This window comes from Peromyscus eremicus, chromosome 5 (genome assembly GCF_949786415.1).
Source record: "Peromyscus eremicus chromosome 5, PerEre_H2_v1, whole genome shotgun sequence".
NCBI lineage: Eukaryota > Metazoa > Chordata > Mammalia > Rodentia > Cricetidae > Peromyscus > Peromyscus eremicus.
Window position 1 is genome coordinate 60980356 of NC_081420.1, and position 71925 is coordinate 61052280.

At 45.5% G+C, this 71925-nt stretch overlaps 1 protein-coding gene across 2 annotated transcripts; it reads left to right on the forward strand.

The window, feature by feature from the left end:
* Positions 1 to 5272: 5272 nt before the first annotated feature.
* Positions 5273 to 26256, forward strand: Echdc3 (enoyl-CoA hydratase domain containing 3). 2 transcript variants are annotated; one of them, XM_059263543.1, is made up of 5 exons: positions 5273 to 5527; positions 9680 to 9801; positions 11831 to 11928; positions 19354 to 19554; positions 25706 to 26256. In XM_059263543.1, exons 1-5 carry the CDS (start codon positions 5358 to 5360, stop codon positions 26015 to 26017), a joined length of 903 nt encoding a protein of 300 aa, XP_059119526.1. In that variant the 5' UTR covers positions 5273 to 5357; the 3' UTR covers positions 26018 to 26256. The 2 variants fall into 2 exon arrangements, with proteins under 2 accessions (XP_059119526.1, XP_059119528.1); XM_059263545.1 differs by lacking the exon at positions 25706 to 26256 and adding an exon at positions 20699 to 22469.
* The last annotated feature ends 45669 nt before the right edge of the window (positions 26257 to 71925 follow it).

The following is a 71925-nucleotide window of genomic DNA, read 5'->3' on the forward strand; positions in this document are numbered from 1 at the left end:
AGCACAGACAAGGGTCTCAGAAAGCGGTGAATAAATCAAAGCCAGAGAGAAGCCTGCTAGCAACCCGGAAATCAAATTGTATCTGTGAGAAGGACAGGGTGGAAAATAGATTAGAAGGGCTCTGAACAAGAGAGGATAAAGACAGACAGCCCCCGAAAAAATTAATGGGAGGAAGACAGAGCCTGGAGAAGCAGCCTGAATTCACAAAGAGCCTTGCTCTGCCTCAGGATAGCCCAGCGATTCAGCCGCTCATGCCAATTCCTGCCTGCATAATGCAACGGTCACCCAGTTATGTGTCGGTTCCTGCCTCGATATTGTAATAGCTGTCCCTCTCCACATCCTTCTTTGTGGGAAAGTTCGTGCTGAAACTTTCCATTCCATCCACGATGTCCATACTCTGAGAGTTCTAATTTATTCCTTTTCTCAGGCTTATATATTCCACCCTCCATATCCATACTTTTGCTGCATTTTTTTTTTGAGACTGACACTTTGTCATATTTATATCACTCTTCTTCATCCCTCATCGGAAGCTCCTGAGTTTTCTCTGTCTAAGGCAAATGGTAAACTCAAGAATCTGTGCCCAGGCTGGACTTGAACTCATTATGTGGGAGAGGACTGCCTTGAACTTCTGGTACTCCTGTCTCTATCTCCCAAGTGCTGGCATTATAAGTATGAGCCACACACCCCCAGCCCCAGCCCCTGCTCACATCCACACATTCTGCACTACAGATTCAAAATTAGAAAAATGTAAGATGTACAAAAAGGTGTTGGGTGTGGTGGCATACTTGGGAGGGAGAAGCCAGGCAGATCTCTAAGTTTGACACCAGCCTGGCCATAGTGAGTTCCAGGCCAGTGAGGACTATCCAGTGAAACCCATCTAAAAAAAAAGTTTCCACAAAAGAATTTGCCACACTAACTGTTTATGATGAGTCCCTGGAACTAAGTGGTGTATAATATTAAGTTATAAGAACCCCAGGGATTATTAAAAGTATTTTAGAGGCTCTACATGAGTATCACACCATTTTATGCAAGAGAAAGGAGTACCCATAGATTTGGATGTCTATCAGGAGTCTTAGAATCAAGCCACCCAGACATCAAGGGATCTTTGCGTATTAATTCCTTTTCTCCAACTCAATTGAGGTGAAGTCTCTTTATCTCTATATTGTCCCCAAACAAACCATCCAGTCCTCTCAGGGAAACTGCCTTGTGTAAGCTAAGAGACATCTTTCAACTGGCCTATGATGCGATTAGCTGAGCAGGCCTGTGCTCCGTGTGCTCTGCATCTCTTGGGGTGACAGTCTGAACAGACGTGGCAGTCCCTGCAAGCCACCATGAGTTTCTGTTGTGACCCACCTTTCTGAGTCAAAAAGCTGCAACTTTGACTTTTTTCTGTCTCTCTTGGATGTTGGCCAGTTGTAAGTTTGATTTTTCTGGTACTTTGCACTCCCCTGTGTTTTGTCTAAAGCCCCTTCCCTGCCATGTGACTGCCTGCCACCATGCGCTGACCTCCACGCCAATGTCCCTCAAACAGCTTAGCTTTTTCTGTCTTTTCTCTATTCTTCTCCTCCTCCAGGTTGCTAAGATTTACAGCTTGCTTGCCCTGGGACTTTCCACTTAAACTCTAATAAAACTGTCCTCAAGCTGAGAGAGAGAGAGAGAGAGAGAGAGAGAGAGAGAGAGAGAGAGAGAGAGAGAGAGAGAACACAATGCTGTATCTATCACTATAAAATATAACTTTATGAGCTTGATTTTTTAAAAAATTTTATTACATTTAATGTGTGCGTCTGTGTACACTTCCACACCTGCATACGCCCTGGCACACTTGTGGAGTCAGGGAACAACTTTCAGGAGTCAGTAGTGTCCTTCCACCGTATGGGTCCTGGGGATCAAACTCAGGTCATTAGCCTCGGCAGCAAGCCACCTTACCTGCTGAGCCATTCCACCAGCTCTATGAGATTAATGTTATTTCCAAACCCCATTTGGCCCAGCAGCAAAAACTTAACCTAAGCCCATTTCAACTTGTATTACCAAACCTTAAATAGTAAGCATAAATTAGCTTATCGTAACAAGGCACTGTACTGAGATGGTTCTGTGAGTCACTGGGATTATTTGCAAAGATCCTGGGCCCTTCTTCCAGATTTTCCCATACATCTGCACTTCAGTATAGCCACATGGCTTGCTTCAGAAATAAAACATGAGAACATGTGGCATGTCCAGAAGGACATTTTAAATGCCTGTTCACGATTTTCCTACATAGAAAAGTTCGCTTTCTCTCGGCTCTCCCTCTGCCATGGGGGTCTAACAACTTCCCGGCAAGATCCTACTTGAGGGCAATGCTGATGTGACCCAAAGCCTTTGGCTGATCTGCAGCAGACACTGCACTTGTGGAGAATGAGTCTCTGTAGCTGGAAGTTTCTCCAGTCCTGGCTGGCCTGGCGGCCGGGATCTGCTTTCCGCAGCTGCTTGGTCCCAAGTAAACACACAGAGGCTTATATTATTTACAAATGGCATGGCCTATAGCTTCAGCTTCTTGCTAGCTAGCTCTTTCATCTTAAATCAAGCCATTTCTATTGATCTGTGTATTGCCACGTGGCTCTGGCATTACCGATCTGCTGGCACGTTGCTCCTTAGGCGGCAGGCTGTCATCTCCTCCACCTCTGCCTTTCTTCTTCCTGTCTCTCTCTTGGATTTCCTGCCTGGCTGTAACCTGACTCACCATAGGCCAGACCAGCTTCTTTACTAACCAATCATAGCAGCATATATTCACAGTGTACAGGAAGACATGTTGTTTGAACCATTGAATGTGCTCTTGTTTTTGTTGTTGTTGTTTGTTTGTTTGAGGAAGGGTCTCACTACACAGCCCAGGTTGGCTTTGAACTTATGGCCCTCCTTGTTATTGCTTTTATTACCTCAGCATAGCTTGGCATTTACTGAAGGATATGGGTTGTTAACACTGCATGGCTGTAACAAAACCTCAGCTAACCCCCTTAACCGGAGAAAAGGGTTCCAGTTGCTGACTGTTTCAGAGCTTTTGACCCGTGGTTGTTTGGTCCTCTTGCTTTATACCTTTTAGCATCTTGGAGGGAATAGCAAAGGGAGACTGATCACCTGGTGACAGCAGGATCCCTCTCAAAAGCATGTTGTCAACAACTTAACTCTCTCTACCTAGGCCCCATCTCTTAGAGGTTCTACCATCTCCCAGTAGACCAGGGGTTGGCGACCAAGCCTTTGATGCATAGGTCTGGGGAAGGGAGACGTTTCTAATCTAAACTTCAGCACAAGTGATATCATGGATGAAGCTGCCAAGATGTGCTTGTTCATACCTTGTTTTCAACATGTCATTCTACACACTATTTCCAAGCCCTTCTCAGAAGACAGGGACCATTCTGTAGGCCACAAGAAACTCTATGTGGTATTGAGGCCTGTCTGCCCAGACATTCTGTACCACTGGGTCCTTGTGACTTCTCTGAGATTCTACCTCCCTCTCCAAAAAAAAGGAGCCAGGCTGCCTCTCTCTTAGCTGAGGTATCTCACTACCTCCACCCTCCTCTAGAGGACCTTGGTTGGCTCTCCTTCCCAACTTCCCATAATAGTCACCTTCTTCTTCCTTTTCCCATAGGCTCTACTTGCCCTACTCCTGCTCCAAATCTTAATTTGGTCTCAGACCAGAAGCTTTATTCTGAATCACCCGGCCCTACCACAGACAACCCCCTCTGGCATACAACCCTTGGCACTCTGCCTTGCACTCTAGGTGCACACATCCGGGTCCTGTTGCTACCTACTGCTGGACTGCTCACACCACACCCCTATGGTAAAGGAAGATCATTCCAAAACTCACAGATCAGTGCTACAGTTGTCTGGTCCAATGAGGCAAGGCTATTATGTTTGCTTATATTCTTTCATCCCTAAGAGCCAAGCTTTAAAAATTCAGAAGCCAAGAATTGCAACCCTCTAAACTCCTGGATTCTGCTGCATCTTGGGATCTTGGGTTTCTTCAAGGAAACAAAGAATTATCCAGCTTTCTGGATAGAGAAAAATTCAAAAAAAAAAAAAATTGGAGGGATGAAGGATGATAGAGGAGTCTTAAAAGATATTTCAAAATATTGCCATGGACATTAAGTGTTCTGTCCAGTTACGAAGCTGAGAATGAGGTCTTCACTCATGTTAAGCTATTGTGTTTCATTAACAGCCTTCGTGTGTGACTTTTCCTAGGGAGACATGAATAAGACATCCACAGACCAAAGAAACAGTTCTACCCTAGGCTAGTTTAGGGAACCAGTAAGTCTGTTGGGGTTCCCTACAGAAGTAGAGGTGAGGGGCTACTTGCAGGAGCACGGATAACTCAAAGGCAGCTGCATCAATTAAAATGTCTCACCAGCACAAGTGAAGACTCACAGAAGGCGGTGTCCCTGGAGCTCCTTGAATGCCTTGCAGGTAGATCAGCCTACAGAGCAGTCTGTTTTGTCCAACAACTGTTACTACTTATGAAAACGTGGAGAGGGGCCTTGTGGATCATACAAGTTTCAGGAACTTCCTGATACTTGTCAATTTTGTTTACTTTCTGAGACCTAATGGACGCATTTTGTATACTGTTATCCTTGCCGAACCCTGTGGGAAAGGGTGCAGGCTCCTCGGGATGGCACCTCCCTCTAAAAACAACATAAATCCTAAAAGCTAAGATTGTTTATTCTGTGTCTCCCACAAATACCCACATTTGCAAGAACTACTAAAAAGCAAGAAGAGTTGTCTCCCTCTGCTTAAAGATGTGTCTCTCACCCAGCCACTGGGATCCTGGAAAGGAGTCCCGGCTTGCCCTGGATGAATGTGGACAGCCCAAGTTATAAACATGGGTCTCCCGCGTCTGCACGGGAAGAAAATGCAAAACATTCGAAGTTCTAGTAGGGCTAAATACTCTTTGTGATCCAGGATCACCCACAAGGCATGAGAGTGTTTCCTGTGGCAGGCAAGGGTGTAGCAATGTGTAACACACACAGCTCCTGCCACTCATCACCTGCTGACACTCGTTTCATAACATCCGGCACATTCCTGGTGTCATTACAGAAAGAAACGAGCCAACCCGGTCCTCCCCTCCCTTAAACTCTCTCACAGCCTGACTAAACCAAACAAACCTCTGGAACTGGCCTGAGTTTCAAGTCAGTGACCTACTCGGGTGGGCAGGACCTGCGCCCCAGGGTTGGAGAGGGCGGGGCTCCAGGGGGCTGGCTCCAGGAGAGGGACACAGTGGGCAGGACTTTGGGGGCGGGGCCCTGGGGCGAGCCAATGAGCTGTCTGGTCGAAAAGCGAAAACCTGAGGCCTAGGCCGTTTGCACCATCGACCTTGCTGTTTCTTGGCTGCAATGGCCATGGTCGCCGGCCTAAGAGCCTTTGGGGTGAAGGGGACCAGCTGGCTCTGGCGCAGCCGGTGGGCCCCTCTCTCCGCCGGCTTCTGCAGCCCGGGGTCAGCAGCAACCGCGCGGCCGGAGTCGGAACCACGGCCCACTAGCATGCGACAGCTGGACGGAATCAGGTCAGCCTGCGGCCAGTGCCAGGGCTCTCCCCCTGGAGTTGGGCGCCAGGACTCGGGATAAACAGGCCTCGCCGCCACTAATCCTGAGTTATCAGTCATTGCTCGTCTTTTAGATTTCATTTCGAAAAAAAGAAATATTTGGTGGAGGAATCCTTGCACACAGCGTTTACAGGTGTCCCTTCCCTGTGCATGCTTGTACAATGCACGTGTAAGTGCAACTGCCTGGTGGCCCCCTGAACCCTCAGGGCTACCGGGCCCAGTCACCAGTCATTGCTGAACGTTTCTGCTGGTGTGGGCAGCACAAGCACCCCACCCACTGTTGCTATGGTCTCCAAGAAAACCCACCACGAAAGAGATCCATGGTCTTTACAAACTTCGGCAGGCTGCAGGGTAAGGGCATGCTGAAGTGCAGGGTGGGAGCGGGTCACTAAGTAGGATAAAGTGCACAGTACCCAGCTCTCTGCCCTTTTGTGCAACAAGCCTAAAAGCCTTAAGGATAAATCAGTGCACAACCTGGACCATGAGTAACGAAGACCCTTTCAGGCCTGACGGTTTGCCTGGGCAGGACAAGGCTATGAAAGGAAACCGGTTTCCATGTTCAAGGGTTACAGTGCTGTATTCTGCATCTCCAGTAAACAGGCTTTCTTAATCCTAGAAGACCATGTCTAACTTTTAAATCCGCGCCTAAAGTCTTAGGTGTTCCCCAAAAAGGATGGAGAGCCAGTCTCTGGCCTCCAGCTTTTCCCGAATTTTCCATTCATCTACCCTCTCTACCCCTACTGCCTTAGACTGGCTTAGCACACAGGTCTGCAGATGCTGGAGCAGGGTGCCTGCATCTGTCTGTCCCCTAACTCCCCACGGACAACACTGAGTGGCCACCACAGGGAGGCATTTGGTTATTAAGATAACTAAAGTGTATCTTAAAAGGGGTAATCCATTCCCTATGGACTCTTTGCTCACCAACAGAGATGGAGACACTCCCCAAGAAAGCCAGAGGAGAGCTCTGAAGTGTAGGGCCCACATAGGGGCCTTTCTTTCCAAGTTTAAGGAACAGCTCTGCTTCTGAAAATATGATCATAATCTGGGTGTGGTATCACAGGCTTGTAATCCCACTATTTCAAAGGCCGAAGCAGGATGATCCTGAATTCAAAGTCCACCAGGACTACATAGCAAGTTCAAGGCCAGCCTGAGCTACATAGTAAGACTAATCACCTCAGCCACCCCAAAAAACAAGTCTGATCTTATCTGATCAAAAATTCTGACAAAAGATAGGAGACTGAGTCCTTCAGAATTAGACATGAATCGGGAATCGGAAAGGGGGGATGATGAGACCAATTGATTGTAAATCATAGGAATCCTATATTAAGATTCTCCCTGAGTCAAGCATTAGAGCATTTCTATTTTAAGCACTAAGCAGGTGGGCTTGTGCAACTCAGTCACTTCAGTGGTCCCCTTTTAAAGCTGTGCCACAGAACAGTAACGCTATCATGCCATGAGAGCCCAGCTACGAAATAAGTGCTGAGTCAGGCACTCTACGATGTTTCTAAATCATACAGTGACCTGCAAGGTGGCTATCACCCCTCTTCACAGAGGCAGTCAAGTGCAGAGACGCCTGTCAGGAGGTAGGTGAGTCAGCAGCCTGAAAGAGATTCCCCTCTGCCTCCCAGGTTGTTTCCACTCATGGGCCATCATGGTAGAGAGGGCCTGTGAGACGACTCCAGTCCACCACGTTCAGTAGCATTAGCCATGAAAAAATAAATGGCATTTTACAATGATGATCTTCAGACAGCTCATTGGAGCATTTATAGGGACCCGATTTTACCTGTACACGGTTGTTGCCTTGGGAGAAACCTCATCAGGAAGAAATTTCTCCTTGCTGAGGTGTGTATTGCTGATGCTCTCGGCTTAAGGCGGTCCACACTTGGAATTAAGATAGCCAATGGGAGGGCAGAAGCTGGAGAGAGGAGCTTTGATGTCCTGTGAAATGGCGGAGAGTTGCATAGCAATGCGAAATGACTTTCAGGCTCCCGCGTGGGTGACTGAGCAGCAGCTCAGAGAGGGGTGGGTTGGGAGAGGAAAGTGCCCAATGCACACCTTGGTGGAGCAGCGGCCAACATCAGAGTGAACGCACAGATGCAGAGTTCTGGAGAGAGGCGTGAGGGACCAGGGCGAGGGACTGGGAGGCGCCAGCACGGAGGGAGCAGTCGATGGCACCGCCACCACTGACGTTGCCTGGGCAGTGTGCACGGAACCCAGAGAGGGCAAAGGACGGAACCGAGGGTCTCCTGCCAGAACCCGGGAGCCCCCGTAAAAGAAGGCAAGAGGTGGCTAGAGAAGAATGAGCCCCTCCCCAGAGAAGACTGTTTCCAAAGGGGGGGAGGGTGCAGGTGGCCCGTGCATCCGGGCCTGGCAATCAGATGATGACCACTGAGAAGGGTGTCGGTGGACTGGTGGGAAAAGAAGCGGGCACGTGGGGAGAACTGTCCAACTGTGTCCGGAAGGATGAACGGGATCCACAGGAAGCAGATACCACCAAACAGCAAGGTTCCGCTGGGGCAGGAACATTTCTGTGCCATTTTGCTTAAGGTCTTAGAATTTAATTTAAGCTGATGTCATTGCTGGGGTGGCAGCTTGTGTGTGTGTGTGTGTGCACTACTCTCCCATGCACGTGTCCGTGTGTGTGTGTGTGTGTGTGTGTGTGTGTGTGTGCGGTTGCATGTGTATGTATGTGGAAGCCAGAAGGCCAGCTTGAGTGGCACCCCTCCCAGGCTGCCCACCTTTTCTTCTGAAACGGGTTCCAAAGTCTGTCCATCTCCACCAGCGTTAGGATTCAAAGTACATGTCACAATGCCCCACCAGGAGAGAAAGAAAAAAAAAAAAAAAAAGATAATTCTAGAAGTGGAACTCAGGTTCTCATGCTTGCAAAGCAAGAACTTGACTGGGCCGTCTCCCCAGCCTTGGGGTGACAGGGTTTTCTGTTTGCCACCGTGAGCACAGTCACGATTCTACTGAAAGGTTACAAGCAGTCTCCACGACTTCCACAGATAAAGGTATCCGAGGATCAGCAGGTCAGCTGCACGTAATTTCTGTACTCAGGAGAGAGGCTGTTTATGAGAGACGAAACAAGCCTACAGCTACCTGGAAGCTGAAGCGAGACTGGGATGATATCCCAAAAGGATAAAGTCAGTCGTCAGTCGTCAAAGTTTTTTTTTTTTTTTTAAATTCTTCTAAATGTTATTTATGGAGCATCCAATTGTCCATGTACCAATAAAATACCATATTCAGAAAAGAATGAAGGCTTAGAGCACGTGTGGGCGGAGACTGATAGGAAATACAAATCGTGGAGTGAGAAGCTGGTCTGGTTCACCGCCCATTTCTTAGGATAGCAAACGTAAGACATTTCTATGTAAGGCAGCAAGATGACGGTACAGGTGCTTTCACTGGGAAGGTGGGAGGTTTCAAAATAGCCAAGAGGCCCTTTGGGTGCCGGCCCTTGGCGAGAGGCCGCGTCTGTTGTACGGGTTTGTCTGTCTGCTCTTTGTGTATCATCTGTTCTCAGGCTGCACAGATTATCCTGCAGACGTACCCCACTGGAAACCCTTACAAATGCCGCAGTGGGTGCCAGTGGGTGCACCCTGGCAGCCAGCCTCCACTGCCGTTTCTTTGGGATGGGTGGGAGGAGATGGGGACAGGAACGTCCATCCTTGGCTTCTCTCCTAACCTCATTCTAAAGAACACCGCCTGGAAATAAGTTGCCGGTAGAGCCTGTTTGTCAGATTCCCCTGGCCCTGCCACCTGAAACTCACATCCTCTGTAGGCAGAGATGATGTGGGGACTGTTGTGACTCACCCTGGCTGTGGCGATGGCAGTCAGGTGTCTGACAGTACATGTGGGGAGAGGGTGGGAAAAAAGAGCAAAAACAAATCAAAGGACCAGAGAGAAAAGGCTAGCCTACCTTTCAGGTCATCTTTTTTTCTTGTTTTTCCTCAGCTGTCACTCCAGAGTGCTGACAGACCCTCTAAATTGGCACTAAGCCCTGGCAGTTCTCTATTCTTGGGTTTCAGAATTGCTCCTAAATTAGAAAGGAATTGCAGGGGTCCTCGCTTGTTTTGACTGGTTCATGACCCAGGGACTATCAAATGCTTTTCACAGGAACATTGTCTTAAGCAATCCCAAGAAGAGGAATGCGCTGTCACTGGCCATGCTGAAATCTCTCCGAAGTGACATCCTTCATGAAGCTGAAAGCAAAGCCCTGAAAGTCATTATAATTGCAGGTATTTCTCTGAAGTTGTTAGTGGTCCGTGGTGCTCACATAAGGTTTCTCAAAACGTGTTGGTGAGCTGGAGCACCTTCACTGGAGAATTGCTCTGACCCCCTTTGAAGAACTGAAAACATCTGTATCTGTGATGCTGTGGGCTCCATCCTTGCTAGCTGTGGGGACTGTAGCAAAGGCCTTCGCTCAGTGAAAGCATGGCTTCTCCTTGTTATCAAAACCAGACAGTCTGGGAGCTGAGGAGATGGCTCAGCTGGCGAAGCCCTTAGCCTCGCAAGTGCCAAGCCCATATAAGAAGCTGGGCTTGGCATTGCAAGCCTGTAATCCCAGACGTGGCGGGTGAGGGGATTCGAGGCAAAGACAGGTGACTCCCTAGAGCTCGCTAACCGTAGCCTAGCCTACTTGGCGAAGTTCCAGGCCAATGAGAGACCCTGTCTCAAGGAAAAATGGGAGACACCTGAGCCATGACACCCGAGGCTGTGCTCTGACTGCACATGAACATGTACATATATGTGCCCATCCACACATGAACGCATATGCACACAGGATTAAAGAATCAGGGTTGGGATGCAGCTCAGTGAGAGAACAATTGCTACCACAGACAATCCTCAGACCACACACACAAAAATTAAGTTTAAAACAGAATTGTAAATTTAAAAATCTCAGTTTCTTTATGGACCTTATAAGATGGCTTTAGTCATTAATCCCCTTCATAAGTCACTGGCAGCTAGCAGGCTGGCTATTGGGACAGCCGATTGGTTTGTCTCTTCTGTTTGCTGAATCTTGCTCATGTCCCAATCTTTAATGGTGCCAAAAAGTGTGCCATATTTTGTCCATTTCTTCCCTTCCTTTTTCCAATAAGATTTTTTTACTGTGTATGGATGTTTTGTGTATGTTTGTCTGTACACCACTTTTGATGCCTGGTGTCTGCAGAGGCCAGAAGAGGGTCTCAGATCTCCTGGAACTGGCATGACAAATAGTTGTGAGCTGCCACGTGGGTGCTGAGATTCAAACTCAAGTCCTGTGGTAGAGCAGCCAGTGATCCTAACTGCTCAGCCATTTCTCTAGCCCCTCCAGTAGAAATTTTTATAGAATGATCATTTTGAAGCTGGAGAGGTGGCCCGGAAGGTTAAAAGCAATTACTACTCTTACAGCGGACCTGAGTTTGGTTCCCAGCACTCATGTTGGGTGGCTCACACCCACCCCATAATGCCAGCTCCAGGAGATCCAGGGCCTCTGGCCTCCAAAGGCACCTGCACTCACATGCACACACACACACACACACACACACACACACACACACACACACACTTAAAATAAATTCTTAAAAAGATAAAATCACTTCATGCGTATTATGATGGCATAATAAAAACCACACCAGCACCTTCATGCACCCTGAGAAAAATACAACAGACACTGTTTGCTGATGCTTTGTTTGTGTGAGCATCAGTGTTTCCTGAGACACTACCTTCTTAGCAACAGCCAAATAGGAATGTTCATCTGTTTTGTATGGTGACGGGAAAAGAAGCTGGAATTAGTAGCTCGCAGCAGACCTATGAAGCGTGACCTGAGCCCAGCAAAAAGGCAGCTCACATCTTAACGACACCACTTTCTCACTTGTGAAAGCAGGCTAACGTTGCCTGTCACAAGGGGAATGGGAGGGAATGTTCTCACTTACCGGTGGAGTGTCACTTCGTTGTTAAGGATAATGGTGGCGGCAGCCACATTCTCAGCTCCTTTCTGTAAAATCAAGAGCCGAAGCCAGGTAGTTCCCATGTTTCTGTTCACACTCTGACCCATGCTGGATGAGAGGGGCATTGCTTAAGGCATGGCAGATTTCAAAGAACCTGCACAAGTCGATATACGTAGGCCAGACCGAGTGCAACGCTGAAATCATCAGACCAGACAGAAGTTCCTAAAAGGCGCTGATCCCGGAGTCTTCTAGTGTCACTGAGCTTTGCCACTTGGCTACCTCTGATTGTTGACTGTTTTTTTTTCTTTTTTCTTTTCTCAACTGGCAACACTCACAGCTGAGGGCCCTGTGTTTTCTTCTGGGCATGATTTGAAGGAGCTGACAGATGTGCAAGGCCGCGATTATCACACCGAAGTGTTTCAGACCTGCTCTGAGGTAAGCTAAGGTGACAGCCGGCATTGCAAGCATGAAAACCATTGTATTAAATACCGAGGCAGCCTTCTAGTTTCAGAGAAGAGTCTGTCCAGGGGGCCCACTCTGGAGAATGGCTACCAGACGCTCTGTAGGTATTGCTGAGTTCCTCGTCCAAGCAATAATTTGGTTTACACCAGCAGTTCTCAACTTGTGGGTCATAAACCCGTTGAGGGTCAAATGACTCCTTCCCAGGGGTCACAGATCAGATATCCTGCATATCAGACATTTACATTACAATTCATAACAGTAGCAAAGTTGCAGTTATGAAGTAGCAACGAAATAATTTTATGGTTGGGGTAAACTCAGGGATTAGGCTAGATGTGCTGGCCAGTGAGCCTCGGGATCCTCCAGGCTCCACCTCCCCAGCGCTGGGATTGCAGGTGCATTCGGGATGAACTCACGGGTCCTCCCTCTCGGGTCCTCCCTCACGGGTCCTCCCTCTCGGGTCCTCCCTCACGGGTCCTCCCTCTCGGGTCCTCCCTCACGGGTCTTCCTCACGGGTCCTCCCTCTCGGGTCCTCCCTCACGGGTCTTCCTCACGGGTCCTCCCTCACCGGTCCTCCCTCACGGGTCCTCCCTCACGGGTCCTCCCTCATGGGTCCTCATGCTTGCACTTGCGCTTGCGCAGTAAGCACTTTATGGACTGACCCGTCTACCCCGCCGATCAGGTACGTTTTTGAGCATAGACTGTTTCCTTTGCTATTCAGAAAACCCATAAGCACATCAGCTTACCATTTTCTCATTTCACAGGAGGACAAAAAGAAAAAGTGATTCGTTTTCAGTTTTATGGAGGAGTAGAAACAAATCAGAGCGAGGACGTAGAGTGTTGATTGTTTTAGAAACAGGGTCTCAGGGTTTGGGGATTTAGCTCAGTGGCCCTGGGTTCGGTTTGCTCAGCTCCGAAGCAGGCTGGGGGGTGGGGGGAGAGAAAATAGAAACAGGGTCTCAAGTAGCTCAGGCTGGCCTTGAAGTTGTTACGTAGCCAAGGCTACTGTTGAACTCCTGATCTTCCTGCCTCCACCACCCAGGCACTGGGATTATAAGAGTGCATCACTTACTCGGCAGAACAAAAAGATGTGGATCTCTTGTTTCTTACGTTAGCAACGTTTGCACAGTATCCTATTTGGTTTGCCAGTGTTTGATGCTTTCAAAATCATTTTCCCACTAGGGCTGGAAGTCAGTCATAGAGCATCTGAGTTCAGTCCACTACACTGAAAAAAAATCATTTTCTACCAATTCCCAGTATACCTGGCTAAAATAGAAAACTATCTAAAAGAACCAGTACATGCCTTGTAACCTCCCAAAAGCAGCTGCTTTTTATCTGTCTGCTGCAATATCTGGATGAACAGAGACCTGAACAGGTTAGCAGAGGGCTACACGGCAGTCTGGGCTTCTTCAGGAGGTAAAGGCCTGGTTTCTTGGAAGCTTCTAGTCAATTCATGCCTCTGGCTCATCAGAAAAGATTCAGCGCATAAATAGGACTTAGTCCTAAGCGTCAAACAAGAATTCAAGGATACTGGTTCTTTTGAATATTTCTTTTTGGTTTTTTGTTTGTTTGTTTGGTTGGTTGGTTGGTTTTTTTGAGACAGAGTTTTTCTGTGTTGTTTTGTTACCTGTCCTGGATCTCGCTCTGTAGACCAGGCTGGCCTCGAACTCACAGAGATCCTCCTGCCTCTGCCTCCCGAGTGCTGGGATTTAAGGCATGTGCCACCACTGCCTGGCTCTTTTTGTTATTTTTAATATGTCTGTGTGGAGGGGGCAGGTGCACATGATTGCAGGTGCCCACAGAAACCAGAGACATTGGATCCCCTGGAAGCAGAGTCCCATGCAGTGTGGGCCACCCAACAGGGTGCTGGGAACTGAACTCTGGAAGAGCAACTCAAGCTTTTAGCTGCTGAGCCATCATCTGGCCCTGAGTGCTGTTCTCTAACACTAATTCTGTGAAACTCAAACCATCTTGGACAAATGTGGACAGCAGGAACTTTGTAAAATTTCAGCTTCCTCGTGTGATCTGAGAGCAGCGTGGGCCAAGGCTTCACAGTTCACGCACAGGACAGTCGGATTCTAAAAGGCAGATCCAGACCTGCCTTGGCTCGGCCTCTCTAAGCTAGAATACGATTCTTACGACCACAAATTCTGCCTGACAGCTAATGATTTACCGATCTGGAGGACAAACAAAAAGAATGTGAGGAACTAGTTATGGAAGAGCTTAAGGGACTTTCTGGGCACTGACAGGGTGGCCTAAAGACTCATTTCTTGTCTCTCTTCGTCCAATGCATTGGCAGCTGAAGTGTCTTTCCCTGAAGACCCCTTCTTTCTCCCTGTCCTCACCAATGAGATGAGAGTGGACTGCTTTAGAAAATAGTGTGGGGAGAAAAACAAACTAATGCGGACCCTCAGTGATGCCATTATATGAGGCCAGGGCAGAGCTCAGCGGATGCCACCTTTTGGGTTGGGCAGAGCTCAAAGCAGTCCTTAATTCAGGAACATTAGAAAGACGGTATCAGTTCTTGACTCCCGTGGCTTTGATTAGCCTGGCTTGTTTTTTGTTTGTTTGTTTTTGTTTTTGTTTTTAATCTAACTTCCCTTTGTCTTCCTGAACTGCCCTCTGGCTTCATTTAAAATATTTTAATTGATGAAAATAAGTATGCATTATAGAAGATTTTTAAAATTTAAAAAACAAAAGATACTCTTACCATATTATGACCACACCAACCCAGAAAGAGTTTAATATTTTGCTATATTCACTTTTAGTGATTTTTCCCTAAGCACATACTTGTTTGAATGATCTTAGGTGGGTATGCTTACAGTATACAGTTATGTATATTACATAATTATAACTGCATGCTTAGTAAGCCAGGTAGCATTTTATAATATACTCCAGGTTTGCTAACGTATGTAACCACCGTGTTGTGTTAGGTTAGGGCTGATATTATACCCATCTTTGTGCTGTGAAAACTGAAGGGTCACGAGGCTTGTTCAGAGTTATTAGGTAGTGAGTAGTTGCAGATTGAGCATCAAATCCCAGCAGGCTCGCTGCATATCACCGTATAAGCTCTAAATCACCCAAATGTTTTCTTTTCCTCCTTAGAAATGTTCCTTTACCGAGAAGGCTGCAGTATTGAGTAGCTGTAGTTCGGTGTGCATAGCCATTGTATTGTCACCTTCACAGTGCTCTAAAGAAATATCTGAGGCAATGAATCTATGTTTCAAAAAATGGGTTTTGACATTCAAATTTAAGATTTGGTAACTTGGGGCAGGGCATGGTGGCGCATGCCTTTAATCCCAGCACTCAGGAGGCAGAGGCAGATGGATCTCTGTGAGTTCGAGGCCAGCCTGGTCTACATAGTGAGTTCCAGGGTAGCCAGAGCTACGCAGAGAAACCCTGTCTCAAACACACAAAGATCTGTCACTTTGTTGTTTTGAGCTTGTTGAAGGTGCAGATGACAAGGGGAGGACTTACATGTAAAAAAAAAAAAAAAAAAAAAAAAAAAACTACTCAAATCCCAAATCAGGAAGCAGAGAGAAAAGGGAGAGAAGGAGATCAAGAGCCCACAGTTCCTTTACATTTTTTTAGATTTATGTTTTTAATTTTAATTTATAAAACTTTTAAATTTTAATTTACTTCAGCATTTCCTTTTTTTTTAAGATTTATTTATTATGTGCACAGTGTTCTGTCTGCATATATGCCTGCATGCCAGAAGAGGGCGCCAGATCTCATTACGGATGGTTGTGAGCCACCATGTGGTTGCTGGGAACCGAACCCAGGACCTCTGGCAGAGCAGCCAGTGCTGTCAACCCCTGAGCCGTGTCTCCCCCTTAGACTGATTTTTATTTTATGTGTATGAGTGTTCTGTCCTCAGGTATCTGAGTGCACCGCGTGTGTGTGCAGTGTGCGAGGAGGTCAGAAGAGGGCGTTGGGACTGCGCAACCGGAGGAGTTACAGATGGTTGTGCATGGTGTGTGTGGGCACTTGTGCCATGACACCAGCATGGAAATCCGAAGACAGCTTCACGGAATCACTTCTCTCCTTCCACCTTTATGCCGTTTGTGGGTTTTGAACTCATCACCAGGCTAGCTAGCACAGCCAGCACTGCCCCACGGAGCCGTCTCACTGACGGCCCGCTTACTCATTTTTGTGCACTTGAGTTGTTTCTAGTTTCTCCTGCTGTAAGGTAATGATCTGGGGAACCATTTGACCACAGAGCTCTGCCAGTTTCAGAGTTCTTACAAGGAGGATTCCTGAACCAGAGGTATAAGAAAACAATGCTTGAAGGGAAACCTTTTTTTTTTTCTTTGCAACAAGACTTTCGAGGGCGCCTGAGTTCTTCCTCTCTTTACTCCAGTTCTCTCTAGGAACAAGACCCATCACTAACCTGCCCCCACGGCCTTCCGTGAAAGGCAGGAACCAGTTATATTCACAGATAATTCTGTATGCATTTATACATATGTGCATTTTTCTGGGAAGAGAGTAATTAGCATTTATCAAAGTCTTAAAACATGACCCCTTCCCTCCCAAAGGCATCATAAAAAGCTACTATCAAATATTAAGGGATTCCCTTAAATACACAAGCATGAGCCTTTAATGATGAGGATGGGTTTGGAGAAAGGCATGGGTAGATGGTGTCATAATCCAGCCAACAACAGACTGTACTTACACACACATTGACAGTACAGTCTACACTACATGAATATGGTATAGACGGGATAACCTACCCCACTCAGGCTACATGGCATACAGACAGTAGAGCCCATTTGACAATCTTCCAGAGTGTGTGGTATGTAGATGGGACAGCCAGCTCTGCAAACCTGGTTACATTCTTTGAAGATGGCAAAGCCAGCTTTACACCTAGAAAATATAACGTAGATATGGAAAGTCTGTTCCACACTTACCATATGTGGTATATAGATGGCGAAGCCTAAAAGCCTGCTCCACACCAGGCCACATGGCATATAGAGGGGAAAGCCTACTCTACATCTAAACTAATAACATATAAATGGAACAGCCAGCTCCACACAATGGCAAATAGATTTTTTTGTTTTGTCTTGTTTTTCCAGACAGGGTTTCTCTGTGTAGCCTTGGCTGTCCTGGAACTCACTCTGTAGACCAGGCTGGCCTCAAACTCACAGAGATCCACCTGCCTCTACCTCCCAAGTGCTGGAATTAAAGGCGTGTGCCACCACCATAGAGCAGTAAGTAGATTTTATACAAGGTTAAATCAAGCCCAGGTGGACACTACAGCATTGGTGAGGTGAACATGAGCTGTATGGGACAGTGTAGTAGACCATGCAGCCAGGCTTCCAGGAAACTTTTTAAAAAGTAGAAGGAGCCGGGCGGTGGTGGCGCATGCCTTTAATCCCAGCACTCGGGAGGCAGAGACAGGAGGATCTCTGTGAGTTCAAGGCCAACCTGGGCTACCAAGTGAGTTCCAGGAAAAGACGCAAAGCTACACAGAGAAACCCTGTCTCGAAAAACCAAAAAAAAAAAAAAAAAAAAGTAGAAGGAATGCACTCTACAGTGACTATTTTTTTTTTATTTTTTATTTTTTACAGACAGGGTTTCTCTGTGTAGTCCTGGCTGTTCTGGAATTCACTCTGTAGACCAGGCTGGCCTCGAACTCACAGAGATCTTCCTGCCTCTGCCTCCCGAGTGCTAGGATTAGAGGCATGCACCACCACCGCTCAGCCTACAGTGACTATTTTTAAAATGTGTATTCATAAAATCTTGGATGGCTGAGGCAGGGAGATCATAAATCCAAGGCCTCCCTGGGCTACAGAGTAAGTTTGGAAGCCAACCTGGGCAACTGGGTGAGAATTTGTCTCAAAATATAACAGAAGGGCTGGGGATGTGATGCAGTGATAGGCACAAGGTCCTGTGTTCTATCCTCAGCACACCAAAATCAAACTCTAGTGCAGTGAGTCTGTGGAGCAGCAGCATGGTATCATATCACTGAGGATTATGCATTGCTCTTTACTGTACTGCTGACATTCCCGCCACTTGCAGTCTCCTAACACTCACACTGTGCTGTAGTGTTAAGGTGGATGGTCACTTATGTGGTAGGAATTATCAGTCCTGTCGTAATCTAGATTCCATCCTCAGGAACTCCAGCCACCGCTTTTGAGACAGTGTCTCTCCCTGGCCTGGAGCTCCCCAATTAGGCTAGACCATCTGGCCAGTGATCCCTAGGAATCCTCCTGTCTCCACCTCCCTAGCACTGGGGTTATAAGCATAGGTCCCCATGCCAGGCTCTGTGTGTGTGTGTGTGTGTGTGTGTGTGTGTGTGTGTGTGTGTGTGAGACAGGGGATTGAACCAAGGATCTCACACCAAGCACTTATCTAATGAGTTATCTCCCCACCTAGCCATCATAATCTTCTAGGACCACCATCATATATACAGTTTGTACTTGACCAGAAACATTGTTATAAGTGCCTGACTATATAATTGGTTATTTTAGGGGGAAAAAGCCCGACAAATATCATATGTTTAGGAATATAAAAGACAAGTTTCCCAGGCAAAACTCTTCAACTCTGTGAAGGTCGTTTTTCTTTCAATTGCTGCCTTGGGGAAAAGCCCAGATGTAGTTCCTATCTCCCCGCCCAACTTGCCAAGGTTCAAAGAGCAATAATTTAGAAATCGAAGTTGCCATGGCAACACAATCTGTTTAGCGTGTCAAGAAAAAAAATAAGCTTCAAATATGTTAGAGCTCTGGCCCTTCGTGGTGGTGGGGGTCACGCGAACATGACTGTGACTCTCCTCTCTGTGCCAAGGGCTCTGTCTCAGGAATTTTGCTTATTTTTATGACAGTAGGGTGTCCCCCCTCCCCATTCTGATGGAATTGAGAGAGTATACTCTGCAGCATGGGAATTTGAGAAGTAATTACTAAGAAAATTGCCTTCGGGTCCCCTTCCCACCTTAATTTTCCAAGAAAGCACCAAATGCCAATTTCAGACTTTTAACACAAGGGCTGCCCAGAGCTGTGGAGAGCTGACAGTTTGCGAAGGGGTTTGCTTGCTCCCCAGAAACAAAACCCCATGGTTCTCCATCAGGGTATTGGGGAGGCAGGAGGCAGGAGGAGACAATGGGCTCAGATCCACTGCCACCAACTTCCCATTGTTCTCTGGCTTTAGGTGAATGGCTCCCCACCCACCCAGCTTCACGTCCTTGTTGCTAAGTAGGGCTCTTCGCTCATGGGTTTCCAAAACACCAAATCCTGCAAGTCTGCTTCAACGTGGAGACGTAATGCAAGTGGACAGGGCTCCGCTTCTTCCCCAGACTCTGATGAACTAGTACATGAGACACATGCTCTGTGGAGTCAGTCACGTAAAATGGCAGGTTCGCAGCTCTTCACACTTCGTGGAAATGAAAGGGGTGTATTTGTCCTACAGGTCATGATGCTGATACGGAACCACCCGGTCCCCATCATTGCCATGGTCAATGGCTTGGCCACAGCTGCCGGCTGCCAGCTTGTTGCCAGCTGTGACATTGCTGTGGCCAGCGACAAGTCCTCTTTTGCTACTCCTGGGGTGAATGTGGGGCTTTTCTGCTCCACCCCTGCGGTTGCCCTGGGGAGAGCAGTGCCCAGAAAGGTAAGTGAACTGCCTTTCAGTGCTCTCAGGTTGCAGAATTAGCTTGGGAAAAGTATCTCTAAGGGAGTGGGGAGATGCTTGCCACATGAGCATGAAGACCTGAGTTCAATCCCCGGAATCCACATTAAAAAGTCAGGTGTAGTGGTGAACACTTGTAATCCTGGTTCTGGGAAGGCAGACACAGGCGGATCCCTGGAGCTTGCTGGCTAGCCAGCTTAGGCTCCTGGGTGAGCTCAGCTCAGTGAGAGACTTTGTCCCATCTACACAAACACACACGATATATTGTACTTGAGAAACACTACCAGAAGTTAGCCTTGGCTTTTACACACACGCGCACACACACACACATACACACACACTCACATTATCTATCTTCTATATCAAACATTCTGCCCAAAGGCCGCTAATGTTCCTTCTGTGCTGTTCCTGTAGCATCAAACACCAGGTATCAGCCTGTGAACTTGCCACATGTCAATCTTACAAGCCAATTGTAGGACTGTTTAGGTTTTTTATTTTCAGGAAAAGCGTAAGCTTTGTGTAATCTTCTTTGAAGTGCAGTTGAGGCAGCTTTGTTACACGAAATGGCTGCCCACGAGACACAATCAACACCATGCTGACACAGCACCAGCCTCAAGGGGCTGAGGCTGAATCTCTGGCTAATGACTTCTCGACAACCTTCCTCAGTCCAGACGGGATTTAAAGTTGCTGATTTACGGTGTTGAGTTCACAATGATTAGACCAGGACTGTCCTGTCCATGCTGTGTGACTCTGCCCAAGGAGCAGCTGTATGTCAGGGCTGTCTTGTCATCACAGATGACAGTCAAGCCCATTTCCCTTGTAAAGCTTTCTTCCTTCCGCGACCTCACAGAATAGCATTTAGTGAGCATCCCCAGAGTGGAAGACAACAGTGTCTGTTCTAGGAAAAAGGCATTCCGTTCTCAGTGGGAACTCTGGGAAAGGAGGGCCGACATTACATATGCAGCAAGCAAAGAAGTGAACTGCTTCCTAGCATGGATTCTCTGGTTTTGAAACAAGTACAAAAATTAACAGTGGCTCACATGCCTGAGGCACAAAAGAAATGAGACCCACAGGGAATCTAGCGGTCGAGCTGAGACATTTCAGGGAGGATTTCTTTCTTCCATAGAACCTCTTGTTACTTACCGCAGAAACGTGCTCGTGGGGAGATTCTGTGGTTACCTACACGCCAACGTGCCGACTACAGGTACACGCTGTGAGAGGCGATCCTTTGCTCAAGTGTCTTCCACAAGGGGGATGTTTTTGATAATTCTAAGATAGACATTTGCCTTAAGTGCATCCATATTTATTTAGTGAATATTTCTTAGGTCATTGCTTTGTTCCCAGACATTAAATCAAAATGTGTTACAGATCTCTGGTTAGACTCACAGACTGTCTTGTGACTGCAGAGAAAACCATGAAGCCCCTCAGAGCTAGAAATTGTTGCACTGGTTTATTCTCTTCCAACATGTGACTTGCTGGAAGGTTCCATGGTCAAGGCTTTTAAAGCCTTTAAATCAGCCCTATTGTCAGGAATGCTTTCTAAATCAGGGCTTATCAAAATTCCTAGAAACTTCATACTGTATTGTGTTTATCAAACTTTGCATCTGTTTTTTTAAAACGGGGAGGAAAAATGTAGTCAAAATATCCCTTAAATTCCATGGAAGCCCAGTTCCCGGAACAGCATTGCACAATGTCCAATGTGATAGATGAGGGCAGGGACATTGTGAACCAGGATGGCTTTTTCCATCCCAAAGTTATTTTTGTCAGGACAATCTGGCCTGGGGCTGGGAAGAAGGCTCAGTCAGCAAAGAGCCCGCTCTCAAGCATGAGGAACCGAGTTAGATCCCAGAACCCACGGATCAAAGCCTGGTAGTGCACACTTGGAATCCCAGAGCTGGAGAGGCAGAAACAGGAGCAGCCCTGGGGCTCACCGGCCAGCCAGTCCAAGCAACCAGCAACTTCTCCCCACTGAGGGCTCTGCCTCAAAAAACGAGGTGAACAACTCCGGAGAAACAACACCCAAGGTTGACTTCTGACCTCTGAACACACATGCACACATGCACCCACTCAAATGCACGCACACACAACACAGATGTGCGTGCAGAGTCATGTCCTACATAGATCTCTGGTCTCTCTTCGTGTTCTGACCCCAGAAGAAGACTGAACTTGAAGAAACACACTGTGCACGTGCCCATGCATGTGCTGGTGACAGGTGACTGTCCCTGTGTTTATCCACAGAGAAGAAGCAAGCAGCAGATGCTTTTGCAAACTGTCCTGGCCAGGAAGTCTCTGCCCTTTCCCCATAGATTGGGACAGCATGTGTTGGACTCTAGTTCCCTCTGCTGGACACCCTGGGGAACTGCTCCACTGTGTTGGAAAGCAAAGACGGCTGTTTATCTACTGGGCAAAAGTCATAGAGATGTGTCTGCTGTGCCAGGACATGAATTATTCACCTTATTTTTAAAGTCTTTCTCTTTTTGCATGAATTAAATAATGCATCTTCATTGTGCCATATAAATACCCTGCGGATTCCAGCTGCTCCCTTCCCCAGCCAGGGCTGGCCACACGCACTCGGAGCCAGTGCCTCAGGCAGTGGGTATCCCAGGAGAGCTGGAGAAACTCTGAGTCCCTTTCCCAACACCAGTCCCTTCGCCACAGTAGACATCCCCGCTTCCATGTACCTACCCACTTGACTGTGTGTCTGCGCACCTGCCAGTCTGAGAGTGGGATTTAGAAGCTGGAAAGAAAGTTAGACCTCACCCAGACCACAGCCCCCAGAGACTCACTCCCAACACATACTGTTCGGCAGTGATGTGTGTGCCCAGCAGAATTTAGGAAATGCACTTTAAAAGCACCTAAGAATCTGAGTGACTTTTCTCAGGCTCCCAGTGAGATGAGGCCAGTGATCGAGTATGTCACCTGTGGCACCCCTGGTGGGCTTTGCAGCATCCTACCCTCCCCCATCCCATTTCTCTTCCATAGGACACAGTGATATTTCAGTCTCTGAACCTGGAAGCAGGTTCTCACTGGACGCTAGTTCTGCTGATGCCTTGAACTTGGCCTTACAACCTCCAGACATTCCTGTTCCTTCTAAGCTACACAGTTTTATGGCATTTTGTTCTAGCAGTCTGGATAGACATGGGGCCCACCAAAATGATAAGCAGAGAACCCCAAAATTGCTGCAGCACACTGTCCCCTCATGTGTGACCATTCTACCTTACTGACCTGTCCGGGTGCTGTGAAACTTAGAAGCCAGAATCGGAGTCACGGAAACATCCAGTTGGAATGGGGATGTTAATGTTAGCCACTCCCTTTACTGGTATCTCCTGAGAATCCAGCACTGAGTCAGTGTCTACTGAGAATCCAGCACTGGATCAGAGTCTACTGAGAATCCAGCACTGAGTCAGTGTCTACTGAGAATCCAGCACTGAATCAGAGTCTACTGAGAATCCAACACCTGTTGTCTGTTATAGCCACCAGAGCGTGGAGGATAGGGGTGCTCATGCCCATGTCCAGAAGAGGCCTCAGACACTGAAGGACCTGCTTAACCCTCACAGTTCTACACAGGTGTGTCTGACTCCAAACCTGTCCTTTCTATGAGATCATCTGAGGTCCAGGTTCAGCCACAGCCTCAAATCCATCTTGTTATTTTAATGCAAAACAAAACAAAACAAAATAAAACAAAAAAAACCTGAAATAAAGAACTACTGACTTACCAACTTCTTAGGATGACCAAAGAGGAGCCGCCCTGGACGGCAGTGTGAGTTGATTGGGGGAAAGGTGAGGGTATGTATTTTTCTTGTTCAGCTGAAGTTTCTGGGGAACACGCAATGTAAAAACTTGGACCTAAGTTAAGAATGTGCTGCTTAGTTCGAAGCCAGCCTGGTCTACAAAGCAAATTCCAGGACAGCCAGGGCTCTGTTACAGAGAATCCTGTCTTGAAAAACAAAAACAGCCGGGCGGTGGTGGCGCACGCCTTTAATCCCAGCACTCGGGAGGCAGAGCCAGGCGGATCTCTGTGAGTTCGAGGCCAGCCTGGACTACCAAGTGAGTTCCAGGAAAGGCGCAAAGCTACACAGAGAAACCCTGTCTCGAAAAACCAAAAAAAGAAAAAAAAAAAAAAAAGGAAAAACAAAAACAAACAAACAAAAAGATTGTGCTGATTAGCTGGGAAAACTACCTGCTTTCCAGTGAATGTCACCTCTAACCTCGTGAGCAAAATGTACATACGTCAATATGCTGTAAAAGTATATGGCTTCATCAGGCAGAGAAAGACACTGACCCCTAGAGAGGGGCATGAACTCCGCAGGGTGAATTAGGAACCCAAAGGCAGGCTAGAACTCCATCCAGCTCTTCTGACCTTTGACCTTGCTCCAGGCAGGTCTTCCTTGAATATGCAGTGTTAAACCCTGTTCATACTTTCTCAGTCTTCCGGGATGAAGGAAGAGAATCCAGGATTGCAGAAACAGATGCGTATTGAGACGTGTGTCCTTCTACAGTCTGGGCTGACCTCTGGGCTGACCACTTTCAGCCTGCGCCTTAACTCCTAAAGATCCACTGGGTCCCCTTCTCCCCCCGTGTCCAGCCAATCGAACAGCCAGCCACCTGGCCTCTGCCTGCTTCTTTTCCGTTCTCTTGGTTCTTTGCTTAACAACTGAGATCCTGGGACACATGCAGGGTCACGGCGATCTGTGCTGTGTTACATTTTGTGTGAGATGGAAATGTGGAGATCAGAACCTGACTGCGGCCCGGAGACCAAGCAGAGGCCCCAGAACCAGATTCCAAAGACCAGACGGGAAAGTCTTCCCTTACCAGCAATGTGGGGCAAGGGTTCCAAGACTGAGCACCCAAGAGAGAGCCAGATGAAAACTGCAGCACCCTTTGACCTAGATGTACAGCAGCCATAATGTCCTTTGTGCTACACTGTGCTTACCATCCTAGGCTCATTCATTCATTCATTCATAAATACAAAAGGTTGTTTGCACCGCGCAAAGCAGTCTGCGAGTGCTGGGGATAATGAACAACACACACACAAATACCCGCTCCCTTATTGGAGGTACATGCTAGCAAACACGATCAATAAATATGTGTGTAAAATATACAGTCTACCGAATGGTGAAATGTGTAAAGGATGAAAGTGTAACCAGAAACGGATTGACTGAGAATTTTCACACAGCGGCAATGGAAGGGCTAACGGATAAGGGAGCAAGCAGGGAGCTAACACCTGGGGGAGAACATTCCAGGTAGAGGGGGGAGCAAGTGTGAGGACCCAGAAGTGAGAACACACTGGTGTGTTTGAAAATGGCCACCAGGGCTAACAGAGAGGGAGAGGAAGCACCTCGCTCTGTGTTCCCATGCACCTACAGGCCCCTCTTTATCACATCAACTTCAACTATGGATGCTGCTTTTTAGGGTTCTTAAAGGAGGTCCAACACATGGCAGGATGCAGAACACAGGATCTATGGGGAAGGGAGAGGTCGTACCCATCTTCCTGCAACCTTGGTCTCTGGGAAAGGCTTGTGGGAGGGCAACAGTACCCTCTCTTTGCCCCGTCTTGCCCACTTGAACATCACAGTCATGCTAGGCTCTGTATCTGGTCCTTGAGGATATTTAAGTCCCTTCACGCCCCCAGAGTGGAAGGTGCTCTTTGGGGTCCTGCTGAGGAAATGGGACCCATGGACATGTGTTCCTGTGGAAAGTGGCCCTGTACTGGTTTGCAGAAGGTTCTGAGCCTTATTCCAGCGACGGTCCCAGTGGCCCTCATCCCATGGGCTGTCTTTCTGTGAGTGGCCTTTAAAGAGGTAGATGGAAGGCATCTCCTGGGTTGCCAGGGCCCACTCATCAAATCTGTGGTGCAGCAAGAGGACCCAGAGGGAGACTCCACCCGTTCTGGGCCACTTGTATTTTCTTGGCTCTTGGTATCATCTGATCTTCTCCCTGCGGGAGTTAGGGGTGTTGGCAACATCAAGGGGTGATAGATGACATGTTGTCACTTGGGGAAACAGATATCTGGGCTGAGGCATGTAGGTAAGTCCGGAGGGTGACTGTCTCGGTACAGGGAAACAGGGATGGGGTCTGAGGAAGGCAGGGGATATGAACTGTGCTTTATTGACCTCGCCTGTCCTTCCCTCAGGTGGCCCTGGAGATGCTTTTGACTGGGGAGCCCATTTCTGCTCAGGAGGCCGTCCGCCACGGCCTCATCAGCAAAGTGGTCCCAGAGGAGCAGCTGGAGGAAGAGACCATGAGAATAGCGAAGAAGATTGCCTCTTTGAGCCGCTCCGTGGTGGCATTAGGCAAGGCTACCTTTTACAAACAGCTGTCCCAAGACCTTAGAACAGCATACTACCTCGCTTCCCAGGCCATGGTGGACAACCTAGGCCTGCAGGACGGGCAGGAAGGAATCGAGGCCTTCATCCAGAAAAGAAAGCCCGTCTGGTCACACTGAGCCAGCATGAGAAGCGCTGAGCCAATAGCCGGAGTTAGGAAGTCGCCCGCCCTTCTTCTCAATCCAGTCATGCTCTTGGTGGTAAGAGAAGACAGCCAGCCTTTCTGACTCTGGTACTGGCTTCCCAGTGGGTGGTCTACATTAAAAGCCATGATTCTGTGGGAAACGAATACAGGGCGTCAATGAAGTGCTGGTCAGTGACCCGGTCAGTGAGCACTGGGGTATGCTGGCTGTGACAGAAAGCCTGAACCTGACAGAGCACCAGACGTGAGGTGCCTACCCGCACACGGTGATAGGCAAGTGAGGCCTGAAGCGGGGATACCACCCCCCTCTCCTGTACTTTCCTGCGGAGTCTGTTCTGGTAGCTCATGACAAGTTGAACGTTTCAAATCTCCATGAGATCATCACCACCCTGAAAATCTTCTTGATTCTATCAGGAAATAATCATGCCTGTGGCTTTGGAGTAATCTTATGTGGTCTGAATAAATCAAATATTTATAGAGCTGGGTCATTCATTTCTAACTCACTGCAAGATAAGAAACGAGTGAACATTCTCTTTGTATGTCCACTCTGATGGGCACGTAGCAAGGGCCACGTGTCTTCAAATGAACGTCCTTTGCCCTCCAGTTACTACTAAACCAGAGGATAACAGCAGATCGGAACAGTGCGAGGACCCCAGAACAGGCAGTAGCCATGAGTCACTTCCTCTAGACAGTTCTGAACTGTGCTCAGCTTCTGGTAAAAAAAAAAAAAAAAAAAAACCCACCACCCAGACTGACAACAGTTCTCCAGTTAAACTAATGTTTAGACCTAGTCGTATTTTTTGGCTTCTGGTCTAATGCAGCCCAAGAAGTGTTCAAAATTTCTTAATTGGTAAACTTAATCATCAATCATCAATCAGTATCTATCTGTCCATCTGTCTGTCTATCTGTCTCTCGTCTCCCTCCCTCCCCTCCTTCCTTCTTTCCAGTGCTAGGGATTGAACTCAGAACCTTGTGTACACGAGACAAGCACTCTGCCACTGAGCTGCACCCCAGTCCTGTTTTGTTGTTGTTGTGGTTGTCAATTGTTGTCACCTAAGAGTCGAATAGAACAAAGTGTGACGGCACATTCCTGTAATCACACCTACTCAGTAATCTGAGGCAGGAGGATCACACATTCAAGACCAGACCTCATAACTTAGCAAGACATTGTCTCAAAATAACAAAAATTTAAAAGGTAAAGAAGTAGTTTGTTGGTGGCCACTAGTCTAGAATGTATTTAGGCCTGGGGTTTTATCCCCAACACCAGAGAGGAAGGGAGAGGGGAAAGGGAGGAGGAAGAGGGAGAGGGGGAGGGAGAGAGAGAGGGAAGGGAAGGGAAAAGGGGAAGCGGGGAGACAGAGACAGACAGAGAGACAGAGACAGACAGAGACTGGCTGACTTGTATGGTTCTAACCTGTGGTTTCTACTCTGGCTGCTAGGGTAAAAGCGGCTTGTGGCATGGATGTCCCCAGATGTCATTGTTGCAGGCTTCTCTTGGGATGGGCAGTTGCTTCCTTCTCCAGGCTTTAGATGGCAAAAAGAGTTTGTTGTAAGAGTGCCCCATGAGCAGAGACCATCTGAGCCGCCGCCGCTTCCTGCGGCAAGTATCTCCTCTCTGCCTGCTCTCATGTGGCCCTCAGTAGGGCCACAGTGATCCCCACCTCAGGTGAGGCTTTGAGGCCGGGGTGGGGGTCATCTTTGTCCACGGACAAGCAGTAGGACTGAAGTTTGAGGATTCCAACATGTCTGCCTGCTAGAGCCATAGTTTTTAGTCCCCTGGCTGCACTGCCCCATGGGAAATGTTCCAGATCATTAGACCAAAATCCAGAAAGGAAAAGGTTTAGTTCCCAATCCACACACTTGCTCTCTTGGGGAGCTCGCTTGCCTGATGCTAGTCTGAATTTGTTTCCAGAGGCTGAGCACAGTTTGGAACTGTTTCTGCAGGAAATTACCCTGGTTGGGTGGGATACACGCTGTGCTCCTCTCTCACTGTCCCCAGGGATGGTCTGAGCCTGGCTTGAACTCAGGACAAATGGCTGCCCTGCTCTGCAACACTGTCTTCGCAAAGAGAGTGGAAGACACAGTCCCGTCTTAGGGGCTTTGCCAGCTCACAGGATACATTGAGTCTGTTACCTGGCAGGGCGCAGGTCTGTTAACTGGCAGGGCGATGGTAGGGATTTTACTATGAGGCAAGGGACAGCAGGCTGACATTCCTAGTTAATCTAAGGACTGACTATGGCAGTTAGTCCAAAAGAAATGGGCCACCCACTGTCTGTTCCTCTTTGGTGCTCCAGCTGAGCAGATTACTGCCTAGTGGGTGCTGGATCATACTGACGAGACACGTGCAGACACGATCCAGGCTTTGGTGAGGCTAACAAAGCCTTCCCACACATTCCAGAAATGAAAACGAAATGCCCCATTTCCATAGGAGCAAGCACTGCTCCGTCAAATTATGAGCTCCTCGGGCCTCTAGGCTGTCTCCCCAGCCTATGAGCTGATGCGCAATTGACGACTAGCTATAAATATCAGTAGTCACTGGGGCAGAAAATAATCCAACAAGAAATGTGCCACACACCCTCCGCGTCACATAATCTATCCCAAGGCTGACATCATTCTCAGTTTATTTGTATCTGTCCCCTTTTACCAGGATGTTGAATGAAAACTTCCTGATAACCACACATGTTTTTGAAAAGCCTATTATATCATCTTTCCCTAGGCACTATTTACCTCTGGGGAGCTGAGCTGAGCTGAGCTGAGCCCAGCAGGCCATACCCTAGCAAGCAGTACCTATCAAGTCAGTAGAATGGGCATTCACTTCTGCTAGCCCCGAGTGAGGAACTGTTCAAAGGCTGGCTTGGCCCCTGGAAAATAGAAACAGGGCTAATGAAAGAACATCAGAGGCTTCAGGAGAGCCGACAACCGTCCCAGACAGCTCTAGAATCCATTCTTCTCCCTCATGCTATGTCTAAGGCCCAGAGAAGTCAGGGTACTGCCCTTGGAAGAGCCAGCATGTGATTTTTGAATCTGCACGACTACGAGGGTTATGTTCCCAACTGCTGTAGCATATACCTCCCAACATATGCAAGAACTGCCACCCAGCCTGGAACTAGAGCTGTGCTCATAGGAGACCAGATTAAGGGGCAGAGCAAAGGGAACACTACTTTCCAAAGGAGACCTGGGGAGAAGCATCCATTTGGCAACCAAGAACAGCGACTGACTGCTGGTCCTAGATGTGTGGGCCTGTTAGGGGAGGCAGCCTCTGTCAGCACTGTTTTTCTTCCCATAAAGGTGCCACCACTGCTGGGCATGCTGGGAAATGTGTGTAAATCCTGCATGCAGGAGACTAAGGCAAGAGGACTGAGAATTCCAAACCAGGTTGGACCTCACAGCAATGTCCTGCCTGAGGAGGAAGGGCTGAAATGGAAAAGAAAGAAATCATGACTGTTCCACCAATAAACACCCCTCATTTGTCCTTCCAGTTTCTACATCCTGGATTCTACAATACCAGTGAACTTCTTCCCTGTCATTGCAGAAGATAGGAACTTGACTCCGAGCAGTGAAAAGCACTAGAAACACATGATTCCATGTGGGAACCAGACGTCCACTCACAGACATGAGAGTTCAGGTCACACCACAACCTGTGAAGACGTCAATGGCAAAGTGGACCCCACATAGAGCCAAAGCCCACTGGACTTGATCGTTCCTCTTAATTCTGTCTTGGTGTTCTCAGAAGCCCACGTCCTTCCCTCTCTTTCTTCTGAAACCCCATTTCACTAAGAATGGTGTTGCCAGGGCTGGAGAGATGGCTCAGGGGTTAAGAGCACTGGTTGGTCTTCCAGGGGTCCTGAGTTCAATTCCCAGCAGCCACATGGTGGCTCACAACCATCTATACTGGGATCAATGCCCTCTTCTAGCCTGCAGGCATACATGCAGACAGAGCACTCATACATTAAAAAAATTATAGTACTATATAATTAAAGAATGGTGTTGCCAGTGTGGCCCATGGGTCACCTACATCTAAAGTTTAGACTGTTAAAATGCAGAAGCCTAGGCTTCACACTAGACCAACTAAAGGGAACACACTCTTATTTCTGTTGCTCCAAAAATATTCCTTAGAGGAGTTCCAGATTCTGCCACATGCTAAATTTGTGACTACCTGCACTGGTGTGGAGGCATCAAGTTAAGTCCTCCCAGCATGCTCCAGCAAGATGTCTTAGCAAATAGGGCACTTGTCCCCTGTGGTGGTTTGAATAAAAATGGCCTCTGTAGGCCCAGAGGGAGTGGCACTATTGGGTGTGGCCTTTTGGGGGGGAGGTGTGGCCTTGTTGGAGGAGGTGTGTCACTATGGAGTTTTGAGGTCCAAGAAACTCAAGCTTGGGCAGTGTGTCACAGTCACTTTTTGCTGCCTGTGGATCCAGATGTAGGAATCTCAGCTACCTCTCTAGCCCTCTGTCTGTTTGCACGCTGCCTTGCTTCCCACCATGACAGTAATGTACTAAACCTCTGAACTGTAAGCCAGTCCCAATTACGTTTTCCTTTATAACAGTTGCTGTGGTCATGGTGTCTCTTCACAGCAGTATAACCCTAACTAAGGCACCCCCTAACTTGGCAACCTGAGTTTATTCCCCAAAACACACATGGTAGAAAGAGAGAACAATCTTCCCCAAGCTGTTTTCTGACCTCCACACACTCTCCATGGTGTGTGTGTGTGTGTGTGTGTGTGTGTGTGTGTGTCTGTGTCTGTGTCTGTGTGTGTGTTCATGTTCACACAAACACAAGTAAGTAAATAAACAAGTAAATGTAAAGTTGAAGCAATGTAGTATGCATGATGAAATCATGGGCAGTTGCAATTGATCTGGAAGGAATTGAAGAGAGACCTAAGGGAGCCCAGAATTCTCTTAAAATCTTCCCGTGGGCCCCAGATGTTGCTGCTTTTAGCTGCCCAGTCCATTAAACATCAGAATATACCCACTGCCATACTTCATTCTTATATTTAGGAGAAAGCATTGAGCAATCTGATATTCAAGTGTGTCTTAATTAAAGGTCTTGATTTCTTGGCAATCAAGTATATTGATGTGCTAAACTCTATTACTGAAGTTGGCATGTATTTTATCAACGTTTAAGAAATTGTCAAATTTTTATCCTGCAAAGATTTTTCTTTCATCATTTGAGGCTTAAAGTTTATTTTTCTTTTTTATGTGTACATGTATGTGGTGTGTATGTGTGTGTATGCACATGTGCATGGAACCAGAGGTCAACCTTGGAGCTGTCCACCTTGTGTTTTGAGACAGAGTCTCTCACTAGGACCTAGGGCTTGCCAATTGGTAAGAGTGGCTAGCCAGAAAGCTCTATGGATCCCTTTGCCAACACTAGAACATGTTCCACCATGCCTGGCTTTTCACCTGGGTTCTGGGGCAAACTCAGGCCATTCTTCCTCTTCTTCTTCTTCTTCTTCTTCTTCTTCTTCTTCTTCTTCTTCTTCTTCTTCTTCTTCTTTTTCTCCTCCTCCTCCTCCTCCTCCTCCTCCTCCTCCTCCTCCTCCTCCTCCTCCTCCTTCTTCTTCTTCTTTTGAGACAGGGTTTCTCTGTGTAACAGCTCTAGCTGTCCTGAAACTCACTTTGTAGACCAGGCTGGCCTCAAACTCACAGAGATCCGCCTGTCAGGCCATTATTCTTACACAGCTTCACCAACCCAGTCATGTCCTCAGCCCTCAAAGTTTATTTTTTTTCATGTTCCAGATGATGGCTCATGAAAAGCCGACAAACCATCTGAGCTGTGTGTACTGTGTCTCTTGAATGGAATGTCCACCATTCTGGCTGCACAGTGAATTGTTATCCGTGACAGTGCCTAGCACAGAACAGACCTTCAGCGTCCCTTGCTATACGTTAAATGTTGCCAATGCATAGTTTCCTTCCATACACAACGCAACACAGATAGATTTCCTGCAGTATTCAGCCCCCATGTTCTCAATCAGCTTTATAGAGTGAAACATGAATTAAATTGCTGTTTTCTTTTTCAAGTCAGGGAAGTCTGTTGGTATTTCTCTTTCAATTAAAGGTGACATGTGAGAGCAGCACCACTCCACTTGGAGAAAATCAGACTTAGGGAGTTTGAGCTTGTTTTGGTAAAGCAGGACTAATGTGTATTTTAGTCTCCAAACACTTGGCTTCTAGTGATACAACAGTCTCCAGAAAGATTTAAGAAAAAGGATGGTAGCCAAGCAGTGGTAGCACACGCCTTTAATCCCAGCACTGGGGAAACAGAGGCAGGCAGATCTCTGAGAGTTCGAGGCCAGCCTGCTCTACCGAGCAAGTTCCAGGACAGCCAGAGCTGCTACATAGAGAAATTCTGTTTCAAAAAAAAACAAAAAAGGAAAAGAAAATGGGTGGTTGGTGGGGAACGGTTGAAAGGGTCAAGATAGTTAAGATTTCTTCTTGCATTTATGTAAACCTTGTACCCAAATGAACTCAGTTTTTCTCTGCTTCACTGTCTCACAAAGATGTCTGTGTTAGCCGGGAGACTAGGGAGGTAGCTCATTCAGCCAAGCATTCGTACAAGTGTGAGGACCAACTTAAATCCTAGTACTTAGGAGGCAGAGGCAAGAGGATCTCTGTGAGTTCAAGGTTAGCCTGGTCTACATAGTGAGTTCCAGGACTACCAGGAAGACACAGAGAGACTCCGTCTCAAAAAATAAGAAACAAAAATAAACAAAAAAAGAAGTGTGAGGACCTGAATTAGGTCCCCTGAATCTACATAAGAAAAATAAATCTGGGGCACAGTGTTCCACATCTGCAGTCTCAGCATTAACCAGATGACAGGGGAACACAGGCAGTATCCTGAACGCTTGGGGGCCAGCTAACAAAGGTCCAGACCAGTGAGAGATCCAATTTTTTTTTTTTTTTTTTTTTTTTTTTTGCTTTTCTAGACAGGGTTTCTCTGTAGCTTTGGAGCCTGTCCTGGAACTCACTCTGTAGACCAGGCTGTCCTCGAACTCACAGAGATCCGCCTGCCTCTGCCTCCCAAGTGCTGGGATTAAAGGCATGCGCCACCACCACCTGGCTGAGAGATCCAATCTTAAACAAAAAGGTGGAAGGTGCCCAAGACCAGCTCTGAAGTTGTTCCCTGATCTCCACATGTAGATCATGCACACATGCATCCATATTCTCTCTCTCTCTCTCTCTCTCTCTCTCTCTCTCTCTCTCTCTCGCTATATATATATATATATATATATATATATATATATATATATATATACACACACACACACACACACACACACACACACACACACACACACACACACACACAGGAGAGAGGGATCAGTCAGGGCTGTAGTCTCATTTGAGATTTGACAGGGGAAGATATCACTTCCAATCTCCTGTGATTGTGGGTGACATTTACTTCTGTTTATTGTTAGCTGTTGACCACATGAGGCTCTCCACAGATGGCAATTTGCAGTGTTTCCTAGCAAGATGGATGCTACAGTCTTGTGCAACATGAGCACATGCATGAAATCATGCATGTCCCATCACCTTTACCATATTCTATCAGTTAGCAGGTCATGGGGAAGACACACACAAGGGATGATTACGCATTGGGGTCCTGGGTCTCTCCTCCATAGAAGTCACATGCTATCTCTCATGTTTTAGCTATGAACATCTTGCACAGAGGACAACTGGGAGGTAAAGCTTCCCCAGCAAATGTAGCAGAGTGAGGTGAGAACTTGGGTGTGACCCTGTTACCCTGTCTCTCAGTGTCTTCTTATGTTAGGTGATACGTCCTTGTTAGAGTCAGAACGAATCAAGTCTTCTGTACACTCACCCTAAAGCATTCTCCATTATGTGCTCCTGGAGGAGATAAGAAAACCCTAAATATCTAAGAAACCCAAGGAAGATGCCCTCAGATACAGAGGGACTTGTGTGCAGAGTTCGGAGGAAGAAGTGTTTCCTCCCAGCTAGAGAAGCCTCATGAAGGCTGTCTGGATGAGTAATTGTGGACCATGGAAATGTGAACCAAGAACAAGGCAGAAGAAGGCATGAAAGGTCCTTGGAAGGCTAGGTATGTGACGTCTGCTCAAGGAAGCCATGGGGGCATGTGGATTAGCTCAGAGTCAGATTCCCAGGATAAAAAGCCAGGGAGTTCAAGCTACTCCTGCTAAGCAGTGGGGAGCCATGTATGATTTCTAATTGAGAAGTAGGATCAAAATAGGAAAATTCCAACTTTTTTTGATGGTTTGTAGAAGTTAATTTTAAATTTATGATTTGGTGAAACATCAATCTTACATATAATCTTCTTTCTCCAAATTTCCATCCAGTGGCCTTCTAAAGAGCCAGCCCCATGTGCTCTGCTCCGCAGGGGTCTCTGAGCTTTGAGGATAAGGGGTTCTACCTTGGTGTGAACTTACGCAGTACATTCTGTCAGGCTGACTCAACACCCTCATGGAAGAGCCCGTCACCATCTGGACACTAGCAAGCCACTTAAACAAAACAGACAACCACTAGCTTGAATTTCCGAAACGCTCTTCTTATTAATATATTAAGCATCTTTCAGTTATCCTCAGAGTTGTTTGTCACAGGGTCTTCCACATGTTTTTTTCCCTGTCAGACATTTGATCAACATCACACAAGGAATTCCAAGTTTTGAGAGGAGGGATGCTTTCCCTCAACCCAGCAGACAAAGGTTTGCAGCTTCATAATTTATAAATGAAAAGGAAGTAGAGTCCAGGTGTGGTACCCACACATATGTATTCCTGGCACCTGGGAAGCAGAGGCATGAGAGTCATAAGTTCAAAGCCAATCTGGCTCAAGCCCAGCCTGGGCTACATAAGGAGACCTTACCTCAAAAAAAAACAAGGATTGAAAGTGGATGGGGTGGGAACAGAACCATGAGGGATCAACCCTACACAAAGAACCATGGGCAGCAAAGGAATGCTCAGAGTGGGAGAGATAATCTACCCTGGGGAAGAACACACAAATGGATTATCCAATACAAAATGATCAGCCCTGAAAATGGTAAACAAGTAACACTATACAGACTGGGCAGGTTATATTTAAGAATAAATAAATATGTGTGTGTGTGTGTGTGTGTGTGTGTGTGTGTGTGTGTATGCATGCAATAACAATCAATGAAAAAAGAAGGCATAGATTTGAAAGAACACAATGATATATGGAAAGGTTTGGAAGGTGGAAAGGGAAAGGAGAAATGATGTAATTATATTATAATATCAAAAAGAAAAGAAAAAATAAAGCCAAGGGCTAAAACAATGGCTCAGTATTAGGGCCTAGTATGCATAAGACCATGGCCTCAATCCCCATTACCTCAAAATCAGGGGAGGCAAGTATAAAGTTATTTATTTGACAACCTAAATGACGTAGTTGCTTATCTGGGGAAATAAATTCTCAATTTTGTTCGAACAAGAATTAAAAAAAAAACACAGACCAGTGTTGTAGACAGAACAGTATGTCAACGTGATAGAAGACATGTGAGCCTGCTTCATCTTTAAAGTGACATCTACAAAATCTTTAAAAGCAAATGGTAAGTTAGAATCCCTTGTGAAGACAGAGGCTGGCTGCATTTTATGAATGAGAAAATGGCACACATTTATAAAATACGATATTACATGTAACTCACTGTATTCTGCCAGCATTAATTTTTTTTAGAAGAGAGTAGGGGGTGTCTAGGGGAAGAGGCCTCACTTTTATTACACGTATTATAGGTTGCTAGGACTCCTCAGGGTGGTAGAATTACTGGTGCTTTTAAAATAATAATATGTATTTCATTAGGGAGCTGGGGGCGGGGAGGGTCAGTTAGTAAAAGTACCTGATTCATAAACATGAAGACCTGAGACTGTGTCTCTAGCACCCACGTAAATCGGGCATAGTGACACGGATCTGTGCTCCAGCGTGCATAGGGATGTTGGGAGTGGACGGCATAGTACAAGCAGATTCCTAGATTCATAGAGACGAAGTCTCAGAAAAAAAGGTAGACACTGTTAAGACACCCAATGCCAACCTCTCGTCTATATATGCACACATGCACGTACACCTGCATATGCACACTGCATACACAAGTACATATACCTACATGTACACACACACACACACACACACACACACACACAAATAGCATTAAAAAGATATGATCCTCATGCTACGAAATGATCCCACTTAAGACATACAATTCAATTATTCCTATTCTCGACTTATGGTGTAACACAATCAATTTTTGAGCATTTTTATCAGCCCCTGTATTAGTCACTTTTCTTGTTGCTGTGACAAAATACCCAAAAAGAAACTCAAGGAAGGAAGAGTTCATTTTGTCTTGTAGTTCGAGGGGACATACTCCACCATAGCAGGGAAGACGTGATGGAAGAACCCTGAGGTAGTCAGTCATAGGAAGTGAGACCGACTAGAAAAATTCAAGGCTTACCTCCCATGACCCTCTTCCTGCAGTGAGGTTCTACCTCCTAAAGGTTCCACAACCTTCCCGGTCAGAGCCACCATCTGGGGACCAAGTGTTCAGACACATGAGCGTATGGGGCCATCTCACATTGAAGTCATGACACCCCCAAGTGAAATCTCAAACCTGCCAGCAGTCACTGTCCAGATCCTATCAAGCCACCCATCCCTGAGCCTAGTTAGGAGACCTGTTCGTTATTGCAACCTTGACTGGTCCATCTCTCCCTGCCTTCTCTGATCCCAAGCTCTCACACTCGTAGCCTGTGATCACTTTCCAAAGCAATTTCCCTCCCACAAGACCCTCCTTCAGCATGGCCATCAGGAATCAACGTAAGTCAAGAAGCTAAGTCATTTTTGGCAGTCAGTAAATATCCCCCCTATTAGAAAAAAAAAAAATTTCACCACAGAAGGCGTGCTATCATGAAGCAATAGGGCTAGCTGTACATTGGGTAGTTTGGGCAATGGGCATGCCAGAAACGCAGAGGAATCCATGTGGTTTGTTAGTGAGCAAAGTACTTCATTCCTATAAAGCTTCCAAACTGGGGCATCACAGTCTGCCACGTGACTGAGCTAGAGATCCAGCCACTGTTGGTATCCAGTACAGAATCCTCTGACCAAAGGCTGGAGTGGCCTCCTTGTTGATAATCTCCCCTCAAAAATCAGTAAATGAAAACTGCTCAGGTAAGCCACGCGTTGATGTTACAGGCTTTCTGGAGGCATCTTCAGAGATGCTGAGAAGGCAGTGTAGTGTGCTGCCCCCAGATCCCTTCCAGAGTCCCCTTGAGGAGGAATTTATCCGCCACTGCATTCCCGCTCCCTTCCTTGGCATTTATTGGCTTTTTGATGAATGTTAGAGCAATTTTTCTGTCAACAGCTTCTCATTAGAGGCCTGGCAGTGTTCATTCTGGCCATTATTTTGCTCAGTATCGCGCCTGGTCACTGCGAGGAGAAGAGGTCCCACTTAGAAGCTATCCATCTTCTCAGCAGCGAAGGCTCCAATAACCCACTCCCCCCCCCCCCCCCCCCCCCCCCCCCCGCTGCGGTGACGGCTGCCCTGGAGCATGCACAGGGAATTGAGACAAACAGCCAGGCTGCCATGAATCGCACATGCTCCAGGACTTTGCCTCTGCTCCCCTTTAAAGACTGATTACAGCTTTGAATCTGTTTCTTTTAAAATAAATTATGGGGACCTTGGTGAAAATAATCGCCAGACCTTCCTTGTGAGGGGTGATATGATCTTATAGAAGACGAGGAGTCTACCTTGGAGAAGTCTAGAAAGCTAGCAGGAATTGGGAAAGAGTGTCCAGTGTCCCTAACAGGCTGTTTATTTAAGCTCTCAAATGCACTGTCTTAAAATAATTGTGATGTAGAAAAGCATCTGAAGGCCTTCCTGGCATTTCTGCCATTCATAAGCATCAATATCTACTGTAATATGCTTCTTCCACCATCCCTACCAGCAGGCACAGGAATCTAACCTGGAATGGCACATCTCAAAAAGGTTTGTTTGTTTGTTTGTTTGTTTGTTTTTGTGAACAACTCCAAACACATGGAAAAATTGAGAGAAATTGTAAAAACAAACAAACAAACAAACAAACAAACAAAAAACCTACCACAGGTCCGTTACCACATTTTAACATGGATTAATGTATGGCCAGCCTTCCTTCTCCTCCCACCCACCCCTCTCATACCCAGGACTTTTATAAAGCAAGCCCTGACCACATTTTAATTTTTATAAGAGGGTACTAATGGCTGACCACTTCCCAGGCACAGCTTAACAGTAAGTGCCTCTCTGAGAACACAGTCCCCCAAAGGAGCAATTTTTGCCGAGGATCTTGGGATTCGCCCTCTACAGGGAACCAGCCAGGAGATGAGCTTCCTAGACCAGTAGAATGTGGTAGGGTTACAGTGAGTCTCACTGGAAGAATTGCCGGTGGTCAGGGCAACTGCGATTTCAGTGTAGCGGTTTTCACGGCCCAAGACTAGGAGGCACTGTAAGTATTCAGCCACCAAAGGCCAGGGCTATAAAATGTCTCATAAAACATGAGGCAGTCCCCCAGGCCAAAGAAGTATCTTACACACCATACGGGAATCATTCAGACAGGTGCAATGGTCTGAATCGAAAATAACTCCATTTAGAAGTATAATTTATAATATGTTGGCATGGCTTTACTATACACAGAATGTGCTAGAAGTTTAACTATGTAAGTTGAAAAGTCACTCATTTTATTGTTGTTTAGAACTTTACTAAGAGTCATTCACCATCTGGAAAACCCACATGCAGCGCTTCTTACAGTATTCAGGTCCCTACTCATCTGAGCAGACTGCATCCGTTGTCTCCAGATCACAGAGATTCTGCATAGAGCTGGGAGCATCTGAGGAATTCATTGGTCCTCACTGGAGATGTGAAGTGTGTTGTTGTAGTCTTCATCTTATGCACTAAATCATTATACAGTACTGATGCTACAGAGTTCCAGGCTGTCTTGTATAAATTATTTCACAAACACTTGGAGTTGTTCAGCTTGGTGATCTGGTTGCTATTTCACACTTCCTTACCGTTTTAACCCAAGCTCTTAAAGACCACTTTTCTCAACCTCAGAGACACAGAAATGTGGGAATTAGGAGACTAAATGGGGGGAAAGAGAGAAATTGCAGGAAGTGCTTGTGAACAGCCAAGCAGCAGATGGGAAACATGCGTCTAATACCGCGTCCTCCCCAGGCCCTCGTAAAAGGACGATAACGCTTTATGGTGAACAGTTTGAGAGAACACACTCGAGGGAGCCTAAATAGCGTATGGGGAAAGACACACAGATGATGGTCTCATCCAAACTCCCTACACGTGGCCCAGCCAGATCACTCCACGGTGACAGTCTTAACCACAGCAGTCAACCACTGGGGTTCCCGCATTTGTGGACAGTCGAGTGTGGAAGGTAGTATTACAAGAAAGAGATTTGGAAGGAACAAAGCATACAGAAGAGAAAAAAAAAATGTAAGTGGGTCAGTGAGATGACTCAGCCAGTAAAAGTGCCTGCTGCCTGCCGTGTGGGCGTGGCCTGAGTTCAGTCCCCAGAACCCGTGCACCTCCACATCTGTGATGGCTATTCATCGTTGTAAACTTGACTACATCTGGAATTAACTAAAACCCAAGCAGCTGAACACACCTGTGAGGGATTTTAAAAAATTATTTATTTATTTTTATCTTATGTGCATTGGTGTTTTGCCTGCATATATGTCTGTGTGAGGATGCTGGATCCTCTGGAACAGGAGTTACAGACAGTTGTGAGCAGCCATGTTGGTGCTGGGAATTGAACCCAGGTCCTTTGGAAGAACAGCCAGTGCTCTCAATCACTGAGCCATCTCTCCAGCCCCTGGGATTTTTTTCATAGTTAAATCATTTGAAGAGGGAAGACACACTTTTAATCCAGATCATTTAGAGTGGGAAGATACACTTTTAATCCAGATTCTTTGAGGTGGTAAGATCCACCTTTAATCTGGGCCATACCTTCTGCTGGCAGCCTATATAAGGACATGGAAGAAGGAAGCTCGCTCTCTTTGCCTGCTTGCCCTTGCTCTCACTGGCAAGTCCATTTCTTCACTGGCATTAGAGCCTACTTCTTCAGGACACTGGTATATACTGAAGACCTGCTGAGACATCCAGCCTCATGGACTGAACAACTACTGGGTTCTTGGACCTTCGTTTGGTAGACAGCCATTGTTGGACTAGCTGGACCACAGTCTCTAAGCCATTCTAATAAATCCACTTTAGATAGACAGGTAGGTGATGGGTAAATAGATGATTGATAGATAGATAGATAGATAGATAGATAGATAGATAGATAGATAATTGACAGACTCATTCTGTTTTGTAAATTCTGTTCCTCTAGAGAACCCTGATTAACACAATACCCAACTTTTCTTTTTTTTTTTTTTTGGAGCTGAGGATCGAACCCAGAGCCTTGTGCTTGCTAGGCAAGCACTCTACCACTGAGCTAAATCCCCCAATCCCCCCAACTTTTAAAATGTGTTCTGGTGATCAAACTCAGGTCTCTTTGTTTGCAAGGTAAGCATTTATTGACTGAGTCATTTCACAAGTAAAGGGAGGTCTATGTTTTATATATTATTATATATCATATGTGATTATATATATATATGAAAAAACATACTAGAACCTAAATGATCTTTAAAGGCATAAATTCAATAAAATTGTCATATTGAACTGAGGGAAATCTCTTGAAAACAGCTGAAACTCAAAACACTAGGGAAGGGGCAGGGACATTTGAAAGGATCAATAGCAATTCCCCAAAATAAGAACAGAGGAAAGAGAGAAAGAAGCCTTAGAGGAAATAATCCAAGCAATGTCCCCAGAACTGAATAATAGTTTCCATGCTAAAAGGACATGTCTATGGTGATATTTTATTTGTACTGAAATGTGATTTTATCTGTATGTTAATAAATAAAGTTGCCTGGGGGTCAGAGCTAATAGTAAGCCATAGCGGAGCTGGGCATTCGTGGTGCACGCCTTTAATCCCAGCACTTGGTAGGCAGAGCTAGTTAGATCTCTGTGTGGTCAAGGATACAGCCAGCATTGGAGACACATGCCTTTAATCTCAATACCAACCATAGAAGACCTGGAGGTCTGTACAGACAGGCAGTGACGAGGCGGTCATGTGGTTGGGTTTACAACCAATGAGAAGGCAGAACAGAAAGTCTATATAAAGACAAACACACAGGAAGTAGGTCTCTCTTGGCTGAAGAGGATCGCTGAAGCAGGAAGGGTAAGGCTCTTAGCTCTGACCTCTTGGGCTTTTATCTTTACATTGGCTCTGTGTTTCTTATTTAATAAGACGGTTACTTCTACACATGTCTGCCCAGAGCATGGGTAAAATTGACCCACATCAAGGTTGAATCATTGAGAAATCTTAGGACAAGAACAGGGAGAAAGAAGATGCAGGAAGCTGGTGGAAGATGTATATGGATCATAGTGGACATTATATTGGCAAATCAGTGTCTGTTGTTTGTGCTCATAGAGATGCTGGCTCTGGAAGTGGGGTTGTCCCTCACCCCCAGCCAATTTCAGATTCAATCTTGTTTGTTTTAAAATATCCTCCAAGGCCCCTTGTTGCAGGATGAATTCTCCACCCCCAACTCTTGTGACCAAGAGGGAAGAGAATAGCAAAACAGCTCAAGAGTAATAAGACTGTGTTCTTGAGAAAAGCTGGGAACTATTTCCAACAGAGGTTCCTACTGTTTAATCCCATGATATAAAAGTGCCTGCAGTGGAAACCAGAAGCCTGAAGTCTGGCAGTGGGAAGTTCAGCCATGGGAAGCTCATCTATGAAGATAAAATTCAACTGGGGACTCCAGTTGACTGCCTCAACTTCCCCAGTTGGTTTCTAGTGGGTGTTTTTGTAAGCCCCGAATTTGATGGTGTCACCTTTCTGCTAGTATTCTTTTATATGGAAGCCACACTCAAGGGCTCAGCTCTGCCTGGGACTCTACTGGGGACACCAGCTGACTGCCCCAACAGGGCTTCCCAAGCAGTTTCTGCTGGATGTTTTGAGGATCAGATTTGATGATGTTTTGCTATCTATCTATCCATCCATCCATCCATCCATCTATCTATCTCATCTATCTATACCTATTATCTATCATCTGTCTATCTATTATCTATCTATCTATCTATCTATCTATCTATCTATCTATCTATCTATCACTTGCTTTTAATATTTTATTTTGACTTGCTACATACTCAACAAAGCCAGTCACTAAAGACTGGAAGTGTGGCTGTCACAAATCATTCTTCAGACTGTATGGAGTGGGGAGAAAAACACTTCAAAAGTTTAAGGATAAAGGCTTTGACTTTGGGCTTTGCAACATTTCTAGAACTAAGAAAACAAGAGAGTAGATCCCTCCAAAATAACCAAGAAACACGATTTCCAATCATCTCATAGAATGTGGCAATAAAAATAAGGATGTTATCTAGGCATGTATATCATAAAGACAACGACCTCCTCCATCTGCCTTTTTCAGAAAGGATAGGAGAAATGTCCATCCCAACAGAGTAAATGTAAAAGAAGAAGCAGGGGTATAGAAACCAGGATTTCAACCCACCTGGGATGAAAAGGGAATCCAGGTAAGGGTGCTGGAGGTGAAGTAGGAGGAAGATAATTGTCACAGGCAGCCAGCCTGTCCACTAGCAGTCAGGTAGTTCAAAGGACTGTTGTCATTATTTCCCTTTTAACACCAAAACAAATGCATAAACCAAGAAAGAAGATGTAGAAACCAGAAATCAAATAACCCCATAGCTTCTCTGTCAAGCCATGTCTCTTCCCAGGCCACCTTGGACTCGTTTGCACAGATGGCAACTCAGCAGTCTCCAAATCACATACTCATCACAGAAGTACAAGGGGCTGACCATCCGTTTTTATAAGCCTTGACTGCCAGGGCATGGAGTAGGCGCCTTGGACAGCCCCATCAGAATGGAGCCCCACCTGCCTTCTGCAGTGGCCAACTCAATAGCTCATCCTTGGTGTATACTTTTCCCCTCTTGTGTGACCTTCTGCTCCTGTCCCATGGGATCACCCTACAGAATAAACCTCTTACATGCAAACCTGGGCCTTAAGCTCTGATTTCAGGGCAAACACGGGCTAAAAAACCAACAGAAGAAGAGGTCATGGGAACTCCAAAAATGATACCAGAGGGAAGTGCAGCAGCGATTAGGGCAGGAGGCTGGAGTGTATTCAACCCCAGTAGCAGGAAGACATGTCTCCCAGAAATGAACAGAAACTCACAGCCATTTCCACTGACCTTGTAGAGAGTTGTCTGGGAGACAGGAAGAAGGGAATTAAAAGAGCACATGCTTTTTTTAGGTTGATTCAAATGGCACAACTCTGCAGGAGAGAGACCAGAGATTCAAATCAGCATTCTCAAAAATGGCCCTATCCATGTAATCAGAGACCATCATGTCAAGAAAAAAAAATCCAGCCTACAGGTTGCAGCCTTGGGTGGAAGAGAAGAGGAAAAAGGAAAAAGTGAGCTGAGTCCCAGCATTTATCGTCTGCTGAGATGTGAGTAAGGGGCCACATGCTCCTGGCCACCTAAAGCTGCCTCCATGTTTCCACACTGTGAGCTGGAGAGGTGGGGCTGCCCAAGCCCCTGACCCTGGGCACACACCTGCAGGTGTTTGATGCTCTTCTCCCTCCCTCCTCCCTTTCATGGAAGTGTTTACTTTGTGCCCTTGTATGTTAGAAAGATGTAACTTTTCTTTTTAATTTTTAGAGGAAAATGAAGAAATTTCCCTGGGTATCAGAAGGGACTTTGGTCTTCTGAACAGTGTTGTCACTGTTAAGACTATGGGGACATTTGAAATTGGGCTAAATGCATTTTGCATTGTAAGATGACCATGAGCCTATGAGAGCCAAGTACGAAGTAATATGGATTAAAGTGATACATTTGAATGTCAGGTTGACAAAGGAAGACTTGAAATAGTTCATCATGTCAACCTGACTAGACTTATAATCACCTAGAAGATTTAGTGTGTCTGGGAGGACATTTCAGATACTAACTGAGGGGGAAGACACCTCCTGAATGTGGGTGACACCGTCTCATGGGCTGGGGTTTGGATAAGATGAAAAAGGAAAAGAAGAAAGGGATTGGACGTCTGACTTACCGCCGTACTTCCCTATCTACTACGATGTAAATAAGCTGCTGCATGCTCCCGCCTCCACACCTTCCCTGCTGTGGTGGGCTGTATCTCTTCAAAGCATGAGCCAAAATAGATATTTCCTCCTTCAAGATGCTTCTGGTCAGGTATTTGGTTACAGTGACAAGGAAAGTGAGTAACACAGAGGCACACCCACAAACAATGTACAACCAGCTCTCTGGGCATCCTGTGGCCCAGTCAAGTTGATGTATAAAATTAACTATCATAGTATCTGTGCATGTCTGTGCACTGGCTAGCCCTGGACAGATATGCAGAATGGATAACAGTGTCCACCTCTGGATCCAGGAGTGAGGAAGACTTCCTTTGCATTGGTTGTCCTTTCATACTGCTCAAAGTCTTTAAAACATGTAGTACTGGGCGTGGGGAGATGGCTCAGTGGTTAAGAACATTTACTGTTCTTGAAGAAAAGCCACGTCAGGTACCTCACAACCATTTGTAACTCCAGCTCCAGGGAATATGACACCCTCGGGCCACTTCTCCAGCCCATTCCCCATCAGATTTAGATTATCAAAAAATATGTGTGACAGGCTATATTTGTGTATCTACAAATACACATATGCATGCAATACAACTAATAAAAAAGAGGCCATGAATTTGAAGAACAGGGAAGGGTATATGAGAGGGGTTGGAGGGAGGAAATGGAAGGGGAAAATGCTGTAATTAAAATAGAGTTTCAGCAGGGTGGAGGTGGTGCACTATTTTTTTTTTGTTTGTTTGTTTTTGTTTTTGTTTTTCGAGACAGGGTTTCTCTGTGTAGCTTTGCGCCTTTCCTGGAACTCACTTGGTAGCCCAGGCTGGCCTCGAACTCACAGAGATCCGCCTGGCTCTGCCTCCCGAGTGCTGGGATTAAAGGCGTGCACCACCACCGCCCGGCTATTTTTTTTTTATTAAGAAATTTTTTATTCATTTTACATACCAAACACAGATACCCTTCTTTCCCTTCCCCTCACCACCCCCAGCCTTCCCTCCCAAACCACCCCCTATTCCCTCCTCCAAAAAGGTATGGCTTCCCATGGGGAGTCAGCAAAGCCTGGTACACTCAGTTGAGGCAGGTCCAAGCTCCTCCCCCTTCATCAAGACTGTGCAAAGTGTCCCACCATAGGTAATGGGCTCCAAAAAACCAGCTCATGCACCAGAGATAGATCTTGATCCTACTCCAGGGGACCGCTTAAACAGACTAAGCTACACAACTGTCTGACTTATGCAGGGGGCCTAGTCCAGTCCCATGGAGGCTCCACAGCTGTTAGTCTAGTTCATGAGTTCCCACTAGCTTGGTTCAGTTTTCTCTGTAGGTTTTCCCATCATGATCTTGATGCCCCTTGCTCATAGAATCCCTCTTCCCTCTCCTAGACTGGATTCCTGGAGCTTACCCTAATGCTTGCCTGTGGATTTCTGCATCTGCTTCCATCAGTTACTCAATGAAGGCTCATGTTGGTCTTTCTGAGTCTAGATTACCTCACTCAGGGTGATGTTTTCTAGTTCCATCCATTTGCCTGCAAATTTAATGATGTCATTGTTTTCTACTGCTTAGTAGTACTCCATTGTATAGATGTACCACATTTTCTTTATCCATTCTTTGGTTGAGGGGCATCTAGGTTGTTTCCAGGTTCTGGCTATTACAAATAATGTTGCTATGAACATAGTTGAGCAAGTGCCTTTGTGGTATGATTGAGCATTCCTTGGGTATATGACCAAGAGTGGTATAGCTGGGTCTTGAGGTAGATTGATTCTTAATTTTCTGAGAAACCATCATACTAATTTCCAAAGTAGCTATACAAGTTTGCACTCCCATCAACAGTGGAGGAGTGCTCCTCTTGCTCCACATCCTCTCCACCATAAGCTGTCATCAGTGTTTTTGATCTTAGCCATTCTGACAGGTGTTAAGATGGTATCTCAGAGTTATTTTGATTTGCATTTCCATGATAACTAAGGATGTTGAGTAGTTCCTTAAATATCTTTCAGCCATTTGAGATACTTCTGTTGAGAATTTTCTGTTTAGATCTGTAGCCCATTTTTTAGTTGGATTGTTTGGTATTTTGATGTCTAGTTTCTTGAGTTCTTTATATATTTTGGAGATCAGCCCTCTGTCAGATGTGGGGTTGGTGAAGATCTTTTCCCATTCTGTAGGCTGTCTTTTTGTCTTATTTACCATGTCCTTTACCTTACAGAAACTTCTCAGTTTCAGGAGGTCCCATTTATTAATTTTTGCTCTCAGTGTCTGTGCTACTGGTGTTCTATTTAGGAAGTGGTCTCCTGTGCCAGTGCATTCAAGGCTACTTTCTACTTTCTCTTCTATCAGGTTCAGTGTAACTGGATTTATGTTGAGGTCTTTGACCCACTTGGACTTGAGTTTTGTGCATGGCGACAGATGTGGATCTATTTGCAATCTTCTGCATGTCGACATCCAGTTATACCAGCACCATTTGTTGTTGAAGATGCTTTCTTTTTTCCATTGTACAGTTTCGGCTTCTTTGTCAAAAATCAGGTGTTCATATGTGTGTGGATTAATGTCAGGGCCTTCAATTCAATTCCATTGGTCTACATGTCAATTTTTATGCCAATACCAAGCTGTTTTTATTATGATAGCTCTATAGTAGAGCTTGAGGTCAGGGATGGTGATGCCTCCAGAGGTTGCTTTATTGTACAGGATTGTTTTAGCTATCCTGGGTTTTCTGTTTTTCCATATGAAGTTGAGTATTGTTCTTTCCAAGTCTGTGAAGAATTGTGTTGGGATTTTGATGGGTATTGCATTGAATCTGTAGATTGCTTTTGGTAAGATTGCCATTTTTACTATTTTAATCCTGCCTATCCATGAGCGTGGGAGATCTTTCCATTTTCTGACATCTTCTTCGATTTCTTTCTTTAGAGACTTAAAGTTCTTATCATACAGCTCCTTCACTTGTTTAATTAGTGTTACCCCAAGGTATTTTATATTAGCTGTGGCTTTTGTAAAGGGAGATGTTTCTCTGATTTCTTTCTCAGCCCTTTTATCATTTGTGTATAGGAGGGCTACTGATTATTTTTTGAGTTAATCTTGTATCCTGCCACTTTACTGAAGGTGTTTATCAGCTGTAGGAGTTCCCTGATAGAATTTTTGGGGTCACTTATGTATACTATCATATTGCCTGCAGATAGCGAAAGTTTGACTTCTTCCTTTCCAATTTGTATCCCCTTGATCTCCTTTTGCTGTCTTATTGCTCTAGCTAGAACTTTGAGTACTACATTGAATAGATATGGGGAGAGTGGACAGCCTTGTCTTGTTCCTGATTTTAGTGGAATTGCTTTGAGTTTCTCTCCATTTAATTTGATGTTGGCTGCCAGCTTGCTGTAAATTGCTTTATTATGTCTAGGTGTGTTCCTTGTATTCCTGATCTTTCCAAGACCTTTATCATGAAAGTGTGTTGGATTTTGTCAAAGGCTTTTTCAGCATCTAATGAGATGATCATGTGAGTTTTTTCTTTCAGTTTGTTTATATAGTGTATTACATTGACAGATTTTTGTATGTTGAACCATCCTTGCATCTCTGTGATGAAGCCTACTTGATCATGGTGGATAATTTTTTGATGTGTTCTTGGGTTCAGTTTGGCAGTATTTTATTGAGTATTTTTGCATCAATGTTCATGAGAGAGATTGGTCTGTAATTCTTTTTGTAACATCTTTGTGTGGTTTGGGTATCAGGGTAACTGCAGCCTCATAAAAAGAGTTTGTTAATGTTCCTTCTGTTTTCTGTTGTGTGGAATAGTTTGAAGAGCATTTGTATTAGCTCTTCTTTGAAATTCTGGTAGAATTCTGCACTGAAACCATCTGGTCCTGGGCTTTTTTCTTTTTTTGTTGGGAGACTTTAAATGACTTCTACTTCCTTAGGGGTTACTGGTCTATTTAAATTGTTTATCTGGTCTTGATTTAACTTTGGTATGTGTATCTATCCAGAAAAATGTCCATTTCTTTTAGATTTTCCAATTTTGTGGAGTACAAGTTTTTGAAGTATGACCTGATGATTCTCTGGATTTCCTCGTTGTCTGTTGTTATGTCTCCCCTTTCATTTCTGATTTTGTTAATGCTCTCTCTCTGCCTTTTGGTTATTTTGGATAGGGGTTTGTCTAGCTTGTTGATTTTTTCAAAGATCCAACTCCTTGTTTCATTGATTCCTTGTACTGTTCTCTTTGTTTCTATTTCATTGATTTCAGCCCTCAATTTGATTATTTCCTAGTGTCTATTCCTCCTTGGTGAGTTTGTTTCTTTTTGTTCTAGAGCTTTCAGGTGTGCTGTTAAGTCATTAGTGTGAGATTTATCCAACTTCTTTATGTGTGCATTTAGTGCTATGAATTTTCCTCTTAGCACTGCTTACATGGTGTCCCATAGGTTTGGGTATGTTATACTTTCATTTTCATTGAATTCTAGGAAATCTTTAATTTCTTTCTTTATTTCTTCCTTGACCCATTGGTGCTTCAGGTGGGCATTATTCTGTTTCCATGAGATTGTAGGCTTTCTATAGTTTTTGTTGTTGTTGAAATCTAACTTTAAGGCATGGTGGTCCAATAAAATACAGAAGGTTATTCCAATGTTTTTGTATCTGTTGAGATTTGCTTTGTGACCAAGCATGTGGTCAGTTTTCAAGAAGGTTCCATGGGGTGCTGAGAAGAAGGTATATTCTTTTGTTTTAGAGTGGAATGTTCTGTAGATAACTATTAAGTCCATTTGAGACATAACTTCTGTTGGGTCCTTTATTTCTCTGTTAAGTTTCAGTCTGGTAGATATGTCCATTTGTGAGAGTGGTGTGTTGAAATCTTCTGCTACTAGTGTGTGGAGTTTGATGTGTGATTTAAGCTTTAGTAATGTTTTTGTTTGTTTGTTTGTTTTTGTTTTGTTTTGTTTTTTACAAATATGGGTGCCTTTGTATTTGGGGCATAAATGTTCAGAATTGAGACTTCATCTTGGTGGATTTTTCCCTATGATAAATATGTAATGTCCTTCCCGATCTCTTTTGATTGATTTTAATTTGAAGTCTGTTTTATTGGATATTAGGATAGCTACACCAGCTTGCTTCTTAAGTCCATTTGATTGGAAAGCCTTTTCCCAGCCTCTTACTCTGAGATAGTATCTGTCTTTGAAGTTTAGGTGTGTTTCTTGTATGTAGCAGAAGGATGGATCCTGTTTTCATATCCATCCTGTTAGCCTGTGTCTTTTTATAGGTGAGTTGAGACTATTGATATTGATGGATATTAATGACCAGTGATTGTTAATTCCTGTTATTTTTTGGTGGTAGTGTTGTATTTCCCTTCTTTGGTATTTATTGGTGTGGGATTTTCTATTTCCTAAATTTTCGTGAGTGTGTTTAATTTCCTTAGGTTGGATTTTTCCTTCTAGTGCTTTCTGTAGGGCTTGATTTGTGGATAGTTACTGTTAAATCTGGTTTTATCATGGAATATTGTGTTTACTCCATCTATGGTGATTGAGAATTTTGCTGGGTATAATAGTCTGGGTTGGCATCCATGGTCTCTTAGTGTCTGCATAATGTTTGTCCATGACCTTCTAGTTTTCATAGTCTCTATTGAGAAGTTTGGTGTTATTCTGATGGATCTGACTTTATATGTTACTTGGCCTTTTTCCTTTGCACCTCTTAATATTTTTCTTTGTTCTGTATGTTTAGTGTTTTGATTATTATGTGGCAAGGTTTTTTTTTGATCCAGCCTATTTGGTGTTCTATAAGCTTCTTGTATCTTCATAGGTATTTCTTTCTTTAGGTTGGGAACATTTCCTTCTATAATTTTGTTGAATTATTTTCTGTACCTTTGAGTTGGTATTCTTCTTCTTCTATCCCTATTATTCTTAGGTTTGGTCTTTTCATGGTGTCCCAGATTTCCTGGATGTTTTGTGTTATAACTTTTTTGGCTTTAGTGTTTTCTTTAACTGACAAATCTATTTCCTCTATTGCATCATCCACACCAGAGATTCTCTTCTCCATCTCGTATATTCTGTTGGTTATGCTTGCATCTCTAGTTCCTGTTCGTTTACTCAGATTTTCCATTTCCAGCATTGTCTTGATTTGGGTCTTCTTCATTGCTTCTATTTCAATTTTCAGGTTTTAAACTGTTTCCTTCACCTGTTTAATTGATTTTTCTTGGGTTTCTTGGCTTTCTTTAAGGGATTTATTGATTTCTTCCAATTTTTGTTTGTCTTTTCCTCGGTTTCTTTAAGGGAATTTTTCATTTCCTCTTTAAAGGCCTCTATTATCTTCATAGAGTTATTTTTAAGGTCGCTTTCTTCTGCTTCTTCTACATTGTGATGTTCAGGTCTGAGGGAGCTGCTCTTGGTCCAATCTGTGCTCTTGGACCATTCGGAACTCTTGGTCTAATTGGAGCTGGCAGATTCTGTGTCTCAGGGAGCTAGCTGCTCTTGGTCCAATCAGAGCTGGCAGATTCTGTGTCTTAGGGAACTGCTGAGGTCACAGGGGGATGGGTGGGTTTGGGGTAGGGAGTGGATCTTGTAGATTGAAGGGTCTGATGGGGAGTGTTGGTGGGGAGACATGCCTGCAGGGTAAATAAATTTTACCATGGGATAGCAAAAAGATATGTATATACGTGCTCACAGGCATGTGTGTGTGTGTGTGTGTGTGTGTGTGTGTGTGTGTGTGTGTGAGTGTGCTAGTGTGTATGCATGTGGAGGCCAAAGACAACGTCAGGTGTCATTCCTCAGGTGCTGTCTGTCATGTTTTGTGAGTCTCTGGCTGACCTGGTACTGTTCAACTAGGCCAGACAGGCTAGCCAGCAAGCCCAAAGAATCCAGAAGACCTCTCCAGCACTGCGGTTATAAGCATGCACCACCAAGCATGGAATTTTTTTTAATGAGGATTTTGGAAATTGAGCATGCTTACATGACAAGCACTTTATCCACTAAGGCATCTCTCTAGCCCATCAAAATAAAAAAAAATATTTTTAAGGCATCCTAGGATCTACTTCTGTGTGCTGTCGTTAAACTTTGATACTGTTTCATTCATTAATGCCACTCTCCTAGAGAGGGACAGAATGTTTCATCATCATCAAATACCACATAAACCTTGTGGGTCCTATATAAGAAAGGAACATAAAGGGAGTGGAGAAATGAGATGTCAGTGGAAGCCTTAACCGAAATGAAGGGAGCATGAGAAGGCTGTATGGAAACCTGTGATTTCTAACCCAAGACAAAACTCAGTTAGAGAGGGATCATACAACACAAGTGACACGAGAGGAAATGGGGAGATATTCAAGGTGAAAGCTGACGTGGCTATAGGCGGATTGGGGAAGGAAGAGGGTAGCTGATAGTTAGACCAAACTAAGGATACGTGAAGAACTTTTATGGAAATCCACCAGTTTGTAAGCAAATTAAAATATTTTTAAAATAATAATTTAAACAGAAGTACCCTGGGAAGACAACGCTGCTCCCACAAGACCTGGGCTGTTATAGAAAATCTCAATGCCCACCACGTGTTATCTCCCTATGAGTACTGGTCATGGAGGCCCGGGAGGCTCTCAAAATAACACAAGCTATTACCGTTGCTCATGGCTGCCCACCATAGCTAGATAGTAAGACTCCTGCTAAAGAGACCCTGACTTCGGATGCAGTCATAAAGAAATCAATCTCACACTGACCAGGAAACCCTGCCCCTGCTAACCAGCTTACATAGTGCCAGAAGTGCTTTTACAGGCTTCTTGGGGCGGGGGGGGGGGGGGGGGGTTCATCAATGTCTTACTCAGCATTGGACTCTGCAAGCTGTGATACTGACCTGCTGGCAACATATGCCCTTTGGTGTAGTTGTGGCATGACAGTTCTAAGGGTATAAAACTGCTTTCTGATTGGATTTGGGGCTTGCTCAAGAGGAGGAATGTCATGCCCAGTCCTGTAAGCCGGGTCAGAAGCCCAAGGCTGAGGAGATCAGAGACCCTAAGGGGGACCCACTGCTGTTCTTTTGCTGAGTGGTCATGTGGTCAAACTGCCTTCTGAATACTCGTGTTTACCCATAGACATGTGCTGCTCTCAACTGTGGCCAGAGAGGCTGCTTTTTGCTGCAGGGAGTTGTTAATGCAGAGACCTTTAGCTGGTCAAAAAGCCGAGTAGAAATAACTTCAAGTTATTTCACCTCCACTATTCAAGACTCAGGAAACTTCTAGAAGAGGGAAGGGAAGTACGTAAGAGCCAGTGGAGGAGAGAAGAGCTGTGAATGTCACTGGATGGGACATGCCTGTGCGTGCATCAACTCACAGTAGCTGTGCTTACCTACACAGAAGAGCTCTTGGTGGTTGATGGCTGATGAGAGAGGGTCACTGTCCTTTGGGGACATGGTCACTGGTAGATTGGTCATGTCCACAAGGGATGTCCCCATACCCGTGTGCATATGAACAGCACTAATTGGACTCAGGGAATTAGAACAACCACCAAAGAGCGTGTGAAGGCAAGAGGAGTGGATGGATTTATGCATAAATGTGAATTTTCAAAGAATAAAATTATTATTTAAAATATTAGTTAGTTGTATAAAGCAATACGTTCTCCACCCTTGGAGGCAATTACATGTTCAAAGGTAAAAGTGAGCGATCCCCCATACTTGCTAAATGGCAATCCGTGTTCCTTTGACGTCTCCACACTTAATGTAGCAGTTACATGATTTTCCAGCAGAGGGCGGTAGTTACTTACCTCTGGATTGAAATCGTAACCAAAACTTGCTTCAGGTTACTTGATGGGAAAAGTCACTTTTCTTGTTGGGGCTTTGGTGGTACTGGGGACTGGACCTAGTACCTTCCATACGCTAGGCAAGCACTCTACGGCTGAGCTATATGCCCATTCGCTTTTTACTCTTGAGAATAAAAATAACCAATCTAGGGTGTCATACAGTCAAGTTATTTAGTTGGTCACAGAGGAGAAAGGACTAAGCTCAATTGTTTGCTGATTTTGATTTCAAGGGTAGAGCCAGTGGTCCATGTAGCCTGCTGTTAATATATCTCCTTGGTTTTCACCCTGGGATGGGAACTGCAGGAGGACTCCTGTGCAGGGATTCTCAACCTCGGCAACACGGACCTTTGGGGCCAGACAGTCCTTAGGTCTGGGTGCGGACATGCGCACTGCGGCCTGCAGAACAGTCTCTCTACCCTACCCTCTAGTGCCAGTCACAAAGATCTCTAATTCTAATTGTGGCATCACAAGTCATGGCTTCGTTTTTTACTGCATCTGAGTAGTAAACACACACATATTTTATTTTTATGGAGGAAGGAGATCCTGAAGGTGACGACGCCTCCTCGGCCCGTTAAGGTCACCCTTCAGTTCTGACGCCTGTGTGGTGCCGCTGACTTCATTTTGGTGAGAATGTATATGATATGTACCCACTTGACATATGCGTAATTTTGGTTAAACAAGAGTTTAATACTAGAGGGTAAAAACATTCCAGTTACGACTCCTGCCTATTGTGGGGCCAGCAGTATAATTTTATATACTCACTGAACAAACACGTCAAACATCCCGGCCTATGTGGGAGGGAGAGAGGGACACCTTAAGAAACGTCGCTAAACTTTTGGTTTAAATAATACATTTATTCCAAATCATGAAAATGGACCCACAGGATAGTCAATAGCAACTGATCCCTTCAAACATTGCACTTTGGTGTGTTTTTAGCGTTTAATGGCAAGGTTTGTCTAAACTGTCAAGGGGGCGGGTGGGGTCCCGTGAGTACTCTTTCCCAAACCTCTTCTCCTGTCTTCTGGTGCTGAGTGAGGTACCGAATGCACAGCGTCCACCTTGCCGGAATCGGCTGCAGGAGGAGCTGCTGAGCAGTCATTTCTGTGGGAGGAGAGGTGGGATTGCTTAGCTTCGGTCGCTGTCAAGGTTTGAGTTTGAGCGGCTTTGTTGTGGTTCTGCTTTCTTTCCAAAGACTGTTCGGTGGAGAAACTCGGTCAGCACTGGCTGCTCCCTTAAGCCCCTGGACATTTCTTGGTTGTCTCTGCTGCTAAGCTGTGTTTCTCCACCATCAACTTCGACTTTCAGTAGCCTATTTCAGTGGAGATATGAATAACACACCCACACACTCCGTATGTGTGTGTGTATACATACATACATACATACATACATACATACATACGTATGCAGACACATATAAATTTATATATATGTATACAGACACATTTATATGGTTTGATTGCTCTGATCTTACATTTCTGTCCTCTAAACTCATTTTCCTTCTTCCTGAATGCCGTCATGTGCTCCCTCCCCCCAACCCACCCCTACCGCTGTCAGCATTAATGATTCCTTGATTTCAGAGCTTGGACGGCCTTCCTGGTTGAAGCCCTGTCGTCCTCCTTCCCACCATCCTATCTGAATTCTCTTCATGACACTTAGAACTCTGGGTTTCATTCCTTTCCCCATCTTTCCTCCATTCCCTCTCTCTCTGGCACCTTCTGAGACTATAAACTGCATGAGAACAGCACTCTGCCCGTCCTTTGTATCTCTGTAAGGATGGATGAACCTAGTACAGATAAGGCTCAACAACTCTGTGTGGGAGGAAAGAGGGAGAAGAAAGGAAGGCAGGCAGGGAGGGAGGAGGGATGGAGGGAGGGGAGAGAGGGAGGGAAGGAGGGAGGGAGGGAGGAAGGGAGGGAGGGAGGGAGGGAGGGAGGAGAAGAGAGAAAGGAAGGGGAGGGAGGGAGGGAATGGAAGGAGGGAGGGAGGGGTGGGAGGAAGGGAGGGGAAGAAGGGAGAGGGGAAGGGGAGGGAGGGAGGGGAGGTGGAGGGGAGGAAGGGCAGAAGAGAGAGGGAAAGAAGCAAAGGAGGCAGGCAGGCGGGAAGGAGGAGGTGTCTAAGCAGGTGTGTTGACAAAGCTGCAGTCTGTCTGCATGGAGAGAACCTTCCAGTAAAAAAATTGTGAAAAGAATCAAGGTCAATGAGAAAACAGTTCTCCACAAGAGAATGAGAAAACAAAGATGCAGGAGGAAGTTTGCTGGCTCCATGATTTCCCTCACAAAACTCCAATAACTTTTTTTTGCACATGGCATGATGTACCTACGATTCTTTTTTACCACATATATAGTAAGATATATATATATACACATATATATAGTATATGTGTGTGTGTGATATATCATATGTGCGTGTATATATCATACTTATCATGTTGAAAATATCCTGTATTCTGCCGGGTGGTGGTGGCACACGCCTTTAATCCCAGTACTTGGGAGGCAGAGGCAGATGGATCTCTGTGAGTTCCAGGCCAGCCTGGTCTACAGAGTGAGTTCCAGGACAGGCGCCAAAACACAGAGAAACCCTGTCTCAAAACACAGAAAGAAAGAAAGAAAGAAAGAAAGAAAGAAAGAAAGAAAGAAAGAAAGAAGGAAAGAAGGAAAGAAGGAAAGAAGGAAAGAAGGAAAGAAGGAAAGAAGGAAAGAAGGAAAGAAAGAAAGAAAGAAAGAAAGAAAGAAAGAAAGAAAGAAAGAAGGAAGGAAGGAAAGATTTATTTATTATAGTGTTCTGCCTGCATGTATACCTGCATGCCAGAAGAGGGCACCAGATCTCATTAGAGATGGTTGTGAGCCACCAAGTGGTTGCTGGGAATTGAGTTCAGGACCTCTGGAAGAGTAGCCAGTGCTCTTAACCTCTGAGCCATCTCTCCAGCCCCCAGACATGCCTTATTCTATTATGTCTCACATATGTATTGAAAGTGGGGAAGAGAGATGCCCCTGTTACTGGAGGGCTGCCCAGGGAGAATTAGCTTTAGGGGAAATCTAAGTTCCTTTCCCAGGCAAGGGTCAGAATAACATCAGGATGGCAAAGAGGCTGCAGATGAGATTCAGGGAGGCAAGGGCCAGGAAGGAAAAAGGTTGGACTGTGTAATTTGTGCACTGGCCAGACATTCCTGCTCTGTATGTATGGGGTGTGGGGGGGTGTCCAGCCTTCTACTGTAATCGCCCCTCAAACTAGAGCCATCTTTGCTCAGGGGAAGGTATACCATTTGCCCAGGGACCCAGCCCAGAGATACTGAGTTCTGAACACCCACACAGACCCATCCACATGTGCCAGGAAAAGTCGGGGAGCTCAGAGTCTTACAGTTAAAGGAACCAGAGGGAGTACGTACAAAACAAGAGATCCAGATTGAAAGAAAAGGAGCTGGGAGGCAAGGATGGTGAGCTTGCCTCCAGTCCTCGTGGGGACCAGAGTTATTACCGGGAAGTAAGCAACTTGCAGCAGACTCTGAGTTTGACCTGAGCAACGGGGACCAGCAGTGGCTGCGAGCCTCAGTTGGCCTGCTCGGAGGGAAAGCAGGGCTGTTACCGCAGGTGGAAGTCAGGTAGGATAGAGGATTAAAGGAGGATGCTAGAGAATTGAGACAGGGTCTCTCAGTCAAACCCGGAGCCCGTTAATACGATTACTCTCACTAGCCCAGCAGTTCTCAACCTGTGCGTCACGACCCCTTTGGGGTCACATATCAGATATTTACAATATGATTCGTAACAGTGGCAAAATTATAATTATGAAGTAGCAACAAAATAATTTTATGGTTGGAGGTCACCATAACATGAGGAACTGTACTAAAGTGTCGCAGCATTAGGAAGGTGAGAACCACTGTTCTAGCCAGAGGCTCCTGGGATCCCCTACCTCTGCCTTCAGAGGCTGGGGTTGCAGGAGGGAGATCATGCCTACCTGGCATTCAAGTGGGTTCTGGGGATCTGAACATGGATCCTCAGACTTGCACAGAAGTCCTTAACCACTGAGCCATCTCCCGGTCCCAGGAACTTGCGTTCTTAGCATGTTCCTAAGCTGATGCTTATTATATCAACACGAAGGGAATATTACTTATACATGAGTTTCAGTTTGCCCTCTGTGTCCGTTCGTGAAGCGACCACGTCAGCGATTTTCCTCTACAAGATGAATTTACATTTAATAACCCTCCTCCGCTTCCGTGTTTGTTTTGTCTCGTCCTGGGTTGCTTTTAATAAGGGAGTAGTAATCCCAGCCCACTCTGTTTGTTTGCCCATGTTTAGAAGGTGCTTTGATTTCACAGCCCGGCTGTATTTATGTTGTCCTTGGCCTCCTCCCAGAGAGTGTTGGTGCCGACAGGAAAAGCTGGGTGTCTGCTGCCCTCTTCACCCTGGGGTTATTTGATCTACAGGTCTCAGGACGTCCTCTACTCTAGACAGCTACAACCGAGAGCTACAGGGAGATCTCTGCGTCTGCTCTCTGCAGAGCTGGACTCTAAGGTGAACAGGAAGATATCAAATGGAAAGGGCCCTGGATGAGGGACTTCCCCCAGGGACTCAGGAGACTACAAAAGCCAACTTCAATCGCTATGAAAAACTAGTTATGACTAAAAGCAGCGTGGAAGAAAGGGACGTGGCCTTCCTGCTCCAGCTTCCCGATAGGACGAGATTTGAAATGAGAATCTTGAAAAAGAAATTGCTTGAAGATGAGGTCTATTCTTTCATCTTGCAATCAGCACCCCAAATAAAATATACCTATGCACCTCGTTCACAGTGATGGTGCCTTAAGCTTCACCCAGTTTAGATGAAGTGTGTGTCTGTGTGGGCAGTTGTCAATCAATCTTACACACACAGTGCCTGACTTTCCATCATTGCCACCTCCACCTCCTCTGCTGTGGGTCCCCAACCTGACAAAGAAGCTGCACTTCTGTTTTCGTGTTACACTTCCACACAGGATTCCAGCGGAAAACAGTAAGTACATCGCTACTTTAGATGTTCTTTCAAATGTTTTATGTGCTTGCGTAATGCCCCCTAAAACAAAACACCTTAGAAGGGGGAAGAAATCACCAGCTAGAGAGTCAGAAAGCTCCCTAACCACAGATGTAGAACGTATTAGCTTCTGGTTGCTGCTATGACAAATAACTGCACACTTAACAACTTAACCACTGAGACACAGATTGCCTTTCAGTTCCGGAGGTCAGAAGTCTGCAGTGGGTTTCCCTAGGCTGTGAAGGTGTGGACAAAGCTGCATTCCTTCTGGAAGATGCAAGGGAAATAATTGCGTTTCCTTCCCTCATCCTTGGCCAGCTTCTAGAAACTGCCAACATTCTTTGACAAGAATCAGCTGGCAATTGCATCATCCCAGCTTCTGTTTCCTGGTTACATCTTATGCTCAAGCCTGCCTCCCCTTGAGAAGGATCTTGATCCATTAGGCCCCTGCATAACCCAGGCAGTCTCCCTACCCAGGAGCCTTCACTTAATGGGGTGTAAAAAGTTTCTTCTGCTGGGTAAATTAGCATAATCACAAGCTTGGAGGATTGAGATTTGGGGGGGGGGGGGATTTGTATATCCCTACAGCTCTCAAGCCCTAGCTGTCTCAACTATCCTCTTGGGAGACCCAGGGTTCAAGGGCATCCTAAAGGCTCAAACACAGCAGCAAAGGACTTCCTCTCGCAGTGGTCACTTACCATCGTGCTCCCCACATATACACCCAATACCTTCCATAGCCCCTTCCCGCAGCATTGCCTAGCGCTTCAGGGGAAGAGGTTTGAACCTTGGGGTTAAGGCGCAGCTTGGAAGATCACTGAAGAAGGCTTGGGAATAGTCTTTATCCTTGCCTTTTGGCATACCTGAAGGGAACCTGGGTAGGAAAAATGTAGCTTTCTAACATCCAAGAGACTCCATGTATACCCCAAAGCATGGTGCCAGTGCCTAATGTCCATGTTGACCAGAAAAAGGCAAAGAGTCAGGATGAGAAAGAATAAAGAAATAAGCTGAGCTGGTTGGGTGCTCCGTCTTTCTGAGCCAGTGCCAGGGAGGCAGGGTTCACAGGAGTGGCTGGCCCCTTGGCACTACCCAGCAGGTGAATTACCTCCATCTACCCTTCAGAACCCACTAAACCAAAAAGATTGACTAGAGAGGAAGCACATGCCAAGAATTCCTGCCCGCCGTTCTGTTTCACGGGACCTTTATGATTTTCCTACCACACCCAGCTGAGGTCAAGAAGTTAGTCAACCACAGAAGGAGGAGCCAGGTGGGAGAGGCCATGACGGAGATGTGTTTACTATGCTCACTGAAGCAAGCCTCACCCACACCTCCCAGCTATAGATAAACAGGAAGCTGGAGCCAAAGTTCAGAACCCCAGAGAACTGGGGCAAGTCTCCGGAGAATGGCTGGGAAGAAGGGGTCTAATGATGAGGAGTGAATGATGGGATACTCTTCCCATGAAGACAGTCGCCTGGGGAAGGGGCGATCTTTCACTAACAGCCATGTCAGAGACACACCTGCACGTTCTGAGCACATGATATGCCCCGTCAGAAGGGCCTCAAGTGTAGTTTAAAGATCTGCAGTTGATAGCTTGACTTTTTTTTTTTTCTTTTTGCACTGGGCATTGTAAAGTATGCATCTGGTTCTTCAGGCACACCTTGAACGTGTTTTTTTTAGGACAAAGGGTTAAGGAGATAAGAAAGATGCCCAGTTTCTTAACTTACAAGGTAAATGGCTGCCAGATTCCTTCATCATAGAAAACTGAGAATTTCTTTGCATCCATTCATGCTCCCTTACACACACACACATATACAGAGAGAGACAGAGACAGAGATATAGAGACACACAGAGAGACAGAGAAAGGAAGACTCTCCTATACAACTGACTCCATCAATCCAAAGTTCAAGGGAGGCATGCCGTGAGATCAGATCATGATCTATAGATACTGAATGCTATTTGGTTGCATTTCCAAGAAATACTTTGGTCCCCAACTGATGGGGATAAAAATGTACATTTTCATCATCACTGATTCTGGAGAGGAGCTGAACCTCAAAATTGGTTTGAACATTTGGAATTTAAGTTCTTGAACAATCTCAATGACTGCTTTCAGAATATGATGTTGAGAGCCAGGCAAAGTGGCATATACCTTGAAGCCCAGCACTCCGGAGGCAGAGGCAGGTGGATCTCTATGAGTTCTAGGCCAGGCTGTTCTACACAGAGAGTTCCAGGATAGCTAGGGCTAAATAATAGAGAGACACCCCACCCTAGTAAAAAAGAATATGGTTTTGAAAACAAAAACACAAGGAAAGGAAGACCACTATAATATCATTGAGCTGTGGCTTGGTAATAGAGCTCTTGTACAGGAGGCACAAGACCCTGGGTTCCATCCTCAGGACCACAAAAAAGGAAGAAAGCAAGTGATAGTAATTTCCACGTGAAGTGGTCAGGAGACGTAGGCTTTATTAAGCAGGGCATCAAAAGCATCACTTGCACACTGGATACGTGGAACCCAGCGAGCCTCTGGGTCTCATTGTGAGCATGTCTGTGCAGTTCACAACTGGTTACTCCCCATCCCAGCCAGGACCACATCCTCTGGTTTACAAAGCCTGGGCTTTCTCTCAATTGTTTTCTAGTGAGTTCTATAGCTTACTGTCAATACTGTATCTTGGGGTGAGGGGTGCCCTCTGCTCAGAATTGATTTACCCTCTTGGCAGCAAGGCTGGTGTCTGTACTGGCTGGGCTCCTTGCTAAGAAAGTGACTGAATATCCAAGGAAGAGGGTGGAGTCAGGCACAGAGCCGACAAAGATGGCTGGGGGCTTCTTCTACTCCTGATTCAAGTTCTAGCTATTTCTCAGGATTAATGGTTTTTTTTTTTGTTTTGTTTTTTTTTTTTTTTTTTTTTTTTTTGGTTTTTCGAGACAGGGTTTCTCTGTGTAGCTTTGCGCCTTTCCTGGGACTCACTTGGTAGTCCAGACTGGCCTCGAACTCACAGAGATCCGCCTGGCTCTGCCTCCCTAGTGCTGGGACTAAAGGTGTGTGCCACCACCGCCCGGCTAATGTTTTTTGATGTGGTATCTGCCTTTGGCTGGTGTCCAGAGCCCTGGGAGGGTTGGTTTTGAGTTTTTGTTTAACTTTTACCACACTCCATCAGTTTTATAGTGTGGGGGATGGGGCACAGGGAAGAGAAGACCTCCTAATGTCTACAAACCACCATAGCTGTGAGTCTGGCCTCTGAGGGGTTCTTTCACAGCTTCTCATCACCCTGTGCTCCTCCACTGGTCTTCACTAATCTGCATTGGCTGTCTGTCCCCGGAAGGTCCCAGAGCTTAGGAGCCATAGTCCATAGGAATGACACTTAACGATTGTCCTAATAGTGGAGTGTGATTTGTAAATACAGCTAGCTAATCCTTCCAGAAACATCTCTCTGACTTGAAGACCCTTGTGAGCATCTCAGAAGAGCACTGAGGACAGGACTCAGAAACCCTGAGGGAGATTCGAAGCAGGAGCACACAGAGCACACGGTGCACACGATGCTGACTCACCCACCACACGCCAGCCTGGGATTCGAGCTTGGCACAGAATGCTCTGTGGGCTGAGAAAGACAAGCCACATCCTCTCAGGTGGGTAACACAAGCACTTTAAAGAGTTGGGGAGACTTCTTTTCTGCTAGTAATTATCTGTTAGGAACTTTTACTTCCCTGAAATTGCTTTATTTAAAAGAGTAAATGGGTATACAAGAAGAACAAGACCTGGAGTGCTGTATATCATCTTACTCCTGTTTAATGGTGAGTGGTGGGGAGAACACAGAATCAAGAACTTACAGACTCAGTTCTAGCACTCAGCTCTGTAACTCCAGGGGATGTGACTTTGACAAACCATCTCCTGTTTTGGGAAATCAGTTTCCTGGTGTGTAAAATGAGGAACTGGGGAGGAGAACATCAGTTTTCCTTTTTTGTTTGTTTTGTTTTATTTTGCTTTGTTTTGTTTTGTTTTGTTTTTTAAGATAGAGTCTCACTATGTATCCTTGGCTGGCCTAGAACTCATAGAAATCCACTCACCTCTGCTTCCCGAGTGCTGGGATTAAAGACATGTGCTACCATGTCCCACCAAATTTATTTATTTTTTATGTGTATGTGTATTTTGCCTGCATGTATGTCTGTGTACTTGGAGCCGGAGGAAGCCAGAAGAGGGTCTCTGGGACTGGATTACAGATGGTTGTGAGCCACCATGTGGGTGTTGGGGATGAGCAGTCAGTGCTCTTAACGGCTGAGCCATCTCTCTACCCCCTCAGTTTTCATTCTGAGGTTCTGTGGTCCCCTGTTTATTATGTCCAGAAGATATGATGGTATTTGATATCCCCACATGTGGGGTGGTGGTGGGGTCACCCAGAAGTACCCTCCAAAAAAACTATTCTTCCTCAGAATAGTTAATCAGTGTTTCAAAATGCTCTCCATTTATTTTGGTATCATATTTTGAAAACCCAAACAAGGCTGGAGGGGTGGCTCAGCAGTTAAGATCACTGACTGCTCTTCAGAGGACCTGGATTCAATTCCTAGCACCCACATGGTAGCTCACAACTGTTTCTGCCTCTAGTTCCAGGGGCCGCAATGTCTTCTGGACTCTTCTCACACCAGGTGTGCATGTGGTGCACATACACACATGCTGGAAAAAAACACCCATGCACATAAAACTTTAAAAAATTAAAAAATTTATAGAAAAAGAAAACCCAAACAAAGTTGTGATACTATAGCTAGGGGAAATAAGGTACATAGTCAAAGAAAGCACGCGTATAGCCTCAGCACATTGCCCCACCCCTTCAAAGCCCAGGTTAAGGGCTCTCGAGAGCAAACAAACATTGGACAAGGCATGAGACCACAAAGAGCTGCAAATTCTAGGGTCCAGCTCTAATTGTAGTCTTCTCCTCTTTTGGGGCACAAAGCGGGGAGGTTTTGAATTAAAAACCAGACCTAGCAAATGCCATTACAGAAAATGAGCACTGTTCGTCTCCGAGGAAGTCGAAAGCAAGTAAACTTATGTCTTACCAGAAGCTCGGGCCCAAAGGAGGAATGGCCAATTATAGGCATTAATATTTATCACAGCCAGAGAGAGGGAGACTGCAGGAAATGATTAGCAAGACCACAGCAGCCATTATGACCCAGACCGGAAGCCGAGCCAGGAGGATTGTCTCATTAGTTAATGTGGAGGACATCCCAAGGCATCCCTCCAAGGGACCTTAATTCGTCATCAGAAAGACTCCTTGGGGACCATCCGAGGAGGTATCTGCCCCTCTCCCTCTTGGAAAGTGGAGAAGGAATTCAGCTATGATAACTGAGTGTTTCTCGTTGGCTCTGAGAATCTTTGTGTTGGCTCTTCATTCTGAAATTAGATTAAGCCAGCTTGCAGAGAAGCAGCCAGGGTCTGAGGTCTGAACACACTTGACTGACGCCTCCACGGAGAGCGGAGGTCAACCCCAGTGGCCAGCGTGGCCCTTGGTGTCTCGCTGACTGCTCTGTGGCATTGGAAGATAGAAGGGTAAGAAGGCCAAGCATCCAGGGCGGGACTGTCATTATGTGCTCCCTGTAAGGCTGCTATGCTTATGGGCTCACCAGTTACTTAGTGAAAATTGACATTTGATGCAAAGTAGAAGACCCTACCGTGTGGAAGGCATTGGGGAGGAAAGACAAGGTGCAGTGACCCTCTGTGTCCCCACTCAGGTTGCTAAAGGCAGCAGGCTGGAAGCTCCGCCCCACCGCATCTCCGAGGTTTCATCCCATCTGTTTTCTGTCCCTGGATGGCATCGTTTCCTGATGAAGGACAGGGTTCAGCCAATTGTGGACAGTGCCATCCGAAACCGCAGAGCCACTGCATTTTGGACATCGTAAGAAAGTTCACTGGGTGTTTCTTTTCCACCAGTTACTGATAGGTTAAGCCGTGCTAAGACTTCTAGAGGTACTTTACACACTGACCTGTGTCCAAAAGTCCCACAATTAACTGCCTGCAAGGGCTCCACGAGTTCTAATCAGGCATCACTCATGTCCAAAGCAGACATCTCTATGCCCTGTCTGAAACTGCTGTCTTCAAGAGTTCCTAAGGAGAAAGCCCAGAAGCATCCACGATTCTCCTTAATGCCTTCCACGCTAGAGCTGATCCACAACCTGACAATTTGGACCGAGCGTTCAGGATCTGCCCATCTTCCAGTACTCCACTGTCACCACCTAACCTGGGCGGCTTTGTCTGCACTGGCGTCCTCAGAGGTCCTGATTTGTTCCCTCTGTCCACCTCACTCTCGATGCATGGTGATTCTAACACGCCCTGTTCAAAACTCTCCAACATTCCCCATCACTGTGCACGTCATCCACAGTTCCTGCCCTCGCACAGCATGCCTTGTTCTTAGCCCCCGTCTGAAACCCTTTCTCTTACTTCATGAGGGAGCGCTGGTCTTGTGTAGCTCAGGCTGGCATCAAGGTACTCCCCTAGAATTCCTGATCCTCCTGACTCCACCTTCCGAATTCTGGTATTCCGGGTACGTGCCACCATGCCAAGTTTTATGTGGTGCTGGGGACTGAACCCATGGCTTTGTGAATGCAAGGCAAACACTTTTCCAGCTGAGCTATAGCCCCAGCCCTTCATGCTGTTTCTTGAGGACACCAACTTGCTCTCACCACAGCATCTTTGCACAGACGGGTCCCTGCACCTGGAGAGCTCCTGCTGACCCCTCATATCTTCAAGCCTCCTTCCCTGGTGTGCTGTTCAAATGCCACCTCACTAGAGAGGTCTTCCCAGACATGATGTCTAAAATAACAACAGATCCCCATATATATCCCTAAATCTTTGTGTTTTTTTTTTTTTTCATAACATTAACCCAGTCTCCATTGACTTTATTTGGAATGATAGTCTTCAAAGTGGCCACTAAGTTAAAATGAGATCATTAGTGTGGGCCCAAATCCAAGAGGACCGGTGTCCTTCTAAGTACAAGCCAAAAGTAAGGCATGTGAAGAGGAGGAAGAATTTGGATATCCACAAGCCAAGGAGGAAGTCCTCAGGAGAAACCAACCCTGCCAGCACCTTGATCTTGGATGTCTAACTTCCAGAACTGTAGACAACAAACCTGTTGTTATAGGAATCTTGCCTGTTTCTGCTTTGTATGACTGCCCAAGACAATCAGTCCACCTCCTTCCAGAGAATGTGAGAGTTTGAGTCTCACTGCAAGGAGCTGATGATTTCACTAGACAAGTGGATGTGAGATGGTCCCACTGTGTTTTAAGCTACATTTTTCTGGTTACTTCCTGAGGGGGCCATCTTTTCAGTTGCTTATGAGTCATTTACATTTCTCCTGTGAAACAATGTGTGCCTTTCATGCTTTTTAAAGTTAGTTCTTTGAAAATTTCGAACATATTTTGACCCTATTCACCCTCCCTCCCCCAACTCTTCCCGGATTCACCCCACTTCCTAGTCTACCCCACTTCTCTTCTCACCCAACCCTGTGTCCCACCCCTCCCCCCATCAAGGTCAATGTGTGCTGCCTAAATATTCTCGGATGAGTGGTCTTCCACTGGAGTATGGATGATTTATCAAGAGCTACACTATAGAGAAGACCAACCCTTCCACCCTCAGCAGCTAAGAAATGCCAATAGCTCCTGGGCTAGGAGTGGGCTTTGTGCCCAATGCCCTTCCTCATGCTGGGATTTGGTCTGGCTTGGGTATAGCAGGTCTTGCGTCTGCCATCACAACTGCTGTGCCTTCCTATTATACAGCTTCCCTGCAGTGTCCAGGACTCAACTGCTTCCTTATAGTCATCCATCACCTCTGGCTCTTACATCCTTTCTGCCCCGTCTTCTGCAACAACCCCTGAGCCTTTGGAGAGGGGGGGTGCAGTATATGTGTTCCGTTTAGGGATGAGCAACTGCAGTCTCTAGTTCTCTGCTCCTTGGCCAGTTGTGGGCCTCTGTGTTGGTTACAGAGGGCTGTAAACAGAGCTTCCCGGATGAGGGTTGAGAAGTGATTCTATCTATTGGTGTAACGATAACTCATCAGGAGTCAGTTTAATACTACGTCACTTAGCGGAACAACAGTAGCAGCTCTCTCCTAGGGCCTGGGGCCTGTCCAGCCACAGGTTCTCGGCCTGGTGATGGTGCCAGGTAAGGAGTTTTTTTAGGTTGTTTGAAATTTTTTTATTGTTTTGAGAAATTCTACATAATAACTCACTGGTGGTTACAAGCTCATGGCTTGTCTTCTCATAACATTTTGTGACAAACAGAAGTTCTTTTGTTTTGGGAGCTATTTTTAAACCATATTTATTTATTGGATTTTAAAAACTACATTTATCTATTTGCTTATTTACTTATTTTTTGTTTGTTTTTGAGTTAGAGGCCTGCTACCATAGACACATGGGAGTCAGAGGACCGCTTACGGGAGTCAATTCTTTCCTTCCATCATATGGGTCCCAAGGATCAAACTTGGGTCATCAGACTGGGCAGCAAGTGTCTTTACCCACTGTACTGGCCCCTACCTAATGGTTTTCGGATGAGGATCTCACTATGCAGCTCAGTATGGGGTTGAACTCACTGTGAAGCTCAGACTGACCTTGAACTTGAAGTTGTCCTGCTTAATGCCTCTCAAGCGCTAGGATTACAAATTTGCCTCAGAATCCCTGCCTCAAACAGAAAATCTTAATTAATTCCAGGTCAAGCTGGCCAGTCTTTTCCTTTGCAACATAGGCCTTTTTGTCTTAAGAAATGTTTTCTTTCTGTATTTTGATGGGGGTGTGCTAGAGAATTGAACCCAAGATATCAAACATGAAAAAAAACCTCTGTAACTCTTAAGTTATTTACATATATAATATATAATATGTTAATATATAATATAATATAAATATATTTTTATAAGTGTTTTCCAAAGACTTATAATGTTTTGCATTTGGGGGAAAGTTATTGATTCTCCTGGAATTGATTTGTGTGACTTGTGTGTGGCTGGTCCATTTGCTCCAGATAATGTCCCATCTTTTTCTTTTCTGTATGCCAGACTTCTTATTCATATAGGTCTGCTCCATTATGCGGCTACCTCAGTGTATTTTCCTCTTGTCCTTGTACCTACCCCATATCCCATCATCTTGACTTCAGCTCAGTAGTAAAATGTGTTCTCTGGAGGAGCCCTGCAGACTCTTCTCCTCTGGGGAGGAGATCGAGAGATCAGGTTATTCTCAGCACTTTTCCATTTCATTTTAAATTTGAACTCATCTTGTCTAACATTTCAAGTCAAAACTTGAAAAGAAATTGCATTATATCTATAGATCAGTTTGATAAGAACTGACCTCCTTATGATACTGAGTCTTACTTTTTATAGTGACAGCATTTCTATTCACGTCCTATTTCTTTAAGATCTTTATTGGACTTCATAACTTTCTCTGAAAATGTTTTTGACATATACCTTCTTAAGTATCTTTTTGTTGTTGTTTTTCAAGATAGGGTTTCTCTGTGTAACAGACCTGGCTGTCCTGGAACTCGCTTTGTAGACCAGGCTGGCCTTGAACTCCCAGAGATCCGTCTGCTTCTGCCTCCTGAGTGCTGGGATTAAAGGTGTGCCACTACTGCCTGGCCTTTTTTTTTTTTTCTTATCTTTTTTAACTAAATTTTCTCTCTGTTGCTGGTGTAAAGAAATGCAGTTGATGCTGTACATAATTCTCTGTCTGGAAAAACTACCTGGTGAATTTTCTAATTTTCTGTTATTAATTTTCTTGGAAAATCATATCACTCATAAATATTAATATTTGTTATGAGAATATTGGTACATATATTCAGATGATTTATTTTGTATCTTCTATGGCTTTTCTTCTTTTTTGCATGAAGATTTTCTTTTGCACAATCAATGTCTTCTGAGAAAAGCATAGCATCATCTATCAGACAGATTATAATTCAGTAGCTGCTCTCCATTTCTTAAAATAAAACAACAGGAAATGCTAAGGATGCAGCTGAGTTGGTAGAGTGTTCGCCTGGCATGCACAAAGGCCTGGTTTGATGTTTTAATGCTTGGGTTTGATTTTCAATGTCACAAAAACTGTGGTAGCTCATTCATGCCTGTAGTTCCAGCACTCAGAAGGTGAAGGCAGGAGAATCAGAAGCGCAGCAAGGGTAGGACAGACTGTGATACAGGAGACTCTGTCCCCAGACAAACAGACAACAGAAAAAAGGCAAACACAAACTAGACGATACTATTTTTATAAACTACTTTTCCACCCCTGTTATTTCAGGGAAAATATTTCATTATTTGAAAACAGTGAAAAGGGAGCTCAGATGTGTCCATGATGAGAATACAAGGCAGGGCAGAGCACTCTGAGACATCAGCACTAGTGCTAGCTTTTAATTATTGGTCAGTAATAATAATAATAATAATAATAATAATAATAATAATAATAAATTAATTTAATTATTTAATGTTTTAGTTACGGCTTTTAATCTCCTTCCAGAAGGAAAAAATGGTAAAGAGAACTTCAGACAATGGTGGGTCCAGTGGTTAGTGATGTCACCAAACTGTCTACATTTGTTCTCCACACTTGCCTTCCTTGGCACTAGATCAGGGATACCTGTGTCTTCTTCCATGTCCAGAGAATAACCATGCAGCTTTATCATAGAATTATGAGCAGGAGATGCTTGCTGAAAACATCCTGACTGGGCCTGCTTGGATCTACTGTTTACCTCTGGACCAGTCACATACCTACAGAAATGCAATGGATCTACTGTTTACCTCTGGACCAGTCACATACCTACAGAAATGCAATGTACTGGCTTCTGTCACTGGAAACTAGGTAGAAACACACAGATCCCCAAGTAGACATCAAAGACAGTGGGAAAGGAGGTGGTGCTTGCTGAGGAAGTACTCACCAATGCCCTCTGTCTTCTTTGGACTGCTATACCAGAATACCACAGACTGGGTACCACAACAACAGACATTAGTTCTCATAGGTCCAGGGGCTAGAAGTTCATGGTCAAGGTGCTGGCAGACCCCATATCTGTTGAGAGCTTCCTTCCCAATGTTCACATTTTCATCTTCTCATTGTGTTCTCAGAGCAGAGACGGGAATTAAGCTTTCAGGTTTCCCATAAGGGCACTAATTTCATCCATGAAGGTTCTATTCTTCCTAAATACCCCACCTCCTAAAACCAAATGTTGGCTGTTAAGATTTCAACATAGGTATCTGGGAGGGATACACACATTCAATCCATAACATCCACTGTACCCCTATTTCCTACAGAGTCCTGAGCACTATAATTCAAGCCTATTTTATGTAGTTATAGACACATTCTTAATAAGCGTGAAGTCTGACCTCCCAGCTTACTGAAAGAGGGTGGGCATACTCAGAGTAGACAGTATGACCCCAAAAAAAAGGCAATAACACAAAGTAGACTCAAAAGACACACTTATTTAGCCAGCCACAGACAATACAGTATCTCATTAATGATATCACTGAATCATACTTCAGCACAAAATTAGTGTTACCACCTTGGAAGCTAACATTGCCCTGTGTAGACAGACAATATTTAGAAGGAAAAATACATTAGCCGACTTTTTGAGAATTCTCCCAACACACATGATACTACGGCAATGCCAGTTGTCAACATTACCAAAAAGATAAGGTTCAGTTCCCTCAGATGTGCCAACCGCATAAGGTGCTGTCATCCATAATTACCCAAATTATAGAGAAACAAGAAGCCGTTCTTTCCAAGGTTTCAGGAATTCCTACCTATTACAGAGACCTGTTATTAAAAGAAAATTATAACAATTTAATGAGTAAAATGAGTAGTTTTTTTTTTTCATAAAAATCAGTAAGCAGTCCTTTCCAACCTCAAAGGTTACAAAGGGACACTTTGGTTAGAGTGAGCTAGCTACCCAATAGCTGCAGAGTGTTTTAGCTTGATTCTTCACTTTGAATGCAGTGGTGGGCCGCATAACTTCCACATTTCCTTGTGGCAGAGCCAAGATGCAAACTAATGGAATAACTCACTAACTTTTAAAAAATTAAACAAATAATAATTTATGAGTATGGATATTTTGCCTGCATGTATGTCTGTGCACATGTGTGTTCTGCTTACAGAAGCCAGAAGAGGGTAGAAGATCCCCTGGAACTGGAGTTACAGATGTTCATGAGCTATTCAATTCTGGGAATTGAACCTGGATCCTTTAGGTAGAGCAACCAGTGGTCTTAACTGCTAGGCCATCTCTCCAGCCCTGAATAACTTACTTAGAATTAAGTGTACTCAGTAACACAACTTCCACCATTGGCCCACCTTAAAACCATGTCGGGCATTTGTTGATTGTTTTAGGATTGCCAAAACAGGGGTAGCGTTGTAGCTCGGTCAGCTGAGTGCCTGCCTAGCACGCACAAAGCTCTGGGGTGAGTCTCCAGCACTGCATAAACCAGATGTGGTGGCACAGAACTGTAATCCCAGCCCTCAGGAAGTGGAGGCAGGAGGGTCAGAAGCTCAAAGTCATCTCTGGATACATGAGCTTCTCTCTTGACAAAACAAAACAGAATGAAAAAGACCCAGGACATGAACCAAGGACGTGAGTCAAGTCAGGCGCCAGACTCCGTCTAGATCTGGCATCTGCCTTACATACTATTTTTACTGTTTTACCTTGATTAAGACAGCTCCAGGGTAGAAGAAGCAAGCAGCCTCATAGGATATAATATGGAGGCCCCTTTATCCTAAATTCTTTCACTATCACTGTAGTGAGAATCCGTCAGTACAGAGTACTGGAGGAGAAGTGACATCTTTCTCCATCATCAGGCTGGGGCTGTGACTCAGTGGTAGAGCGCATGCCTAGCATACACAGGCCCCAAACGATGGAACTCCCATGTTCAGGAATGCTCTAATAAGCTGCCCGTGTTTCCGAGAGACATGATGGTATTGCGGCAACTATGTCCCCAACTGGTAAGCAGTAAATTAGGCCGCTAGGGAAAGTGGCGCCTACACACGGACTGAGGGAAAGAAGCCGGAGAGCAGAGAGCCGGCCCAGCATGCTGCTTCCAACTTACCCCAGTCTTCCTCAAACGTGAGCTTTAAAATCATCCCCCTCATCCTGTTCCCTAATCCAGAACAGTCCAGTTGCCCGCGTGCTGTCAAAGCATTCCTCACTCAGGTCTCTCTCTCTGGGTCCACTGACAGGCTTCCTAACCAGGCACCACGAACTGAGTGGTTGAAACAACACTAGTTAATGGTCTCCCAGTTGTGGAGCTGGATCTTCAGGATCAAGGCGTCCTCTGGTTGGTTTCTGAGCCTCCGTCCCTGGCTTATCCACTGCCACCTTCGCTGTGTGTCTTCCGATGGCCATCCCTTGGCCTGTCTGTGTTCTAATATCTTCTTAGAGGACACCAGTGTCCACTCTAACGACTCGATTTGATTTAATTTCCTTTTGAGGGGCCATATACACTGAATCACACTGAGGTGCTGGGCTTAAAATGCCAAATTATGAATTGAGGGGACACAATTGCAGTATCAGCTTATTATAATATCTGACTTCAGAGGAGCCCTCTAAGGCCCTCAGCTCCCCTCCTGAACCCCTGTCTCTCAATCTGTGTCTCATTTATCTCCTCAGAGACCAGATTCACCGAGGCAGGATTTTCTGGTGAAGCCATCCGCTAGGGTGAGCAACAGACCCTCAGCCCACTCTCAGGCTTGTTTTGTCAACATTAGAGCTAGGCTCCTTGGTGGGGCTTATACTACCACAGGACAAACAGGCACACTGCCTTTGCTGCCATCAGACCAGGAGCAGAGGTCTCATCTATGGGCTGGTGCCAGCTGGCTTCAAGGTTGGCATTAATCACCAGATTCTTACCATGGTACCTGGTGGAGATCTGGCCAGGGTATAGCAAGCTATGTACATGCTGAGCAATGCCACAGCCATTGCAGAAGGCTGGGCCCACCTAGATCACAACTCTGATACATGCCCAGGCTGCCTTTGTCCACTGGTACACTGGTGAGGAGTGGAGGAAGGATATTTTTCTGAAGCCTGGGAA

Excerpts from the sequence above, each read along its gene's own strand:
- Echdc3 (XM_059263543.1), top strand. The coding sequence starts at position 5,358 with ATGGCCATGGTCGCCGGCCTAAGAGCCTTTGGGGTGAAGGGGACCAGC. Across the intron at positions 5,528-9,679 it reads CGACAGCTGGACGGAATCAG|GAACATTGTCTTAAGCAATC; the intron begins GTCAGCCTGCGG and ends TGCTTTTCACAG. Across the intron at positions 9,802-11,830 it reads GAAAGTCATTATAATTGCAG|CTGAGGGCCCTGTGTTTTCT; the intron begins GTATTTCTCTGA and ends CAACACTCACAG.